This window comes from Hemibagrus wyckioides, linkage group LG23 (genome assembly GCF_019097595.1).
Source record: "Hemibagrus wyckioides isolate EC202008001 linkage group LG23, SWU_Hwy_1.0, whole genome shotgun sequence".
NCBI classification, from domain to species: domain Eukaryota; kingdom Metazoa; phylum Chordata; class Actinopteri; order Siluriformes; family Bagridae; genus Hemibagrus; species Hemibagrus wyckioides.
In genome coordinates this window covers 3456982-3529070 of record NC_080732.1, presented here as the reverse complement: position 1 = coordinate 3529070, position 72089 = coordinate 3456982, and the positions used below count along the sequence as shown (strand labels likewise).

The following is a 72089-nucleotide window of genomic DNA, read 5'->3' as shown; positions in this document are numbered from 1 at the left end:
ATAACATAGCTGAACTGTTGTTTCAGAGATCAGAGACCATGCTGACAAACATGGGACTAGCTAGCTAATTACACACACACACACACACACACAGTGGCACAGTGCAGTTACATCATTTTAAAGTCTTAATTGATCCGAATTCATTTGAAATCTTTAAGCCGACGTCATTCATACGAAAACTATTCCGGTTAGCATTGCCGTAAATCTTTAACACCACGCGTGCCATGCTAACATGCCATCATTACATGCGTCATTATTCCATATTTCTATGTAGTTACGTTTTGTAGTGTTTACGACATCGCGCTTACGACACAAGGCCAAACTCGAAATAATAATTCAAGGGCTCCGTTTTTACTGACAGACCGATGAAATATTTCTTCGTTTAAAGCTGACCGCGGTCTCACTTTGAGGTCCAGGTCCTACACTGACTGAAGACTGAGACAAATGCACACATATCCTCCCGCTAATTTCTGAACTACTGTGTGTGTTGGAATAATAAAAACATATTTTTGATATTTTTACATTTGTAATATGTATGGTGTAGAAGGTTTAGCTGTACTAATAGAAAATACACGATTACGTAATTCTATCAGTTTGATTAGTCCCGAGTGTCTAGAAATTTCTGCGGGTTTACCCTGAAGTCACTTATTTATTATTGTCTATATATTCATGTACGTTTTCAATGAAGGTTTGTTTTCGAAAAGAGACGAAATTGTACTATTTATACCTGTGGATATATCCTGTCTACCTGTGTGTAACAACCGTCCGAACAAAACAGATGTTTAGAGCAGAGTCTATGTGATTCATACAGATGACTTAAATCCAGATTCACTCTCTCTAGCTAGGTTGTGTATTAGAGACACAAAGGTCAAAGCTACATAAAGACGAGGAAATGTTCTTTTAAAGAGAGATCATTCCACTATTGTTCATATTATTCAGAGAAACTACAGATCTAATCGATCTATGAACATCTAGACGAACTAGGTCTGTCTCTGTCAGTTCAGATCCCAGCACTGACCGCCAAGAAAACCACAGCCGGACTAATGGGCCTGCTTTGGCTTTCTTGGCGGTCAGTGCTGGTAACGAAGGCTCCTGAAGATGAATGAAAGAGAAAAGGGTCTTTTTTCTTTGTACGGTTAAGGTTTCTTAAGCTTAAACACTCAGGGACTATCAGAGGCTTTCTGGTTCCAGGGTTTTTTTTTTCCATTTAAGAGTGTTCTATATCGCAGTAAACAGAAGTTTTATTTCTATACAAATGAATTTTTTCTTAACCTGCTTTCACGTGTGTTTTTTTGTGTATTAAATAAATAACGAAGGGTAGAATCCCAATTCAATAGCGTTTGCACACGTTCTGCCGTGGCTCTTAGGGAGTCCTGTAGTTTTTCCACAACTGATCGTGAGCACGAGACGGAAACTGCGAGTCCAGTGAAATGGCTAATTTGATAACAAAAAACACACTGTTCTGTTCTGTTACATCAGATCTGCCACAAAGACACTGTACAGTACATCAGGTTTGTTCAGCAGTATTTGGAATCATGTAGACATTGATCTGATCTGAGTATTTAACCAAGTGTGGAAGCTGAAGCATGTGATCTGCAATATGTTACTCAGTTTAATGGCAAAAAAAAAAAACCCAACAGCTGTGACTGGTTGGAAAAGTGTACATTTTTTTAACACAATAATACAAAAGTAATAAAACTAAGACTAAATGAATATAAAATTGCGAGTACATGGTAAGGTTCGGTAATAAGTTCTTCTATAAAATCAGCAGGATCGCTCCACTCTCACTCCCGTTATACAGCTTCTATCTGTGGCTCTGAGTATGGCCTGAGTGTGGCCTTCTACATCTCTGTTTTTTGTTTTTTTTTTTCCCCAATAGAAATGTGGTTCTTAAACATGTCCATCAACTACACTGACCAAATGAATGAGTTTGTTATAGCTGCCATAACTGTAATGTAATATTTGAACGCAGGAAGGGTTTGTTTACGTGTGATTTTTGATTTTTGTGGATTAAATTGGTAAAAAAAGAAAAAGAAAAAAGGTGTCACAGTGTCTCAGTTTCATGTCCATTTGGTGTCCAAATATATCAGATCACTCAAATAACGTCGGAAGTATTCTTGAAAACGTTAGATTTCTTATTTGTTTTGTTTGAAGGACACGTGAAGTGTGTATGCGGTTATATCTGGGCTTGTAGTTTTTACTGAAAAACACACAATACTTTTAACTTATTGGGAGATTTTTCTTTTGCCGCTGTTGATGAAGGATCTGGATTTATGTACAGATGATTTATGACAAGCTTTAAACAATAAAATCGAACTTTTTGCAAATATTTCCATGTGAACACCAGGGGGCGCTCTAAACACAGGTTCCATCTGCAACGCTACTTTATCCAGTGTTAGGAGCCAAGGCAATTTACTTCATTTTCTTCTTCATTTCCTTTTTCTTCTTGATTTCTTTTAATACATTTACCGTGTCCATGCTCAGGAACTTTATCAGGAACGCATGCTCATTTATGAAATTATCCACTCAGCCAGTCAGGTGGCAGATACAGGTCAAGAGCTTCGGGTTCACGTTCGCATCAAAGATCAGAACTGAGGATGACTGTGAGTTTTACCGTGGCATGGTCGTTGGTGCCGGTTTAAATATTTCAGAAACTGATGATCTTCAGGGATTTTCACACACAATGGTGTCTAGAGTTTAGACAGAATGAGGAGCATCCAGAGAGCGAGAGTTCTGCAGGTGGAAACGCCTCGTTGATGAGAGAGATTGAGGGCGATTAGCAAGAATAAATTCACAGGAACACTTTTTACAACCATGGTGAACAGAGAAGCATCTCCGAATAAATGCATTGAAGAGATACAACTTGCAACTAACACTAATGTAAATCTGATAAATCTCAGGTTTCTAGCTGATTCGATGCATCCACATTGGTATTTTGATGTGTTCCTCTCCATCACTTAATCATCCTGCCTCCTGGAAACACTGCTGCTGTGTGATTAAGACTTCTAGCCTCTCACTCTTGGCCCTCACTCTCGGCCTAATCCGAATTGATGATTTGGACAGGCGTGCTTTTATCTCTGGGTTGAGATGGGATTAGCGGCTGGTTTCGGCGCTATAACTGCATGCACTCTTCACCTTCTCACCATGCTGAACCCTCTGAGCTGCTTATTGAAGAGATCTTGGAGTAGAGGAGATGCTGACACCATCTTACCGTGGAGTATATTATTCTGGGGATGAGGAAGAGTGGAAGTCCTCGTGCAGGTCACTTTAATTCAATTTTATTTGTATTGTGTTTTTAACAGTAGACATGGTCTCAAAGCAGCGTTACAGAAATATAAAAAGTAAATAATTTAATTAAACTTATTTTTTCATTTCATTGTCTGTACCGCTTATCCAATCTATTCTCGGGTCACGGGGAGCCTGTGCCTATCTCAGGCGTCATCGGGCATCAAGGCAGGATACAGCCTGGACAGAGTGCCGACCTGTCGCAGGGCACACACACACTCATTCACTACAGGCAATTTAGAGACTCCAGTCAGCCTAGAAGCATGTCTTTGGACTGTGGGAGGAAACCCACCAAGCACGGGGAGAACATGCAAACTCCACATACACAGTGAGCAGGAGCTTGAACCCAGGACCTGTGAGGTGAACGTGCTAACCACTAAGCCACCATGCCGCATAATTAATCTTATATTTATCCCAAATGCTCAAGCTTGAAGCAAGAGTGGCAAGGAAAATCTTCCTGAAGAAAGCCTTGAGAGGAACCTGGAAATCATCCTGGTTATTAAAAGCCATGGTACACCTTGCTCTGAGGAGGAGAAGAACGCTGGTGGTCAGAGAGATAGGATAGTTGTGAAGTGATTTAAAAAAGAAACCCTGAATTGTCTCTACAGCTGCGAAAACATGAACACGATTACATCCTAAATGTTTAAAATTCACATTAGCCATAAATCTCTCTACAAATACACTCAGCATCGCTAAGTTAGCAACAGAAAAGCGTTTTCTTATTGGAAAATCTGGCAATTGAAAATGTTATTGCATCACAAATTACAACAGCCAATCGTGTTCTGGTATGCAAATGTATTTTGTTGCAATACCTGATTCCCAGGGAATGGGCTCGTGTAGCGCTTTTCCAATTCCCAGATCCATAGATGTTGGCTTTGAGACATTGAGAAATCTGTTGTCGTTTATACATACGTATTTGTCCATGTACTTTGAATGAAAAAAACAATACAAATCTTCACTATAGTAACAATTACGTCCCCTTTTGTTAGTTAATTTGTTAATAGCAAGTGATCTAAATGTGCGCTTCTATTCCTCTATTCCTTTTGTTACTCAGCTCTAAAGATATTCCTAGGTCTGTCTATATCTTTGGGGTATTTCACTCTGTTTCTGCCTCTCTGTTTTCTTTGGTTGCTGAATGATGGCTTTCGTTGCTGCTAACACTCTCCCTAAACACTTTTATATGCTTTTATTGTCTTCTCCAGCTTTCTGAAAGGTCAATATTTTCTGTTTCAGGTCTTATGAGGGCTGTTTTCCCGATCCCACTGACTCCTGTGAAATACTGGTGATTTTGAGCCGGTTTGCTGACTGCATGTCATTAGACAATTTGGTGGATGATGGAAGTAAATGAAATAAATTATGTTAAAACATGAGCTTGCATATGAAGAGAACTGCTGTAATAGTCTTAGACGTGAAAGGTACATTTAACCCAGAAACCAAAAGGGATACAAACGTTCGCACTCACATTCACATTGAACCTCAGTGGAATATTTGATATTACCATCAGTATGAAGAAGTTCACAACACCGAGGCAAGACGCAGCCTCATAAACTCTCGTTAAACACTGGTCGTGGGTTGGAACGGTCTTATAACTTCTCACTTCGATGATTAGAGTCTCCAAGCAGAAATAAGCCAAGACATAAACCTTTCCCTTAAATCTGGAGTGGGCAACTGGCTAACGTCTGACAATGTGTCCCGAGGCTAGTCTAAACACACCGTGACGACGAACAGCTAATTTTAGAGCAGCGTTTAGAAGAGTGTGGGATTAAACTTAAGACAAAGTGACTGTGAGTAATGAATAATCCATCTAGTTCAGGGCTTTTACACACTGGATTCATGTCCACACAGCAGTTTGGAGTTATGAGGGCAGCTCTTTAATGTACTAATCATTACTCATTAAGGGTCAGAAGATGAAAAGTGTATTACTAATTAGACCATAACACTACTGAATACTCACCAGAAGGTATAATCGGTTGTACGGGGTGAAGTTTTCTGTCAGGAGTTTTCTGTTTGGGTAACATTTATGGATGGAGTCTTCAGTGTCAGCATGCTGTCAGTTAACAGGAAGAAAGTTTCTCAGTAATATGACATGGTGTGTTTTATTGTCTGAGTAACTTCAATACAGAGAGAGAGAGAGAGAGAGAGCGCCTGGTGAGAGAACTACTGTTTATAACTGCTATAACATACAAGATGTTACAAGATGACTTGCAGATGTTCCATAACATAACATTAAGCAGTTAAAAAAGTGGCCTGTTGTTCATATCGACAAATTGCTATAAGAATAAGAGGAATAACACACGTCAGAATGTTCTGTTACTGAAATAATAATGTTCTTCAGGGGTTTTTCTTCATTGTGATCGTGAATGGATAATTTTTCCTCCTGTAACAGCACTTCCCAAAGTGTGTTATTCATTACATATCACAAAAAATATATATTGACTGTTTTTTATTATAAAAATAAAAGTGAAATATAACTTTTTGAGTTAAATATATAATAATCATCATCATCATAATAATAATAATGATATATGTGTATATATATATATATATATATATATATATATAAAATACCAATATAAAAAAATTATAAAAAATAATTTAAAAGATTTTTCAAAATGTTTTTTTTAATTATTAAAAAATCACTTGTTATATGTTATTTATTTTTGCTCATATTCCTGAAGATTCTAGATTGTACTTAATGAATTTAAAAATATGAAAAAATGACAATGAAAAAATGAAAATAAAAATGTTTTTTAAGTATATATTATAAAAATCATTTTTATAATTTTTAAAAAAAAAATATATCATTTTAAATATATTTTAGTTTTTTATACATTATCATCTGTGTATCATGTTTAATGCTTTTGTATGTATATATTAAAAATAATGTGGATTACACTCAAGCCATATGCAAACCACAATCCCATGCCGATGGTGATGTTTTATGAGCTCTGTGGGCATTCTAGTCAGCAATCTGTCTTGTTTACTGCTCCTAGCAAAGATTATTCCTTCTCATATTAAATCATCCTCTCATGCACTTCACGTCACCCCCCCCCACCTCAGTGCTCTGTATACACCAGGTCTATTTCTGAAATAGGGATCTTGCGACTATGAATATCTTGTCTCTAAATAATTTAAAATCAAGTCTTCTTTTATAGGTCTTCTGTCGCCGTGGACTCTCCAGGGATGCTTTTGGTGAGCACTTTGTTTTCTTGAAAGAGATGTTATCTGAACTGCTCGTTAAATAGGAAACTCTTCACTACACTTGATTGATAAGTGACCTGTCTGGAAAGCACTATTTCCTCATACTGACCTGTTCACACTAGTCATGTGCTGCGATTAAATTCACATTAAGTTAATTACTGGTGAGAGATATATACACCCATCAGGCATAACATTATGAGCAGTGAGAGGTGAAGTGAATAAGACTGATGATCTCCTCATCATGGCACCTGTTAGTGGGTGGGATATATTAGGCAGCAAGTGAACATTTTGTCCTCAAAGTTGATGTGTTAGAAGCAGGAAAAATGGACAAGAGTAAGGATTTGAGCGAGTTTGACGAAGGGCCAAATTGTGATGGCTAGACCACTGAATCAGAGCATCTCCAAAACTGCAGCTCTTGTGGGGTGTTCCCGGTCTGCAGTGGTCAGTATCTATCAAAAGTGCTCTAAGGAAGGAACAGTGGTGAACCGGTGACAGGGTCATGGGCGGCCAAGACTCACGGATGCACGTGGGGAGTGAAGACTGGCCCGTGTGATCTGATCAAACAGACGAGCTACTGTTGCTCAAATTGCTGAAGAAGTTAATGCTGGTTCTGATAGAAAGGTGTCAGAATACACAGTGCATGACGGGTCAGGGCTGTTTTGGCAGCAAAAGGTGGACCGACACAATATTAGGCAGGTGGTCATATGACTATTATGCCTGGTCGATGTAGTATTTACAATAGTCTTTACATATAAACATCTCAATGCCTTAAAATGTTCTAGGAATGTTTATAATTATTACTTGTATCATAGCACTGTTTGTTAGAAGGAGGTAGGTTTTCTATAATCGCTATTTGACAATAGGTTTTATAAATGCACCCATTCTAATTGGCTAATAAGGAAAGGGCACTTGTGTAATTGTTGATATGGTGAGGTTTTCTGTATTCATATAATAATCATTAAATGAGACATGAGTGTCAGTACTTTGTAAATGCCACAGAAACACAAAGGCAGCGACCGACATTGGGATAATTATTGTTAGATAAGTATAGTTAGGTAAGTAGTGTTCGAAAGATGTTCTGCCTACTTATTTTCTTTAGCTTGGACTAGGCATTTGACTGGAAATTGATTTGTCCAAATTGAACAACCTCACCGCTGCCTTTCAAATGTGACAGACTTTATCTAAGGGGCACTGCAATAGTATCTTATAGCCGTTTATCGGCACACGCCTTCCTGAGATAGAAATGGCCTCTCTCTCTATAGAAAGACTGAGTGTGGAATGAGAGTAATTGAAGTAGATTGGCGGTAACATTACAGAGCCATCTTCAGTCATCACTATGCTGGAAATGCCCCCACTGAAGAGTAGTGTTGCTTGGGGTTTAATACGGTGAAGTGAGTCACCCAATTTAATCAAAGTGACTCACTCTGGACCTGTCACGCACTGGTTATGCATTTAATCTATTGCTTTGGTTCACAACCCATGCCGACGTGCTGAGCTGAATTCCAAACACGTCATTTATCCCCAGCGCTCGGCTAAAGGCAGACTCGATGCGAGTGGGAAAAACAGGCAGGTTTAAAGTTTTACACAGCAGCTCTGTCATCAGAGAGAGTCTTTCAGTGGATGCTATCAGGATTAGCAGGTAGCCAGATATCCTGCTGAGCAAAAGCGTTTTCACATTACGACTCAGTCATATGTAGTGGCTGCAGGGAGGAGAGATGAACAATGTTCTTTCCTTTCCCCTGATGAGCGTGAAGGTAAAGTCTGTCATCGATAAGTTCTGCACGTGTTTGATCTTCAGCTTTCCACCTTGGAAAAAAAATCCAACACATAAATCCGTTAAAAATGTTTCTGTGTCTCCTTTGGGTGTGATTTTTCTCGTAGTCTGGAGGAAGCAGCTGATCTGGTGCAGCGAGGATTCAGAACAATAAAGATGCTGCAGTCATAACAACTCCAAGTCTAGCATTTAGACTGGTAGAACAAAAGAACACTGAACACAGCCAAGTGTAGTAAGTCAAGCTTTTTCAGCTTCAGCCTCAGATTTTGCAATTGTAATATTACTATCAGAGTCGTGAGGATGTATTACATGCAGCAGTGGAGTTGACTGTATATGCCGGAAAATGAATCTTGGTGCAGACGTGATTCTGTAGCTGCTAACTGAGCTGAGATAATTGAACGGATGCTAAAGTGATTTTAGAATGGTTCACCCGGGCATTACGACAACATGGAAAGGAAAGGTCGGTGGTACAGGCAGACACAGCAGGCAAGGGGAAATCCATGACTATAAAGCAAAGGACAGAAAGTCAGGACACAGAACCCAACAGCTCAGCTACAAAAGACAAAAATCTAAGAGAAGCTAATGACAGCGCAGATTAAAGACAAAGGCTGAAAGAACTAATGGGCTAAACCAGGAGCCTCTGTGAATAATGTAATCTAGCTGCTTGCTAGAGTGACATTTAAAATCCACTTTAATTGATTTCTTAACGAATTCAGTGGTTCACTTCATGAAGTTCATTTATTTATTTATTTATTTATTCATCAGATCCTAAACAAACTGAAGGTGACTGAAACTCCTCGCTCTAAAGCGAACGTTATTGTAATAATGAATGATTGCATGTTTTTATTGATTAAATAGCACGTTTTTTTAAACAAGTTCATTACCAGGTGCAGATTATGTGGAGGGTCTGCTGTGTCCAAGTCCCTGTGAATGAGCCGTTACCATGGAAACAACATTAGCACAATAACATAAATCCTTGATCACTTCTGCTGTTAAGAGAAAACGAAATTCACCAATCAGAACAGAGCAGCGGTATGATGTACTCTGTGTATCTTACTGGACCTGCATTCTGTATCATTCACATTTCGAGAGACCGATACAGTTGTTTTTTTGGTGGTAGAAAAGGTTAATCGACATAGGCGTTCATACATTTTTTATAACGGCCATCGAGGACGTGGGGACGGGGTGTTTAAAATTAGCATATTTCTGCATGTTTAAAGATCACATTCGTGCATATTTAACGAGGGTAAAGCTGTAGTGTAAAGGTGGCCCGAGATCACTGAAGAATAGAAACACAGTGGTAAAGAATTTCTGATTATTTTAATGGTTCAAATGACCTTTACACCAAACTGCAGTGATGTAAACAGCAAACGTGCTGAGTCAATAGCAAAAGTTCTATTGTGAATAAACATGCAAACAAAGACACCGAAAGATCATTCACTGATAAAACAACACTCTGGGGACAGGATTAAGGACTGAGTACAGGCTTTGTAATGAAGAAAACAAGGTTTCACACAAATAAAAGAAAGAACACACAAACTGCCAGTAGATTAGTATAATCTAGATTGACTTGTCTGAGACGGAGCTGTAGAACTCAGAGTGGAAAAAGTCCCTGATGCCTAGTCTGCTTCCTACAGCAGAATCTTCCCTTAATTGATAACGCTAATTAGAGTCGAATCAGTGATGGCAATGCTTTACACAACTCTCCATCTTGTTACCTTTCAGAGGATTTTATTACCTTGTTAAGAAGCAGGAAGATGGGAACACACTCACTCACTGTGACACTCACTGAACACACTGCTGTGATTTTCTTCCCTCACGTGTTAACAGCATTCCTGACAGCAAAAACACAGCAACATATAAAGATGTGCTTTCGAAAATATTGGGTGTGAACAGCAAATCATATCAGAATTGTATTCGTTTTAAAATGTAGTCCAAGATGACTGTAGAGACATAATACTGTGAGTGGAATAATTGTATCTCAGCAGAAAAGTGAACATTGCTAGATGACCTGCAATGGACTGGTGTCCTATCCAGGGTTTATTCGCACTACACATCCTAGGATCAGGATCCACTGAGACTCAAATGTCCAAGATACAGCAGTTACTATAGATAAATGCAGAACATCCAAGGAAAGGTGAAGACAGGACTGTCAGAAGTCATGCATTTTGTTATCTCCTGATCAGTATTTGTACCTCCATCTAGTTTTTTCAGTCTCAGTCCATCTTGTTTGTCTCTGTACACTGAGGAATAAAAACGTACCGGATATACAGAGTGCTTGAAATGTAAAGCTGCTCCCCCATGATAATTTATCAGTATGCACGACTCCCTTATTTTTCTATTTCAATAGGGTGAATAAGTTCGAATCAAAGTTTCACCAAAGGAAGTGTAATTTTTCTAAATTTGTTACAGTGAAGCTCTAAATCAGGAAGCAGTAGTTCTGCTTTTGGTCTGCGCCGATTGAATTTAAATGGAAACATTTTCTCACCTCATGAAAGCAAAGGTAATAGGTTTTGAGCGTTGCCTTGGCCAAAACCTAATCAATCGTGCTATTCATAGGAACCTGATTGAAGTAGCCAGTAGTAGAAAGGAGTTACAGTTAGTGAGAAACTGTTTTGTAAACCCTTTGAAATGATCTGGATTACCAGATAAATTGCTTACAAAATATGATCTGATTTTCACAGTGACAGGAAATGAAGTCTTATCTAACATTTAGCAATATTACATAATCATGTGATGGCAAAAAATGTGTGAACACTATTTTGTTCCACTTCCACTATATCGCCAAAAGTTTTCGGACATCTGCCTTTACATGCACATGAATGTAATATGGAGTTGGCCCGTAGCTATAACAGGTTTTCTGGGAAGGCTTTCCACAAGGTTCAGGAGTGTGTTTATGGGAATTTTTTATCATTCCTTTAGAAGCGCATTTGTGAGCTCAGGCACTGATGTTGGACGAGAAGGTCTGGCTCGCAGTCTCCGCTCTAATTCATCCCCTCAGGTTGAGGTCAGGACTCTGTACAGGCCAGTCAAGTTCCTCCACACCAAACTCTCTCATCCATGTCTTTATGGACCTTGCTTTGGTCACTGGTGTGCAATCATGTTGGAACAGGAAGGGGTCATCCCCAAACTGTTCCCCACAAAGTTGGGAGCATGAAATTGTCCAAAATGTCTTGGTATGAAGCTGAAGCATTAAGAGTTCCTTTCACTGGACCTAAGGGGCCGAGTCCAACCCCTGAAAAACAACACCTGAATTGAATGATTTGGAGGGGCGTCCCAAAACTTTTGCTAATATTGTGCATAAGTTTGAGACAGTTTAAGCTCATATATTTTCACCCACATAGTAGATGGGTCTGGGCCAGATCTGGCATTAACCTGGCACTGTTCTGGCAAGTGGTATGTCAACCAGATGCGGACCAGGTCTGGCAGTGATGGCACTGTTTATATGATGGCATGCCAGATGTGGCCCGGTTATGGTTTGGTTTATGTGGTGTTGCCCAATTCTGGCCCTGTGCTGGCCCACGTCTAGCCCACCTCTGGCAAACCAGACATGGGCCACCAAAGGGCCGTCATTCTTTGTGGTATGTAGGCCGAGTGTAAGTGCATTGCGTGGACCAGATCTGGGCCAGACCTATTTTGCAATCTGGGCAAGATGCTAGCTACAGCATGTCAATGAGATTAAACAAATGTTGAGATATAGTTCTGAAACATAGTTAATAGAAAGTGTTGTTTTCTGCATTAAGTAAAAGTAAATGAAACAAAGCAATTACACTTTCTTCCTCGGACACCGGTTGTTCTTGACCAGCAAGACCTGACAACTCATGGCAAATATATTCACTGTATAACTTTTGGGAAAGAATCATTGAAAAGAAAAGTGCATTTAAGCAACAGTAAGACCTAAGCCTTTTCCATGGGAGGTGTAAACTATCACTAACTACTCTAGAACAGTGCACAGACCTGTATCTATCCACCTGTAGTCTCACTGATTCACCCACAACCTTATCCAGAACTGGCAAAACCCTGAGGGCGACTCAAGCAAAAAGCCTGACGTCATACACTGCATGAATCATTTGTACTGAACTGAGAGCAAAAAAAGTAGGAATAATGAATTCAGCTGAGAAGAAGGTGGGGTGGGTAATGAGCTCACTTATAAATTGTATTAAAATAACTCTCTTAATCATAATTCCAAATACCTTAAAAGACCTGCATGATCAGGTAAACAGCTATGGTGTTGTCACGATCACATATTCCCAGGTTCTTTTCATCCTTTCAGTATACCAGGATGTTGAAAAGATAAAACAGCAGATATTAAGTGATACAGATTTATTGATTTGGTCCGGTGCAGATCCTTTCAGACTTGTTGAACAGAGGAAGTTTTTTTTTCATCCAGCTCTTTGCTGCATAAATGTTTCAACCCGCATCAATACTGCATCATGCTTTAAGGCAGGACACCTGTTTCAGCTTCGGAGTGCCTTTTAAGAGCAACACATGATGTGCTTTCATGAAGGCTGCATGTTTTTTGAATTTCTGACCCGTTTCCCTTCGTGTGAAATGGTTAAAAATAAAACTGCAGGCTTCTTTTCTCTTATTCATTTCAGTGCGTCATTATTTCTGCTATGCTGGAAAACTGAAAGGTCACCTGAATGTAGCATTGACTCCAAGGACGGCGGGTAACAATGCGGCTTCATTAAAGGGTAGAATGAAACGGGACACAAGCTGCGTCATGCATCCAAGGACCTTGCTGCTTTGAAATGTGTTTGATGCACTGAAATCTTGTCTAATCTAAGGGCAATTCCTAAAGGTTAAAACGTAGTAATGTTATCCTAATGATCCTTACAATATGTAAACATTTCACCTGTGGCATTGCACTAGAGTAAATATTAAATATGTTATCTTCTCAACTGGCCAACATTTTATTATTGCTTTGGGTCAAGTGGTTAAGGTTCTGGGTTGTTGATCGGGGTTCAAGCCCCAGCACCACCAAGCTCCACTGTTGGGCAATTGAGCAAGGTCCTTAACCCTCTCTGGTCCAGGGGTGCTGTATCATAGCTGCCCCTGCGCTCTGACCCCAACTTCCTCAGCTGGGATATGTGAAGAAAAGAATTCCACTGTGCTGTAATGTATGTGTAAAGGCTTCATGCCCTCAGTTCTTATAAGTGAAAATTTTATTTAAGTTGACCAGTGGTGTCATGATGTTACCCAGACACCAAACTCAAACTTAATGCTAAAAAGTCACTGTGTTATGGAATCATGAAAGACCAAAAGAGGCTCAAAGGAGCAGGCTGAAGTCCTGTCCTAATGCTAAACTGGGCAGGAACAAGATGAAGATCCCAGTGGTCTTGTCAACTGACCCAGTGGTCATACAGGACTGCTTCCTGTACTAGTTTTGTTATATAATTATAACTAAACAAGTGGGATGCACTACTATACCAAGTGTCAAATGTATGGATTATTTTGAATGAAAGGTATCATCCAACCACTAATCACTTCTCAGGGTTCAGCTTGATTGCCTACATTACAGTTCTCCTGAGAAAGATCTCCTGAGAGCATGACTCAGACCTTATAACTCCAGCTACAACTCACAGGAACTAATTTAGATTGGAAGTAATAAAAGAACTATGATTAAAGCATGTTCAGCTTAGCTAATACCTCTTCTCCAGGGGTGTTTGTGCAGAGCACTTATATGTAGCAAGATTAAAGGTGCTGGTGTGTCAGGAGAAGATTCTACAACGATGGTGGTGAAATCAACTCATGTAAACTTTAATAATAAATGTGTTTCACAATAACCAAAAGCAAGGTACCGTTAGGAGAGGAATCTGTATATCCAAAAAGTGTAAAGGTGTAGTGTTGGGTAGTATGTGTAGAGCAGATACAGGGCTGTTGTGTAGGCAGTTATGTAGCCTTGGCCTTGCTCAACATCTTGTGAGATGAAATCTCTTTGTGGGCCACAAAAATGTGGAACTTGTTTCTAGACCTGAATTATCACCACACATATATTACAGCACAGTGGAAATCTTTCCTTGACATATCCCAGCTGAGGAGGTTGGGGTCAGAGTACTGGGGCAGCTATGATACAGCACCCCTGGAGCAGGGGGGGGTTAAGCGCCTTGCTCAATTTCCCAACAGTGGAGCTTGGATCCTCCAATCAACAACCCAGAGCCTGAACCACTTGAACCACCACTGCCCTACCACTGCCCATAGATTCGGAGAGCCCAAAGAATTATGGTACGTTCAAGTTGAGGAGTAAAATTAATTCTTTGTGATGAACTTCAGAAGACTAGCCTCCAAGATGCAGTATGTCTTAAAAGGATCAGCAAGCCAGAATCTATAAATCTCACCCTAAAATTGAGGCATGGTTCCATTGCACTGTTGTGGATTGTGATTGCGAACTGGTGAGTTTAATTAGGAATAACATGACAGGTATTATGCATGACTTTTATCAAGCTAGGTGAGTGCTACATTGCGTATGTTGATGGCCTGATCAGTGGAGTCCTTCCTGTAGCCAACTCCAGTCCCGAGACAAAGCTGGTTCAAGATGTTCACAAGGTAATCAGGTGGTGTTTGAGAGGGAGAGAGAGAGAGAGAGAGAGAGAGATGATAGTGACCTTTAAATGTAGAGGTTGTTGCTGTGGCAGGAGATGTATGACTGTTCAACTTCCTTCAGCAGCATCTAACCATTAAAGGTGTCTTCTGTAATAGCGAGGCAAGAACTCCAAGGTGTAAAAACAGAAAGAAAAACACATGAAAAGGTAACCAAAAAAATGTTAGCTACACAACTTTTAGCCTTTTTAGTGTATTGCTCATACAAAGCGTCCTTTTCTTTTTCCGTTTCTACACTATATTCTTATATCCATCCAGCATATTGTTTGTACCTGAATATCATCTTCACACAGTGTAATCAGCGAGTCTAACCACTGAGGCACACTATCAGCCGTTTTCTCTTCGGGGGAAAATGCATAATGCAGTCCTGTGAAGAGAGCGCTCTTTGAATCATATCATAATAGACTCGTAGAAAGCTGGTGGCATCTTGAAAGCGAAGAGAGAAACAAATATGAGACTCGGATGCTTTGCAAGGAAATACAGGCTCTGAAATGTCGAGGTGTTCAAATCAATCAATAAATAAATACAATCAGTCTTGTACATTTCAAGGACCGTCACTGTAATTTTAGTTCCAATTAATACACACATCGCACATGTTGTATTAGTACAGAGTACAATTCAAGTAGTTTATTGGCAATGGTATAGTGGTAAAACAGAACCGGAATATTTTGCTTTTAATCTTACAAAAATACCATACAGCGACAATACACGTGAGCACATTTGAGCTGGAGTACAAAAATAAACAGACTATTCACATATCGTTGGATAAATCTGTACTAGTCAGGTGTAGTGGCTGTGATGTGTTGTGTACGCATGTGCAGCATGCATAATGCACTGAACTGTTTGCTTCACTTTGACAAGACACAAACACAGACTAAAACACACACAGCATCCAGTTCTTCAACTGTTCACGCGTATAAACGGTACACCGCTAAATAAGCCCATTTAATACCTTTTTACTAATCTTAATTAAAAACCTGTACACAACCACAGATGGAAACGTTTGGCAAATGGTGGCCATTTTGTGACGGAATTTACACGGCCACAAAGTACACGAAGTACATGTGAAGTAAATCAAACTGATGCTTGAGCACACAGTATACATTGTGAGGGCATACATTCTTCTTGGCAATGAATGAGAGGTCATTTGTGTTGTTTCGAATATTGATATACACTTTAGGACAGCGATATTGAGGAAAATTTGAGAATTTATGGTGAAATGAAATTACGTATCGTACGGAAAATCAACCTGTAAGTTATTTTACACTGTACCTTCACACAGTGGCTTTAGAACGCAAACTAAAAATAAAATAGATATCGTAACTAAGCTGGTTTTGGTGACCCGGACATGCATTTACTGAACCGAAATGATTTTTACATCAAATACTTTCCATTGAGTAACAAACGAAGCAGAAAGAAATACCACAGTACATGAGAACTTCGTTATCGTGTTCGGGATGAGCGCAGAGATGACACAGGTTCTTTAAGACAGTGATACTCAAAACACATTATTTGAAGGCTATTAATATACACCAACCAGGCATAACATTATGACCTCATATTGTGTTGGTCCGCCTTTCGCTGCCAAAACAGCCCTGACCCGTCCTGCACGGTGTATACTGACCCCTTTCTATCAGAACCAGCATTAACTTCTTCAGCAATTTGATCAACAGTAGCTCGTCTGTTGGATCGGATCACATGGGACAGCCTTCGCTCCCCACGTGCATCAATGAGTCTTGGCCGCCCATGACCACTGTTCCTTCCTTGGACCACTTTTATAGATACTGACCACTGCAGACCTGGAACACCCCACAAGAGCTGCGGTTTTGGAGATGCTCTGATCCAGTCGTCTAGCCATCACAATTTGGCCCTTCGTCAAAATCCTTACGCTTGTCCATTTTTCCTTCTAACACATCAATTTTGAGGACAAAATGCTGCCTAATATATCCCACCCACTAACAGGTGCCATGATGAAGAGATCATCAGTCTTATTCACTGGTCATAATGTTATGCCTGATCGGTGTATATGATGTTTAATAATACATAGGTACGTATGTATGCAAGGCTTGTGTTAGTATTTGGGGAAAAAATGGTATGCTACAGTATTATATCAGGATTATGTCAGATAATTGACATTATATCAACAACTTGTAATTTATAAAGTAATGCAAAAATGCACAATTGTATTAAACGTACAAAAACTGGTTATAGGATCGGTTCAGTAAACCTAACTGACAACTGCTCCAAGCCTTTCATATGTACTCACGCATTATTCTTCAAAATCGTTATTCAGTGTTAATGCATGTAGTTAAGCCTTCAAATACAGTGTTACACAATGTTCTGTTAGTATGTGCTTGATGTACAGCATGTGGTTTGGATTTTCTGTTCCTCTTGCTAGAAACAGATAAGAACCGACAGGCTAGGCCGTGAGATAAGCATCATCTTAAAAATACAGCAATGTCATCTCCATTGTTTATTGTACCATACACACACAGTTATTCTAATCCTGTGTAGATTTATAACCCACACTTTAAAAAAAAATCATCGTTCCAAATTGGATCTGTTTTTGTCAGATCCCGTCCTACGATCCCGTTCTTGGATGTTAACGTCCCGGTTGCGTTTATCGCTGAATGGGATCCGACGTTGAGCCGTAAAAATGTCCCATCACGCTACAGCTTTAAGTGATAAACCAACGCTAACATAATCCCAAAGAACACAAGACTCTGATTGTATGACAAGGAATGATGTCTATTGGGAATGATAATGATAGTGCAGAGAAGGGCATTCAGCTTACAAATACATCATTTCTTGCTTTCTCTCTTTATCTCTCTCTCTCACACACACACACACACACACACACAGATCATATACAAATACCGTGTAGTCTGGAAAATCATCATCCACAAAATATGCAAGGTGTCTGGGAGAAATGTCACATTTTCTCTCTACAGTGTATCTCCATTTAGATTTTGGATAGTCAACAATCCACATTGGATTGTTTCCGTTATTTGTTCACATAAAAAAAAAACAAAAAAAAACAAAGACGAGTCCCAGCAGAGAAATAAAAGCCTTCCGCAATCTCCATGATCTAGACGGTGCTGTGTCCTCTGATGAGTAAATTAGTCATGTTTAATCCAAATCCGGCTTATACAGCAGTGTTTCCGTGTCTTGCTGTTTGACTCTGTTTCCTTCTTTGACTGATTGGTTATGTCCTAAACACTAGAAATAAAGACTAGTGTCTATTCATTCATAGTCGACACCTTAATGAATCATGACCATGGTCTTCCTCTTTTAGAAGGCGATTACACTTGAATGTCATTTTTCAAACGCTTGTGTTTTATTGTTGCTCAATCATGGACGCTTCTGTTAAATGAGTATGAGTGCAAACAAGTACCTTTGTTTAATAATGAACGAATGGACTAAGCGAAAAAGCCGATGTTGACTTAGTCTAATAAGAGGCAAACAACGACCAGGCATAACATTATGACCACCTGCCTAATCTTGTGTCAGTCCCCCTTTTACTGCCAAAACAGCCCTGACCCGTCCTGCACTGTGTATTCTGACACCTTTCTATCAGAACCAGCATTAACTTCTTCAGCAATTTGAGCAACAGTAGCTCGTCTGTTGGATCGAATCACACGGGCCAGCCTTCGCTCCCCACGTGCACCAATGAGACTTGGCCGTCCATGACTCTGTCGCCGGTTCACCACTGTTGGACCACTTTTGATAGGTGACCACTGACCACTGCAGACCGGGAACACCTCCACAAGAGCTGCAGCTTTGGAGATACTCTGATCCAGTGGTCTAGCCATCACAATTTGGCCCTTCATCAAACTCGCTCAAATCCTTACACTCGTCCATTTTTCCTGCTTCTAACATCAACTTTGAGGATAAAATGTTCACTTGCTGCCAAATATATCCCACCCACTAACAGGTCTTATTCACTTCACCTGGCAGTGGTCAGAATGTTATGCCTGATCAGTGTATGTGCTGTGTGATGTTACCTGAGGTAGTGATAAAAACATGAAACCTATTTTGAAGAGTTTATTCGATGCAACACCTTTTAGATGTTTAGAATTTAATATAACTAAATATCTAATATTTTACTCTAACTTTTCACTTGCAATGGCCATATGTGCATCCATCAAAACAAATAAAGCAAAATGTAGCTCTCAAAAGCAAGTCGTCCATCAGTTTTTCTTTACTATGTACCCTAATGGTTATTTACTAATCTTATATAGTCTTGGTGGTCAGAGGGATTCCCATAATGCACTAGGGTGAGTCAGTTTTGCCACTGAGACTATTACTATGTTATTTAGTTATTTAATGCTAATTTGTTGTCATGCCCGAACCCATAGTGGAGTAATTGTGAAATCGTACAATTCTCAATTCTGCAGCAAGGTTTGTGCCCAAACTGTGTGTATACCCACAATGCACTTTGCTATTGTTGAGAATATGGATTTGGTCATTTCAAGGTGGGAAAAGTTTGTTTCCTAACATGTTGTGTAATTAGCTTAGCTACTCTGTCTGTCTGATGTGTAATTCCAGCAGGAAACACACTAAAATTGTGCAGGTGACGGAGCGGATTTGGGAAACACTGCTGTACAACATAGAGGGTACCATAAACACAACCCATTCACAATTACTGACACCAATATGAAGTCGAGAAATAACTCCACATACTTAAGTTTCAGGCTTATATTAAGAGCAACACGGACACCATGAAGCAGCAGTGATGTTATACGTCCTGAAATAATGGAAAGGTTTTTCTTCATTCATTAAATTGATTAGGAAAACAAATTGTGCAAAAGCAGCATATAATGCAGGAATATACAGTTTGTCAATTATAATGTAAAAAGTTGTATTGTAGTGTATTACTTCAACCATTTTCAATCATTTCTCTGTACAGAAAAAAAATAAAAAGATAAATTTATCCCATCGATAAAATGATTAAACACACAACACAAAGTTCTGCTCAAAAAACTGGAGCGATGCTGTAAAATATAACACTTTCCCAAAGGCTTTGTGGCTTCTACCTGACAAACAAGTCCACAAAACCTCTCTGAAAAAGCATCCCTTAGAGGACTAATTATGCAGATTTACACGCCTGTGACTAAAGATGATCGTGAACATGCCCTGCAAAAGTACATGATTTACATGGACACTGATTGTTGTAATTAAACAACTGCTTTTGCATTGGATGTACGTTTAGAGTAAACCAGCGTTCTGTAAAAATGTTGCCTGTCTTTGGTAATGTTAAATGAATTTTTTCTATTTACACAACATACGTAGTCTAATTTCACTATCAGTACCATCGATGCTTTTTGAGCCCGTATCCACCTACGTGAAGCCGCCCCTGTATCCGTCTACATAAGGCGTCGCTATGTGCAAAGGAGCTGTGTCTGGAGTGTGCTCTGTTCCATCATATATCAGGCTTTCCGAAACGTGTTTGTAAATCTGGCAGCACTTACATTTGAAATTACCTTTTTCAGCGTTCACCTCTGAGCCGTACGTAGCTCAAAGAGAACGTGATGTGGAGTGCTTGTGGTACCCTCATGCCATCTGAACTGAGAGGAACGTCACAGAACCTTGCGCTCGTATCCTGATGCATACAACACACAGCGTGAGTGGATCTACGGACGATTATTGTCCTGTGTCAGGTGACTCTGATGCTGAGCTAGATGGTGATGGAGGTGTCGTCGTGGTAGGTGGACGCTCGCTGAGTCAGCATGGAGATCTGCGTGGCAAAGTTGTTGCCGTTGCTGCCCATAGACGGGTGCTGGTACTTAGTGTCGGAGCCCAGGAACCTCTCCAGATGCCACCTTCTCCACTTCCTCTTGATTTCAGCTTGAACCTGAAAAACAGGAAATAGAGACAATGGTCAGGATTAGAAATCTGAGTAAATCTTCACCCATTAAAAATGAGTCTGGAAATTCAAAATGTTACACTTGCTCTATTTAATGCATTAAAATGTGCCTCATTAAGGTTAGAAGGCAGGTTAAAGCTATACGAATAAGACAATACCAATCAACATTTGCAGTTATTTACAATATACATATGATAGCAGGATATTTCTATTATGGATTTCTCGCAATGACCTCCATAAGGAGACTACATTTTTAAAACAAAAGCTACATACCTCTCCATTCAAAAAGCAGTAGAGGACAGCAACAACAAAGCCCTGTAAGTAGAGTAGAGATATCTTATATGGACAAACACATCAGGGAGGATTTTTTTAGATGCTCATTCATTGAACACAGCCTCCTGGGAACTCAACACATGAATTACATAGAGGTGTATGACTAGGGATGCCTGTCAGTTCATTAATTTGTGGAACGTGACTCTGACAGCATAATTAGCACGTGGGAGGCTATTCCTCTCTGACTCATGCGGTAGACAATATGGAAAGCTGACACATCATGGTCTCTCAGACTGCAACACCCTGAAGGAGCTGCCTAAATCACGCAATTATGCCTTCTGCTGAGGAGCTTAGCTAGACCAGAAACAGAGGGTGAAATCAGGAAACAAGCTTGGCTGAAAGGCAGCCAACGTGTGTGGCATTGAGATACTGAATCTGAGTCTTAAGATGGTTCGGAAGTAACCATTTTGTTTTTTTTTCCATTTTAACTCACTGGACTCTGAGGCCATACCTGGAAGGAACCCAAGATGAGGTCGAACACCAGCCTCAGCTCCGTTTTGATGTGTTCCGGTATGAATGCAAATATGATGAAGTTTATCCCGAAGAGTGGAATCAACAACAGTGTCGATTTAGCAAGCCTCCTGCAGAGAGACAGAGAGAGAGAGAGAGAGAGAGAGAGCAAAACAAACCAACAGCTTTGGGTGAATTTTATTTTATTTTTTTGTAGTCTGGAAAACGGTGTTATCACAAAACCGAAAAAAAAAAACCCCCAGCAATGATTGGATGAAACCGTAAGAGCTTTGAGACAGACCCCTGCATCATATAAAGCTAGGCAAGGACAAAGGACATTAAGTCACTTGGATAGAGCTGGCATGATCCACTGACATTTACGGAGATGAGGCTTGTAGTAATGCAGAGAGCCGCTGGCCACCGCCTCGAATGTCTTTCTTCTTGTGACTCGCATTAAAGTTACATGAGATAAAATGCTTTCTACGGTACTTCTTCATAATACTCTGCACATGGTGGCCCTTTAGAGAAGGAAATTGCTTCAGAATAAACACACACTCTGTGAACCTGAAAGAACACCAAAAACACATTAACCAAAAAAAAAAAAAAAAAAATAGTGATAACACTCACGAATATTGATTTGATTCATTTCTCCCGATGTCGGGGCAGTTGATCTTCTGCCGCAGTATGCGTATGATACAAATGAACAGGATGAAGTTCATCTGTCATCGGAGGAAAAAACAACAGCATGATTTGTGTGCTCTTTTACTCAGTGCCAGCTTCCATAATTGATGATGCACCATAAAACTAATTTATTACCCAAAGTGTTGGTTTGTTTAAAAAACAAAAAAGCTGCATCCTATTAGCAGAAGCGCAACACAGCAGGCTATACAGAGAGAAAACAGGACTAATGGACTCTTGTTCAATAATGTTTGTGGAAACCTCCAATGTGTGATGTGAACGAAACAGCTGTTTCTCTGCTGCACTTTGACGAGGGGATGAGTGAGTGGGTGGAAGTGAGAAGTGTCTACTTTATACTTGTACGCTACAGCCGCAAATCACATGCTTGCTGGAAAGCGCAAATCCCAGACATCATAAAATTTGCATAAACATTTAACTAGGGAAACAGATTTTCCAGCGGTGGCCATGCACATCCCTCCACATTCCCCTTCTCTCTTCCCCTGCAGGGGATGATGAATGTAGTTAAAGGCTTTTACTGTGCATGGATATGTTATTAGTGGCAAAATAAACGATATTTTATATGCTGCTCCTCATTTTTTTTTTACTAAGACTAAAAATCTACAATGCTTTTTTTTCCCTCTAATATAATCAAAATTCAGTGGTGATGTGACAAATTTTCTCACAAAGTGAATCCTAATGCTATCATAGTTCTCCTGCTGTCAGGTAGTCTAGAGCCATCTTTAATTCCCTGTTCGTTTGAGGACATGTCCTGTTTTCTTATTCGGTTCAATCTATAGTTAACATGGCCGAGCCACGGAAACTAAGCAAATGGTCAATATTTTCAGTCAATAGCCAGTTATTTTGTCAGCTTGCTATGTCAGCTGACGAGTGTTGTTTCGAGGCTCAGTTGGATTGACTGGTCGGTGCAGTATATGATCCGTGCCCAGCTGTATTCTGAGATGCTTTTCTGTGGTCGTAAAGAGGGTTTCTGAGTTATTGTAGCTTTCCTGTCCTATATATGCTCGATATATTTGGACAGAATTATGTGGACACCTGACCATCAAACCCATGGTCCACAAACTGTTGAAGCACACAGCTGTATAGAATGTCTTCGTATGTGGTAGCTTTACAATTTCCCTTCACTGCAACTAAGAGGCCTATACCTGCCCCAGCATGACAATAATACCCCTATGCACATGGCCATGCTTTAATATCTAGTTGAAAGCCTTCCCAGAAGAGTGGAGGTTAGCATACCAGCAAAGAGCGACTAAATCTGTAATGGGAAGTTTAACAAGCATGTACTGTGGTCCACAAACCTTTGGCCACATGGTGTATCTAAGCCACCTAATACGAATATTAATACATAATTAGTGACCATTTACTTTAAGGAAATATTGTTAGAACTTTTACTACACTTTACCTGTTTTCATGTTGGGTATTAGTTCTAGTTTTAGGGTTAGTTCGAAGTTCTACAGTATTATCTACGAAATTCTGAGTAATGATGTACAAAAACAAATTCTTTTAGAATTATTGTAAATCTCCACAAACTTAATTCTGTGTTTTCCAGACACAGTGCACTGTATAGAAATTCAATTGGGTCTTGGCTACCGTTACTGCTGCACTGAAATCAATAAACAGTTTCATTTTTTTTTTGTCCGCAGGGAAATATGGGAGTAAATTAGACAGCTCTTACTCTAACACACAAGGATAAGGTGACAGTGCACTGAGATGATCGGCTATATAACTCACACACAGATTGTTCAATATAAAATACACCTTCAGGTTATTCAATTATTACCATCAAGGTCACTGTATAACCTTCGATTGAGCCATAAATGTATTATTATTTTTTTTTTTACTCCAGCCTTGAAAACGTATGATCTCACCAGTATAGAAGCTAATATAGGTGTTTTGATGATCCACCAGAACGGGTCTGAGTTCTCGATAATATCCCAGCACCTGACAGAGGAGAAAAAAAAATGAAATGGTGTTTTTATGGATGATTTAACATAACCTCAGAGCTTTTCCACTATCAGCTACGATTTCTAGAGGCATTCAGTTCAATTACCAGTGTTGAATTACTCTTAGTAACTTGCTGTGAGTTTGTCAGTGTGAATTAGCCTCAGGTTTAACCCTGTAGGCGAATTTAACCTTATTTTCATTACTGTCCATGGTGTTTTATGAATATGACATACCCAACATCATTGAAATAGGCTTTGGCAAAGCTCCAGGCTGTGATGAAAATCAGCGGCCCTCCTGAAACCAGGAAAAAAGAAAAGAGATTGTTTTCCTAAAAACCTTTTAATCAGGAATCAGGAACATAAAATATTAAATATGTACTCATTTGCATGAAATTTAAGTAGAAACAGTATACACATCCACATGGACAAAGCTTAACCATATAAAGCAAAGATTGAAAAACAGCAGTGTTCACGTAAAACAAGCTAAAAGGTTATGCTAATTTGGAAATCAATTAAAGTTTAATTGCATTGAGATTTATTTTATTTCAGTGGCGGACAGGGCAATGTCCATAAACAAACTGCTGAAGACTGATAAGCTGGTCATCCGTGGTGCATTTTATTACGGAACACTCGTGAAGCAGTGCGCTTTATCTTTGATGGTTTTGCAGAGAAGAAGGCATGTAGAGAACAGCTGAAATTAGTAGGTATGACATTTCCTTGTTTGTTATTATAAAATTATATAATAATGCTTGGGGGCAGCATGGTGGCTTAGTGGTTAGCCCTGTTGCCTCACAGCAAGAAGGTCCTGGGTTTGAACTCCGGGTTCAGCAAGAAGGTCCTAGGTTTGAATCCCGGGCTCAAACCTACATGCAGGGGCCTTTCTGTGTGGAGTTTGCATGTTCTCCCCGTGCCCGTGTGGGTTTACTCCGGGTTTCCTCCCACAGTCCAAAAACATGTAATGTTGATTGGTAATTCTAAATTGCCCATAGGAGTGAGTGTGTGTGGTTGTCTGTGTATGTGTGGCTGGTGACCTGTCTAGGGTGTACCCCTGCCATTCACCCAATGTGTGCTGGAAAAGGCTCCAGCAGATCCCCGTAACCCTAATTAGGAATAAGCGGGTATAGACAACGGATGGATAATAATGCTAATTAAAGGTTTAATTAGGTTTCTCTGGGATATTTATCCTGTGCAAATCAGTAACTTTCACAGTCTTACAGATATACACACCCTGTATTTTACCTTGTTTTACACACCCTGTATTTTACCTTGTACAAAAATGACCAGTAAAAAATATCCCCACTGATATAAATTCTGGCCGAATTGATGTGTTGGTAAAGATTCCATTAAATCATGTGGGGAACAAGGGTTCGAGCTTTTTCATCTAATATAAAGCCCTCTAGCAGCACTCACCCTTTTTTATCACCTCCTGCTGAGACCAAAGCAAAACCGAGTATTGGCTTTGTTTAAAAAGCAGAACAGTAAAATATAGATGCTGTTTAGAAAAAAGGAATGCGTTTCAGGTAGAATCCTAGCGCAGGTCCAGTCTCCCTACATGTTATGGTCATGTAATTATAAGCCATGAGCCCAACAAAAGCTTATGATAAATGTCAAAATAATAAATTTATAATAAGAAGAGTTGTATGTAGTAAGCATGTCACTTTACATGGTAAAGATACTCGCCTGTCTGATATTTAAACAAAGATCTCACCTGTAAGAATCGAGGCTAAATACTACAGACAGTCCACAAAAACATTACACAATGGTGTTCTGTATGAGTAGTACTTTAGATTTGAAAGCAAAAGAGCCACTTATGAGGATATAAACATGCACACAGCCCTATATAAATATCATTTTACACAGTTAAATTCTATTTATATAAATAACAGAATATATATATATATACATAAACAGATTCACACGAGTTGGCAACCCACCCCAGCCAATCAGGATGTACCACCAGAAGTATTTCCTTTCTGAGAAGAAAGAGACAGCCAATAGGGCATGCAGGTACAAGCCCTCAACCAGGAGCCAGAAGAAACTCGCCATAATGCAATATTGGAAGAAGATGATGACAGCTTTGCAGCCGACCTAAAACAAAAAAAATAAATGCAAGAAAACATTAGGGAATGGATTCTTTAGGAAATCCTTATGTAACCCTCGTACGTTATTAACACCACATAAAACAATCTGAAAACCATTTTATCTCTTAATCTGCACAGCAAGCTAATAAAAAAAGGAGAAAGCATTATTTTGTTTGTTTGATCCAAAGCAACTCATACATGTAGACAAATTATGTCTCTTAGCTTGTCGATAAAACGTGTGGGCATTCGTTGAAACTGTTCTTGGTGCATGTGTGCAGAAAAACGCAAAAAAATAAATAAATAAATAAAATTATTAAAAAATTGCCTCCCCTGTACATAAAATAAAATAAAAATAAATTAAAAATAATCTTCACTACCTATCACACAATCAAGAGTATTCAGATGCATAGTTTAAAAAGGGTAAAAAAAAATGTTTCAGTGATCATTTTATAAAAATTAAATCGCTCATTTACAAATCAATCAAGCTTCCAACTGTGCTCTGACTAATTACTACACAAACACTGTGGTGGGGAAAAAAGTGATTAATGCCCGTGGAGGACGTGGTTATAATTTGCTTCCCTGTGTAAAACAGGCACTGGGTTTTCATTTGTTTTTAGCCTAGCTGTAAGTCCCTTCTGCTTCTCTGCCTAGATGTAAGTCCCTTCTGCTTCTTAAGATTTAGTTTGAGCTGTAAAAAAATACAGGAACAATATTTGCATGTTAGCTATATTTTGTTCCGGATCATGCAGACGAAAATTTTTTATCCTGGTTACCGTGTGTGTGTGTGTGTGCCCTGCGATGGGTTGGCACTATGTCCGATAACGCCTGAGATAGGCACAGGCTCCCCGTGACCTGATGATAGATCGGATAAGCGGTACAGACAATGAAAAATGAAATGAAGAAAGTCCTGGCTACTGATTTAGAAGACAACAACAAACCAAAGGTGCGGCAGGTTAAAGGAAACAGACGTCAGAGAGTAGAAACATGAACAGGTTGAGGACACGGAGCCACGGCGCAGACAGCATCTATACTGTATGTCGTGAATTCCTGATGAATTACAAATGAGACCGAATCCCACGACAGAAGCCTCCAAAACACTATCGGACATGCCCTGTGATTTGTGCTCTGAATTATTTTTTAGTCAGAACAAATATCTCTAATTCTCTCTCCCTGAGGTGCTGCAAATCGAGCCAAATCAGACAAGCACTCAAACACCCCCACAGCCCTGAGCTTCATTCCTGTCTCAATAATGAATCTCTCACATGGCAGTGTAAAAAACTTTCTTTTTTTTTACCAGAAAAACAGAACACTCTGGGGTTTGGAGTGTGGAAACTGATTGATGCTTTCTGCATAGAAAACGTGATACAAATGGGCTCTGTCTGTAGTTCTAATGCACCCACATCATCTAAAATTGCTCCAAAAGCCCAGCTGAAACATGGCCTCCTGCTTCAGGTCCTCTTCCTGAAATGGATTTAAAAAGCTTTGGCTGGAGGCGAGGCCACGAACAGGGTGAAAACACGGTGAATCAGCCTCGTTGGAGCTTTTTATCATGTGCTTAATATGACCCTGTGTAGCAAATCACTGCATAGTGGATTATTTTATAATACTTTTTTGGTGATGATCTGTCGTCCTCCTGATCTTCCGGGCTTAACGTTTGAGGTACTCAACACGTAACCTGTAACCCCTAACCTGGTGATTCTCTGATATTTAATTCTCTTAATAATATTCCCTGTTCGCTAACTGAAATTATATCACTTTGTGCTCGAGTCGGATTGGTCGGGAGGTGATTAATTTTCTATTACAGCTCTGACAGTAGCTCTGGCTGCAAGGTTGATAGTAATGCATATAACGTTCTAGTGTTCTAATAGTAACTACATGGAGAAGGAATGACTGAGTCATATAACCGCTATAATGTGATAAACAATCACAGGCATTCTGCAAATGTTACTCTAAATGGATACCAATTCATAGAACTGGCAAATTAAACAGATGTATTCGGCCTCGCTCTCACGTTATCTCTATCCTGACTTTGGTAAATAGAAGAAAACTGCTTGGACATGCATTTCTTGGACGAGTTTGTTTATGTGAGAGATCCGCTTAAAGCAGCCGAATCCTCTCACGGAGCTTCGGTGTCACGCTCTGTGCTGGCAGCCATCTTTACAGGGCTGTTTACAGATGCAGCTTCAATGTTAAATATTGTGACAAATGTCTAAATACAGCTTGTTTGCATGTGATGTCGGTGTCCCAGCCCTGACCCCGATGTTGACTCACATAAGTGGAATTGAGTGGAATTTAATACGGCAATCAAGCCAGGGGGGATAGTGATTGCGAGACAGAAGAGATGATGATTAATAAAGTAGGGTTAGGGTTAGTTTTAATGCTTTAAAATACTCTAAAAGAGTTTGTGTGGACTGTGTACAGAACACAAAAACAGCAGAGAGGCTGAAAGGATCTCTGTGATTATCGGTGTATTTTCATGGTTACAGTTAATAAAGGGTAGGCCAATATAAAATACTAAGACGTAAGGTAAGTTTTGAACATGTGCACCAGACGTAATGTTAATAATACGACTGCAACCATACACAAGAGGAGAACTGATATAGGATATAAAATATTTATTCAATCGTATACAGGCTTAACCTTGCAATGCAAGTTAAAAACAGTACAGGCATAAATCCTGTAGAAATTACAATATTTCAAAATAATGTCTTTCGACTGACGATGTCATTAATCTATGAAATCTAAATGCTAGTGAGAGTTGGTGACTGCAGTTGGCTGGATGTAGGAGACGGCGTTGAAGTACTTACGGAGCCAGTAGAGCAGTTGTCGGATTCCTGAATCACATCATAGAGGACGACGTCTTTAATGAACACCGCAATGGCTTTCAAGATGAAGGCCACGAACAGGTGCATGTGAATATAATTCCTAGTGCAATGTAGTTTCCTGAAAAACAAACCAAGGATGTACACACATGATTCAGACAGAAATCTGACTGATTTAGAAACTGCTCATCCTACTACCATGCAGTTGGAGTAACGATACTTCTCTATGCATTATTAAAGTGTAATAAAATGCCAATGAAGCATTGATGCCAAGTTAAAATATTCATAAGTACATAAAATCACTCAATCATAAAGATTGATGAAACCACATCATAGGGTTTTATGATGTTTGTTTTTTTTTAATCTGTGTAGTTTGTTTCCCCTAAACAACTCGTTATAATCGACTCTGAAATACAAAACATACAGTGAACTCCGACTCCAGTACTTTCTGGCAGTCACGAGGCAGCTTCTATGAAATGCTAACAGATGAAGTCATTATGAAATCGAAGGCCATTATAAAATCTTACATAATACCAAAGACATAAAGAGTTCCAGGAGATTCTTAGATTTGTAAATAAGTATTTAGGCCTTGTTTTCCATCATAGTTCATATTCCACTCTCTGATAATCCTAATAGATCCGAGTTAATTAAACTAGCTGCTCGCGTTAGAAAAGCCAAGACAAAGCGATGAAACATTTCCTAATATAACACACTTAAAGTGTAGAAACCCTACAGTGCAAATTAAACACTGGTACCTTGATTAGATTTTATAATTTGCAGTCTAAGAAGATTAGCTTGGCTCAGAGATAGAGAGGATATTAAAGCTGGATTCATCTTCTTGCTCCTATTTGGCCTTTACAATGACAAGAGTGTTCACCCTCCAGATTTAAATGGAAGGCTATAAAACGGCAGAGTATTATCTGTTCTGCTACAGAATCTCAAGAGTACTTCAAGCTTAACTTTGTTGCGGTCATGGCAGCCATACAGGAAGTATACAATATATTGCAATTTCTTTGTTTTTAGGATGTGACTTGTAAAGCCTAACCCTAACCCTAAGCACACTTACTTTCTAGAGATTCTCTTTAACTATGAATTCAGATGTTTAGCATACATATGATGATACACCGATCAGGCATAACATTCTGAGCAGTGGGAGGTGAAGTGAATAACACTGATGATCTCCTCATCATGGCACCTGTTAGTGGGTGGGATATATTAGGCAGCAAGTGAACATTTTGTCCTCAAAGTTGATGTGTTAGAAGCAGGAAAATTGGGCAAGCGTAAGGATTTGAGCGAGTTTGACAAGGACCAAATTGTGATGGCTAGACCACTGGATCAGAGCATCTCCAAAACTTTCTTTCTTTTTCTTTCTTTCTTTCTTTCTTTCTTTCTTTCTTTCTTTCTTTCTTTCTTTCTTTCTTTCTTTCTTTCTTTCTTTCTTTCTTTCTTTCTTTCTTTCTTTCTTTCTTTCTTTCTTTTTCATAAGCTCTCAGTGAAGGCAGCGATATGACCTAAATGAAACAAAAAATTTGAAGACTCTAAAGCAGCTGTTATTTTGGTTGCTGTAAGTATTTATAAATTATTTTTCCGTGTGTGTGGTCAAGCCATTTTCTAAAGCAAAAAAGCAACATCTGCTGAGATGTCTATCTGGACTCTTTAATTATCAGCCCACATTTGAGTCTGTCTGAGGTATTCTGTGGCAGGAATTTGTTCAAAGGAGGATGAAGGAAAACAACATGCAATCCAAATGGGAATAAGAAAGCCTGAAGGACCCTGCCCCTTCCCTGTTTAAAACAAATACTGCTCAAATAAGCCTTATGAGAGTTAGACAAACTCTGTTTGAACTCCAGACCTGCGCACTGTGTCGCTAATGTAAACCCAAATCCATGCGACTGACTGCAACCAATTACAAGTAAGGAGAGGTAGGCTGTTCGGAGCCTGTGTATATTGTACAATGAGCATGCCTTATATTTATAGCTCACAAATATCACTGGGGTTCTTCATTACAGAACATTCGGTGTCCTTCCAACTCACCAGTATGAAAAAGGGCAGGGATGAATCATCTTGTAAACACATTCTCTACACAAAAATTGGGTGTAGAGAGGCATGACTAAAAGGTATACTATATTCTGGTATGAAAGAAGCTCTACTTTGTCTAAATTGGTAGCACAAGTGTCATGGACCTGTGTTTGATAGTAATGCTACATTAACAACAGAATTATGTCTACTATTCTTAAAATAATTAATATAATTATTGTAAGAGCGCTTGGTTAAGTCCCCACACAAGCTGATTTGGTGTCCTTGCCTTTTTAATAACATATATTTATGGCTGAATGTAAACTGTCCTCTCTTCAACAGGGTTCTCTAATGCAGTGATATGTCCTGGCTGACTGTGTTCACCTGTTCTGTTTCTCCTTTAAAGGTTTGGTTAGTTATTCCGTCTTGTTTCTTAGCATTGTGTCCAACATACACCGTTATGACCACCTGCATAATATTGTGTTGGTCCCCCTTTTGCTGCCAAAATAACCCTGACCCATCCTGCATTATGTATTCTGACACCTTTCTATCAGAACCAGCATTAACTTCTTCATCAATTTGAGAAACAGTAGCTCGTCTGTTGGATCGGGCCACGTGCATTAATGAGCCCTGTCGCTGGTTCACCACTGTTCCTTTTGGACCACTTTTGATAGATACTGACCACTGCAGACTGGGAACACCCCCTAAAAAGCTGCAGTTTTGGAGATGCTCTGATCCAGTCGTCTAGCCATCACAATTTGGCACTTCATCAAACTCGCTCAAATTTTTACGCTTGTCCATTTTTCCTGCTTCTAACATCAACTTTGAGGACAAAATGTTCACTTGCTGCCTAATATATCCCACCCACTAACAGGTGCCATGATGAGGAGATAATCACTGTTATTCACTTCACCTCTCACTGCTTATAATGTTATGCCTGATCGATGTAGATTGTTTCCAGTTTGTTGCTTGTGTCATAGATTTAATTATGGATTGTCCTTTTGTGATGTTGTCTACATGTGTATTTATCCTTTATGTTTTCTACATTTGCCCTAATGCACCAAGGCAAGGTGATGTAAATAAAACCATCCATGACTCTAAACTTAGGACTTAACACCCAGCATTCTGCATGTTAAACCAAGTCTACAAATGATCGCATTTACTGCTTTGTTGGGGCGTGTAATCTCCTCCAACGCAGCTCTGATTCAGCACAGTTGTGTTAAATTACACAGCTCAAACCTAATCATCAAAATGAGAGCCTGGAATGAAAACCGTCATCCTGTAGTGTCTAGGTGATGAGCCGGCAGACACGATAAACAGCGTTTTGCAAATCTATCCTTAAAATCTCTCTGTAGGCCACGCAAACTCACCATTGAGCTGATCAGTGACATGTTAAGGCCGCATTAGCCTCCCGGCTCTGCGCTGGCAGTGCTAATAGACAACATTACGATTGACTGAGCTGGGAAATCTGGTTTAAAGCCACAGTAACGCCTAATTGGCGTTTGCGCTCAGGATGTGAGTCTCCTAAGCTCAGAAAAGTGTTGACGGTTTTATAATCATGCAGCAAACTTGTGAAAACACAGAACAGGGCAGAAGAAAACCAACGCGCTCTGCGAGTGTCCGCCAATGCGGTCTGCCAATGAAACGTCGATATAAACACCCGAGTTATTTTTAACCTCTACAGAAACACTTTGTCTTATCAATCCTAAACAAAAGCTGTCCTGCTGATAACTCACTGCTGCTTACAAGGTAAATATTTAAATAAGTATCTCTTGTATACGGCATAGCTGCTGATCCTTCGTGTCATTTTAAACACCGGGTAATGTTTAAGGTACATGACAACTTGAAAAACATTGAAATCTCAACCTGTCAGAAATCTATCTGTTCATCTAGTGAGATAAGAAATTATTCTTACTGATAATGTTTATTTTGTGCAGAGATTATTTTCGCCTTTAAATCATCAGCTTGTGTTGTTTTTGGTATGCAATACACATAGATGGCGATCCGTTTTATTCTTTCTTTTCCATCCTAGCACAGTCTCAGCCGGTCTGAGAAGAGTTATTATTGAACTATTAATTAGAAATCATTGAGAAAACCATCATATAAGATTCGGCTCAGCATTTGAAAGTAATTCCTTACCTGAAGATGCACAGTATGATTATGGCCGTGGTCAGAGAGATGAGTGAAACGCTGTGTCCGATGGTGTAGCCGATCTTAACCGACCGGAAGAAATTATCCTAAAAAGAGATTTGAAAACAACACAGTCTGTTATTTACAGGAACATTTTTAGCTATTGCTTTTTAAACCAAGTGTACATTATAAATGGATTTTTAAAGCCATGAAAATTTTAGATTTTATATCAAACAACCTTAATTTTCAGTGTAAAATGGGGCTCTGGGATTAAAAGGTTAGCTGATTTTAATTTAGACTATTAAAACTGGTATCTTAGGTGGCGTTAGGTCCTGCAACTCCGATATATACCTCTACTTTGTACATTGGCTTTTATTTTTCAACGTCATATATACTACATGGGGCAGCACTGTGGCCTCACAGCAAGAAGGTCCTGGGTTCGAATCCCGGGTCCGAACAGGCAGGGGCCTTTCTGTGTGGAGTTTGCATGTTCTCCCCGTGCCTGTGTGGGTTTACTCCGGGTACTCCGGTTTCCTCCCACAGTCCAAAAACATGTACATTGGGTTGATTGGTAATTCTAAATTGCCCATAGGAGTGAGTGTGAGTGTGTGTGGTTGTCTGTCTATATGTGTGGCCCTGTGATGGACTGGTGACCTGTCCAGGGTGTACCCCTGCCTTTCACCCAATGTGTGCTGGGATAGGCTCCAGCAAATACCCGTGACCCTAATTAGGAATAAAGCGGGTATAGAGAATGGCTAGATGGATGGATATACTACATGATTTCATATCACTGTCATTGTGAAAAAATATTTCATTTAAAATTAGACATATTACAAGTATTGAAAAATTAACAAGAGCTTATAAACATATGGTGCATATCTTATGCTGCTGTCAGGTTTTGGCTTATTTCTTGTATTTGGTTTCACTTAATTAGCCACTGAAGTAAACTGAAGACATTTATAACTGCATCATTACTCACAATTAGATAAAAAGCTGGGTGTCAATCGATGAGGTTGGTTCAACTAATTAAACGCTTTTCTTTAAGTTTGTTCACATAATCGAGTACTAGCTTCCTTTTTCAACTTCTGCTCAGCCAATCCACGACTGACGTCAAAACGTTGAAAAGACTAAAAAAAAAACAAAAAAAAAACTGGTAATGTTTTACAGCAGGGATTTTTTTTATTAGACCATGAAGTCAACTCCAGTGACAATAGCAGGGTCAGAACATGTTCATCTGTCATAAAAAAAACCTTTTCCCTGCTGTAGCCTGAGATACCACTATGATCTTCATCCATCATTCAATACGCCTTCCTAGCATATTTTCTTCCTCAAGGCCCTTCTTTCCTATTTCATAATAAATGTGTAATTATTTCTCCTGTGTGCAGGAGAGCTATATGATTCATCACAGCATCTTGTGTGAAATGTAGGATTTAATGTGTTTGTTGTAATCTGTTATGAGGGTTTACTTGAGAGGTCAGACTCTTATAAAGCACAGCATTCACTTGGAAATTCCACATGGAATTATTTTTTTTAAGAATAAGTTATGTTTTAAAAGTTTACATCTCCCTTTAATATTGATTCTTTAATAATTAAATAATAGTGATTCTTTAATAATTTGCCAGTCTCTTTTCGTAACCCTCTACACACTCGTGCGATGTAGAGGAATGGGGTGGAGTCATCCTGAAAGAGACTACTCCCATTACAATATAAATGGTTCGTCATGGGATAAAGGTGGGCATTATCATTGCCGTCCGTCTGGATCTATCTGTTGCAGATCATGTGTGAAGGCTCATGGTTTTGCTTATGTTTTTTAATGTATTTTTACCATATACTGTATGTTTACCACGGGTTCACAATTTTTTTTCCCCTAATGCAAACCTCCACGCTCATCGCTATTTCTGCTGAACTCTTGTAAGGAAATCTTCTTCTTTTTCTTCTTCTTCTTTGGGCTTTTCCCTTCAGGGGTCTCCACAGCGAATCTCTCTCCACCTATCCCTATCTTCTGCATCCTCAACACTTGCACCCACAAGCTTCATATCCTCATTTATTCCATCCATATACCTCCTCTTTGGCCTTCCTCTTTGCCTCCTGCCTGGCAGCTCCATGTCCAACATTCTCCTACCAGTATACTCACTCTCCCTCCTCTGGACATGTCCAAACCATCTTAATCTGGCCTCCCTAACTCTGTCCCCCAAACGTCCAACATGAGCTGTCCCTCTGATGTACTCGTTCCTAATCCTGTCCAACCGTCTCACTCCCAAAGAGAACCTCAACATCTTCAGCTCTGACTCCTGTCTCTTCCTTAGTCTCTAAACCATACAGCATGGCTGGTCTCACCACTTGTCTTGTACACCTTCTCGCTGATATTTTTCTATCACAATGAAAGAACAATATAGGACTATATATATATATATATATATATATATATATATATATATATATATATATATACACTATATTGCCAAAAGTATTCGCTCACCTGCCTTGACTTGCATATGAACTTAAATGACATCCCATTCCTAATCCATAGGGTTCAATATGACGTCGGTCCACCCTTTACAGCTATAAGAGCTTCAACTCTTCTGGGAAGGCTGTCCACAAGGTTTAGGAGTGTGTTTATGGGAATTTTTGACCATTCTTCCAGAAGCACATTTGTGAGGTCACACACTGATGTTGGACGAGAAGGCCTGACTCTCAGTCTCCGCTCTAATTCATCCCAAAGGTGTTCTATCGGGTTGAGGTCAGGACTCTGTGCAGGCCAGTCAAGTTCATCCACACCAGACTCTGTCATCCATGTCTTTATGGACCTTGCTTTGGTCACTGGTGCACAGTCATGTTGGAAGAGGAAGGGGCCAGCTCCAAACTGTTCCCACAAAGTTGGGAGCATGGAATTGTCCAAAATGTCTTGGTATGCTGAAGCATTCAGAGTTCCTTTCACTGGAACTAAGGGGCCAAGCCCAGCTCCTGAAAAACAACCCCACACCATAATCTCCCCTCCACCAAACTTTACACTTGGCACAATGCAGTCAGACAAGTACCGTTCTCCTGGCAACCGCCAAACCCAGACTCGTCCATCAGATTGCCAGATGGAGAAGCGCGATTCGTCCCTCCAGAGAACGCGTCTCCACTGCTCTAGAGTCCAGTGGCGGCGTGCTTTACACCACTGCATCCGATGCTTTGCATTGCACTTGGTGATGTATGGCTTGGATGCAGCTGCTCGGCCATGGAAACCCATTCCATGAAGCTCTCTGCGCACTGTTCTTGAGCTAATCTGAAGGCCACATGAAGTTTGGAGGTCTGTAGCGATTGACTCTGCAGAAAGTTGGCGACCTCTTCGCACTATGCGCCTCAGCATCCGCTGACCCCGCTCCGTCAGTTTACGTGGCCTACCACTTCGTGGCTGAGTTGCTGTCGTTCCCAAACACTTCCACGTTCTTATAATACAGCTGACAGTTGACTGTGGAATATTTAGGAGCGAGGAAATTTCACGACTGGATTTGTTGCACAGGTGGCATCCTATCACAGTTCCACACTGGAATTCACTGAGCTCCTGAGAGCGACCCATTCTTTCACAAATGTTTGTAAAAACAGTCTGCATGCCTAGGTGCTTGATTTTATACACCTGTGGCCATGGAAGTGATTGGAACACCTGATTCTGATTATTTGGATGGGTGAGCGAATACTTTTGGCAATATAGTGTATATATATATATATATATATATATATATATATATATATATATATATATATATATATATATAGGACAAGAGCTTCAATAGAGCAATATGTACAAAAATGGTCTAAAATGGTCATTGGTTTCTCTCGTCACAGTGCTGTTAGAATCTATGAAACGGTTCACCACTGAGAACCTGGCAGTCTTGGTAGGTTTCTTGAAAATGCTTTGATGTCAAGTGCTCAGTGTAATGGAGCCTAATGTGTCACTTTGGTCTGTGCCAGGAGAGTGACAGACAGCTAAAGAGCAGGAGATGTACTGCTGAGTCAGAATGAAAGCACATTAAAACTCAGCTTGAGGTGAGGGGCATGATAAGGCAATGAATATATATATATATATATATATATATATATATATATATATATATATATATATATATATATATATATATATAAAAAGAAAAATAAATGATTTCCAAGCTCTGTGTGTGTGTGTGTAATATCTCAAGCTTCAAAAGGCAAAGGTGAGATTCATGTCTAGAAGTTTTTAAATATATATCTAATATATCTTTTCTAAATGCATTTTCTAAAGCAATAAATAATAAAAATAAATAAGGTGTTACACATAACTCAGACTTACATCATCAATGGTGCCATTCAGATTATACCCACAATTCACTGCAATCATTATGGGGTGCACCTCGGTCCATCCTTCTGCTGTGCATGTCTTGGAGAGATTACCTGAGTGACAGAGACAGAGTGGAGGATGTAAACAACACTGGACAGCTATACACACACACACACACACACTTGTTTGTACAAGCAGAAATGTGTTCTTGTTTACACAAATAGTGCATTCAGGAAATGAAGACAGAGGATGCTTTCGAAACTAAACATACGCTGTGTCGATCTTCTAGTGAACTGAATCAGTCCTGTTCTGGTCAATGTCTTCTACTGAACTGTTTTATTCTTGTTCTGGACAATGTCTTCTGCTGAACTGAATCAGTCCTGTTCTGGTCAATGTCTTCTACTGAACTGTTTTATTCCTGTTCTGGTCAATGTCTTCTACTGAACTGTTTTATTCTTGTTCTGGACAATGTCTTCTGCTGAACTGAATCAGTCCTGTTCTGGACAATGTCTTCTACTGAACTGTTTTATTCTTGTTCTGGACAATGTCTTCTACTGAACTGTTTTATTCCTGTTCTGGTCAATGTCTTCTACTGAACTGTTTTATTCTTGTTCTGGACAATGTCTTCTGCTGAACTGAATCAGTCCTGTTCTGGTCAATGTCTTCTACTGAACTGTTTTATTCTTGTTCTGGTCAATGTCTTCTACTGAACTGTTTTATTCCTGTTCTGGTCAATGTCTTCTACTGAACTGTTTTATTCTTGTTCTGGACAATGTCTTCTGCTGAACTGAATCAGTCCTGTTCTGGACAATGTCTTCTGCTGAACTGTTTTATTCTTGTTCTGGACAATGTCTTCTACTGAACTGAATCGTTCTTGTTCTGGACAATGTCTTCTACTGAACGGAATTGGTCCTGTTCTGGACAATGTCTTCTACTGAACTGAATCGTTCTTGTTCTGGACAATGTCTTCTATTGAACGGAATTGGTCCTGTTCTGGACAATGTCTTCTTCTGAAATGTTTTATTCTTGTTCTGGACAATGTCTTCTACTGATCTGAAAATCCTGTACTGGACAATGCCTTCTACTGAACTGTTTTATTCTTGTTCTGGACAATGTCTTCTACTGAACTGTTTTATTCCTGTTCTGGTCAATGTCTTCTACTGAACTGTTTTATTCCTGTTCTGGTCAATGTCTTCTACTGAACTGTTTTATTCTTGTTCTGGTCAATGTCTTCTACTGAACTGTTTTATTCTTGTTCTGGACAATGTCTTCTGCTGAACTGAATCAGTCCTGTTCTGGTCAATGCCTTCTACTGAACTGTTTTATTCTTGTTCTGGACAATGTCTTCTACTGAACTGTTTTATTCCTGTTCTGGTCAATGTCTTCTACTGAACTGTTTTATTCTTGTTCTGGACAATGTCTTCTACTGAACTGAATCGTTCTTGTTCTGGCCAATGTCTTCTACTGAACGGAATTGGTCCTGTTCTGGACAATGTCTTCTACTGAACTGAATCGTTCTTGTTCTGGACAATGTCTTCTATTGAACGGAATTGGTCCTGTTCTGGACAATGTCTTCTTCTGAAATGTTTTATTCTTGTTCTGGACAATGTCTTCTACTGATCTGAAAATCCTGTACTGGACAATGCCTTCTACTGAACTGTTTTATTCTTGTTCTGGACAATGTCTTCTACTGAACTGTTTTATTCCTGTTCTGGTCAATGTCTTCTACTGAACTGTTTTATTCCTGTTCTGGTCAATGTCTTCTACTGAACTGTTTTATTCTTGTTCTGGTCAATGTCTTCTACTGAACTGTTTTATTCTTGTTCTGGACAATGTCTTCTGCTGAACTGAATCAGTCCTGTTCTGGTCAATGCCTTCTACTGAACTGTTTTATTCTTGTTCTGGACAATGTCTTCTACTGAACTGTTTTATTCCTGTTCTGGTCAATGTCTTCTACTGAACTGTTTTATTCTTGTTCTGGACAATGTCTTCTACTGAACTGAATCGTTCTTGTTCTGGCCAATGTCTTCTGCTGAACTGTTTTATTCCTGTTCTGGTCAATGTCTTCTACTGAACTGTTTTATTCTTGTTCTGGACAATGTCTTCTGCTGAACTGAATCAGTCCTGTTCTGGTCAATGTCTTCTACTGAACTGTTTTATTCCTGTTCTGGTCAATGTCTTCTACTGAACTGTTTTATTCTTGTTCTGGACAATGTCTTCTACTGAACTGTTTTATTCCTGTTCTGGTCAATGTCTTCTACTGAACTGTTTTATTCTTGTTCTGGACAATGTCTTCTGCTGAACTGAATCAGTCCTGTTCTGGTCAATGTCTTCTACTGAACTGTTTTATTCCTGTTCTGGTCAATGTCTTCTACTGAACTGTTTTATTCTTGTTCTGGACAATGTCTTCTGCTGAACTGAATCAGTCCTGTTCTGGTCAATGTCTTCTACTGAACTGTTTTATTCTTGTTCTGGTCAATGTCTTCTACTGAACTGTTTTATTCTTGTTCTGGTCAATGTCTTCTACTGAACTGTTTTATTCTTGTTCTGGACAATGTCTTCTGCTGAACTGAATCAGTCCTGTTCTGGTCAATGTCTTCTACTGAACTGTTTTATTCTTGTTCTGGTCAATGTCTTCTACTGAACTGTTTTATTCCTGTTCTGGTCAATGTCTTCTACTGAACTGTTTTATTCCTGTTCTGGTCAATGTCTTCTACTGAACTGTTTTATTCCTGTTCTGGACAATGTCTTCTACTGAACTGAATCGTTCTTGTTCTGGACAATGTCTTCTACTGAACGGAATTGGTCCTGTTCTGGACAATGTCTTCTACTGAACTGAATCGTTCTTGTTCTGGACAATGTCTTCTATTGAACGGAATTGGTCCTGTTCTGGACAATGTCTTCTTCTGAAATGTTTTATTCTTGTTCTGGACAATGTCTTCTACTGATCTGAAAATCCTGTACTGGACAATGCCTTCTACTGAACTGTTTTATTCTTGTTCTGGACAATGTCTTCTACTGAACTGTTTTATTCCTGTTCTGGTCAATGTCTTCTACTGAACTGTTTTATTCCTGTTCTGGTCAATGTCTTCTACTGAACTGTTTTATTCTTGTTCTGGTCAATGTCTTCTACTGAACTGTTTTATTCTTGTTCTGGACAATGTCTTCTGCTGAACTGAATCAGTCCTGTTCTGGTCAATGCCTTCTACTGAACTGTTTTATTCTTGTTCTGGACAATGTCTTCTACTGAACTGTTTTATTCCTGTTCTGGTCAATGTCTTCTACTGAACTGTTTTATTCCTGTTCTGGTCAATGTCTTCTACTGAACTGTTTTATTCTTGTTCTGGACAATGTCTTCTACTGAACTGAATCGTTCTTGTTCTGGCCAATGTCTTCTGCTGAACTGTTTTATTCCTGTTCTGGTCAATGTCTTCTACTGAACTGTTTTATTCTTGTTCTGGACAATGTCTTCTACTGAACTGAATCGTTCTTGTTCTGGACAATGTCTTCTACTGAACTGTTTTATTCTTGTTCTGGTCAATGTCTTCTACTGAACTGTTTTATTCTTGTTCTGGACAATGTCTTCTACTGAACTGAATCGTTCTTGTTCTGGACAATGTCTTCTATTGAACGGAATTGGTCCTGTTCTGGACAATGTCTTCTTCTGAAATGTTTTATTCTTGTTCTGGACAATGTCTTCTACTGATCTGAAAATCCTGTACTGGACAATGCCTTCTACTGAACTGTTTTATTCTTGTTCTGGACAATGTCTTCTACTGAACTGTTTTATTCTTGTTCTGGACAATGTCTTCTACTGAACTGTTTTATTCTTGTTCTGGACAATGTCTTCTACTGAACTGTTTTATTCTTGCTCTGGACAATGTCTTCTACTGAACTGTTTTATTCTTGTTCTGGACAATGTCTTCTACTGAACTGTTTTATTCCTGTTCTGGTCAATGTCTTCTACTGAACTGTTTTATTCTTGTTCTGGACAATGTCTTCTGCTGAACTGAATCAGTCCTGTTCTGGTCAATGTCTTCTACTGAACTGTTTTATTCCTGTTCTGGTCAATGTCTTCTACTGAACTGTTTTATTCTTGTTCTGGACAATGTCTTCTACTGAACTGTTTTATTCTTGCTCTGGACAATGTCTTCTACTGAACTGTTTTATTCTTGTTCTGGACAATGTCTTCTACTGAACTGTTTTATTCCTGTTCTGGTCAATGTCTTCTACTGAACTGTTTTATTCTTGTTCTGGACAATGTCTTCTGCTGAACTGAATCAGTCCTGTTCTGGTCAATGTCTTCTACTGAACTGTTTTATTCCTGTTCTGGTCAATGTCTTCTACTGAACTGTTTTATTCTTGTTCTGGACAATGTCTTCTACTGAACTGTTTTATTCCTGTTCTGGTCAATGTCTTCTACTGAACTGTTTTATTCTTGTTCTGGACAATGTCTTCTGCTGAACTGAATCAGTCCTGTTCTGGTCAATGTCTTCTACTGAACTGTTTTATTCCTGTTCTGGTCAATGTCTTCTACTGAACTGTTTTATTCTTGTTCTGGACAATGTCTTCTGCTGAACTGAATCAGTCCTGTTCTGGTCAATGTCTTCTACTGAACTGTTTTATTCTTGTTCTGGTCAATGTCTTCTACTGAACTGTTTTATTCCTGTTCTGGTCAATGTCTTCTACTGAACTGTTTTATTCCTGTTCTGGTCAATGTCTTCTACTGAACTGTTTTATTCTTGTTCTGGACAATGTCTTCTGCTGAACTGAATCAGTCCTGTTCTGGACAATGTCTTCTGCTGAACTGTTTTATTCTTGTTCTGGACAATGTCTTCTACTGAACTGAATCGTTCTTGTTCTGGACAATGTCTTCTACTGAACGGAATTGGTCCTGTTCTGGACAATGTCTTCTACTGAACTGAATCGTTCTTGTTCTGGACAATGTCTTCTATTGAACGGAATTGGTCCTGTTCTGGACAATGTCTTCTTCTGAAATGTTTTATTCTTGTTCTGGACAATGTCTTCTACTGATCTGAAAATCCTGTACTGGACAATGCCTTCTACTGAACTGTTTTATTCTTGTTCTGGACAATGTCTTCTACTGAACTGTTTTATTCCTGTTCTGGTCAATGTCTTCTACTGAACTGTTTTATTCCTGTTCTGGTCAATGTCTTCTACTGAACTGTTTTATTCTTGTTCTGGTCAATGTCTTCTACTGAACTGTTTTATTCTTGTTCTGGACAATGTCTTCTGCTGAACTGAATCAGTCCTGTTCTGGTCAATGCCTTCTACTGAACTGTTTTATTCTTGTTCTGGACAATGTCTTCTACTGAACTGTTTTATTCCTGTTCTGGTCAATGTCTTCTACTGAACTGTTTTATTCCTGTTCTGGTCAATGTCTTCTACTGAACTGTTTTATTCTTGTTCTGGACAATGTCTTCTACTGAACTGAATCGTTCTTGTTCTGGCCAATGTCTTCTGCTGAACTGTTTTATTCCTGTTCTGGTCAATGTCTTCTACTGAACTGTTTTATTCTTGTTCTGGTCAATGTCTTCTACTGAACTGTTTTATTCTTGTTCTGGACAATGTCTTCTACTGAACTGAATCGTTCTTGTTCTGGACAATGTCTTCTATTGAACGGAATTGGTCCTGTTCTGGACAATGTCTTCTTCTGAAATGTTTTATTCTTGTTCTGGACAATGTCTTCTACTGATCTGAAAATCCTGTACTGGACAATGCCTTCTACTGAACTGTTTTATTCTTGTTCTGGACAATGTCTTCTACTGAACTGTTTTATTCTTGTTCTGGACAATGTCTTCTACTGAACTGTTTTATTCTTGTTCTGGACAATGTCTTCTACTGAACTGTTTTATTCTTGCTCTGGACAATGTCTTCTACTGAACTGTTTTATTCTTGCTCTGGACAATGTCTTCTACTGAACTGTTTTATTCTTGCTCTGGACAATGTCTTCTACTGAACTGTTTTATTCGTGCTCTGGACAATGTCTTCTGCTGAACTGAATCAGTCCTGTTCTGGTCAATGTCTTCTACTGAACTGTTTTATTCGTGCTCTGGACAATGTCTTCTACTGAACTCTTTTATTCTTGCTCTGGACAATGTCTCCTATCCAACGCAGTTAGTCCTGTGGACAATGTCTCATACTGAATTGCTAATGTTTTTCTTCTGGAATGAATCTTGTCAGTGTCGGACTGAACCCGTCCTTTTCGGGCTAACGTTTTCCTTCGAACTAAACTGACCGTAATTTAACGATGACCGCAAGGCCGAGGAGATGGATTCGGATTGGAACTTAACTTGGAATAAACTGCGAGGCGAAAACCTTATAAGTTGAACTGGGTTCAAACTTCTTTCATTCTCCAAGCTGTTTCTGGCTTTTACAACTCTTAAGTGCTTCCTCCATGCTACAGCCTCTGATAATACTCAAAGAGCAGGACAGGATTCCGATTACATCTAAAACCTGGCTGCATGAGTCAGAGTAAAACAGCTTTATTGTTTCACCTCCAGGCTGAACTCACATCTCCTAGCTTCCTGCTCTTTGAGCTAAACCTCCTCATTAAGGTTTTTTTTAGTGAGTAAAATAAAGTTTAACATTCCAAAAAAAACAAGTGTGTTTGTATAACGGCTATTTATCTAGAACAAACTGCAAGGCAGGAAAACGTTACTGGGAATGGACAATGAGAAACATCGTGTTTTTAATGACCATACATTTGATATCCTGCAGAAACTGTTCAGTTAGGTTTTCTTTTAAAAGAATATACATTGACATAATTAATCAGGGTTTTGTGTGAACCGTCACGACGATGTCAACCACGTACCGGTTGGAAACGTTAAAACTGGGCGTGTCCTGTTTTTTCATTGTTCCTGACCAGGCACTTAACACTAGCTGGGCCAAAAAAAATTGAAGGAAAGCAGAGACAGAGTCTTAATGCAGCTGTGATGACAAATGTGTGCTGGAGTTAATCATTCTCTGTATTGTCTTGGCATGTGACAGGGGGGACGAGATCAACTTTAGTGAGAAAAAATGGAAGGTTGACTTTGAAAGAAATATATCGGATGAGATTAAGCACAAGCCATATTGAGATTTGGCAACTAAAGCCACCCAAGCGACTCCATAAAATTCATATTCAGGAAAAAGATTAGCTTAAATGGCTGCTCTTGAACGTTTCAGGTGTTGAATCAAGCGTGTGCCTTTAAGCCGTGAAAACCCGGGCGATAAAAAACACTGACTCACAAAGCAGACATTTCGTGCATTTTATACACGATGCGCCGCTACCTCCCTAAAGTGCATTATTTTTGTTTAACAGCAGGGTCTGGAGCGTCTTCTACTCATATCACAGCCATTTGCAACTAATTGTAATGTCTCATTTATTAAAGCACAGAAAGCTGGGCATGTTAAAGGTTTGTAGTTAGAATTGATGTGAAACGTTCGAGATAAACTTCTCAATTACATTACAGCTGCAAATAAAAGACATTCTCTCTCTCTTTCTCTCTCTCTTTCTTTCTATCTCTCTCTCTCTTATTCTGTCTCTCTCTCTCTTATTCTGTCTATTCTGTGGTTAAGGCCCTGGGTCGTTGACCGGAAGATGGGGGGTTCAAGCCCCAACCCCGCCAAGTTGCCACTGTTGGGCCCTTGAGCAAGGCCCTTAACCCTCTCTGCTCCAGGGACGCTGTATCATGGCTGACCCTGCGCTCTGACCCCAACCTCCAAGGATGAGATATGTGAAGAAAGAATTTCGCTTTGCTATTTCTATTTCTTTCTTCTGATTAAAAAGTGTCCCAGGCAGGAAAGCCACTTCACTGTTGTTGTTTTTCTGTCTTCAGTCTGGTTATTGCTAAAGTTATTTACCACTTGGAATTAGCTCTATAAAAAGCATTCGGAAGTCAATAGAGACAAATACAGCTTAATTAGAATGCTAATTTTTTAGCTAATTTTAAAACCAACAACAAGCATGGTCAGTGACCATAAACAGGAGGCACACACACACACACACTCCACTAACTAGAATATCCACTAACACCTGATGACTGATTCAATTTGTGATGAGAGTGTGAACATCTGACCACATGTTCCAGACAGGAACAGTTCATTTTGGGCGACATCCACATATCCATGAATGTGTACCTCAAATAAATAACTGGATAAAATAACTCAGGATTCATATTTCAGGCGAACCAGTCTAGAACATCCGCAAAAGGCGTCATTAGTTATTAATGCAATATAATTAATATTAGTCATTAGTTATTCATGTAATAGAATAATTAATTATATTAACAGAATTAAATATTTAATTCATTTTTCTCGATATCCAGAAACATCTCTATATCCAGTAGCATGTCTCCCAGTAGCATTACAGTGAAAAATCAGCAAATTACACTGATCCATCAAGTATTATCCTGAGAACGATTATTCTGAGTGACTTGCTGGTAATTACACTTTCAAAGAATCTGAGCACCAAATTTCAGAAATTTTCTAAAAATACAACACTAAACAAAGACTCATTTTGCGTGAATGCATAAGCATGCTAACAAGCGTGTTTCGGAACTATCTGCTAAACCGTTTATGCTAGATTAGAATACTCGAATCGATTCCATTGCTCAAGCGATAATTATTTAGCTCTAACTTTTTGACACCTGCACACGCGTGCACTTCTGTACACTGCTGAATTAATGAGCTAATGGCACGCTGCAGATCATTAATCAGAGTTAACGAAGGAGGTGGCAGGACAAGAACAAGGACACAGAAGCGATGAATAATTGAGACATAAGATGCTATGGTAAAAATATCAGAAAAAGTTCTGCATTCTTATGCAAGAAATGATAATGGATGCCAGTGATTTGCCAACGATCATTTATTAATGGACGAGGCATCGCAATTTTTAAAGAATAAATAATGATTAAATAATTTCCTCACCCCTTTGCCATCCAAGATACTCATGTCTTTCTTTCTTCAGTCGTAAAGAAATGTCGTTTTTTTTTGAGGAAAACATTTCAGGAATTTTCTCCATATAGTGGACTTCGATGGTGCCTGCGAGTCTGACCTTCCAAAATGCAGTTTAAATGCAGCTCCAAAGAGCTCTAAACCATCCCAGCCCATGAAGAAGGCTCAGCATCTGCATTCAAGTGCGCTGTGGTATAATTGCTGTATTTAACTACAGCACTCTGCAGTCTAAAATCCCATTTGCTGAAATACTCACAGTACTGTCATTACACAAAACATAGGAAGCACACTGGATTTGATCATCTTCCTCTAACGCCACACCTTGTCTCTAACCTCTAAATCCTTAATCATGTGGCATAGCACTTCATCACATGACAGCTAGAAATTTATTGGGATACTATCTTTTAAAAAACAAGACACACACTGCCCACGTATTCCCAGAATCACAATGGAATTTTAGGAATTTAAGAGCTGGTCGTGTTGTAACTCATTAATGTGGAGATTGGGTATCAGTGGCATTATAAAATGAACGAAACAAACTTTATAAAGCACTTATAATTCTCATTCTTGGCTTTGCTTTGCTTTTAAGCTGATAAGGACAAAGCTGACCCTGAAGGAGGTTCACAGCACTGATTACCGCTTGAGTCATCCTTTTGCTCTCTTCATCTCTACCACACTTCGAATCCCTCGAGTCACCGATGCCCTTTCAACCTAAATCGAAAGACCTCACACACACACTTGCACTGAATTTCTCACACATCTGTCGCTTCCATCAATCCGTCATCTATGATTCAGTACACTGACTCAGTTTACTCTGAAACTACCACTCCATGTCACTGATCCTTCGCAACACAGAGTGACATTTCAACAATCATTTTGCCCCGGCTGCTCTGTCGGACCGCATATATTACAAATCAATCTCAATCGAAAGTCACAGGATCCGGCGACACGGTGGAAAGTGGGTCATCGAATCAATATTAGGATGGCATCAGTCACATACTGATCAAGGAAATAAATCAATAATGGCATCAGGTGTAAATTAAAGGATTATTATTGCCACATTAGACTCATCGTTATCTCTCCCTTTCTGCATGCATGAGCTCACAGACATTCACGGTTGGCTAGTGTCGCTGTCATTGACCAGGGAGCGAGAGTAAGCTATCCCTCCCTTCCAAAGAGGGGATGGCTGGTTATGTTCGCTTGTCTCCCAGCCACAGATGACTGTGGCACTGTAGTGAGGGTGAAACAGGGTGAAACTCTTATCTGTTTTTCCACTCAGGAGCCTCAAACACATCACGCTGGAGTCCCACACATGCTTATACTGTACCCTGTATTTCCCATGACGGTGGTATAATTACAGTTCAGACAAATATGTGTTAATCCTGTTAAGGATAAGCATATTAGGTAAATCCTAATGGTCTATAATTCAGTGATTACAATAATAACTTTTAAAAAATGACATTTAAATTTCATAATCATGTCAATTATTCGAGGATGGAAGCCATTTTCATGGTGTTTATTCACACAGATTATTTAACAGGCGGAGATGATTGGATTATTTGATTTTTAAGAGCAAGTATTTTTGTTGGAAACCTATTACATTAATGGATCATCAGTGATTGTTGGCATGTGTTATGCATTGAAAAAATAAAAGTTCAATCAATTCTGTCACATGGCCTCTTCATGATAATGCTCACTAACCAAGATAAAGCATCCATATTCTCAAGCCATATCAAATTGTCATTAATATTGTGGCAAGACAATACAAAAAGGGTTCAAACAAAGGTTCCCAAACAAAAATGATCCCAACAAATTGTTGTCAACAAAAATGACCCCAAGTCTTGAGCACTCTACATTTTTGTAAAATTCCAGATTGACAATGTACAACAATTGAACATACAGCAAATAAAAACCAAAGGAATATTCCTAGTCTCTTGCTAGTCTATTTGTAAGAGTAACTTGCATGTCTTGACTTAGCTTAGTCAGTAGATGATTTTAAAAGAGTGCCCAGTGACATCCAGCATCCAAATATACATTACTAAGAACACACGATGTGTATGCTGATATGGGAAACTAATCCACGCCTGGGTGGTGTGATACGGCCTGACACGGTTTAGAAGAGTCTGGCTTATACTCGAGGCTTAACATGAGCACCCGCAATGTGAGCAGCATTTTTCACACACTCGCCCGCTATCTTATAAACACCTGGAGGTATCCACTACAGCTGGAACGTCACAGGCCAACTGTAAAATGTTAACAATTTCATGCACAGTGACATCAGAAAGTCCCATTGTTTTGCTGTAAACCTTTGGCTGTCGGCTTGATTGCGTTTTCTCGTCACTGTGTCAAAACTCTAGAAACTCCAGCAGACTGGTAGCAAAACAGACCTTCGGTGAGTTTGAAGCCTTAAATAAGAGCTTTTTAAAATTCTAACTGTAGTAGTACTTAATGTATGTATAGCACATAATAATAATAATGCAAATTGAGGCACTGGGTGTTCATTTTATCACTAAATTCCTATCATGCTGCGTGTCTTGTTGTTAAAAAAGACTAGAACAGCCTGTACACTCTTCATTTAAATGCAGCATCATTCCAAAACACCAAATCTGTTTTCATAGTTCTTTCTAATATTAATATGTGAATGAATAATAACCAAACAGGAGAATGTGAATTCCTCTTGTGACCTCATTTTTTAAATTACATTTGGACGTGACCCTAAGTTTGAAAAAATAGTACGATAGCAACATTTACTGCAGTTTTAGTAGAATGAACCTACAGGACAGTCACGGCTGTAAGGTCTATGGTGTTGCAATTCCATAGCAGACAGAGCCACAGCTGTTCGGATGCTCTTTAGGATCCGCCTGTAAACTGTAGTGAGACTTCCACAAACAACACAGCTGGGGCTCCAGCTGTCAGTCCTGCAGACTAAACAGAGCCAATGAGAAGTGTGTCTTCTTTAGTCATCTCACAAACAGCTCGGTTTTAGCCACAAGGCCGTGGCAACTGTATGAATTATGTACCTGCGATAAATCGTCCAAAATGAATAGATTCCACATGATGGATTAAAATCGTGTGTCCAACTTAAATCATTTGACCTTGTGTTCATACATGTTATTGTTTTCTAATTCAACTCAAACAGGTATAAAATCTTTTCTAGCAGAATGCTAAATCCATCCATCCATCCATCCATCCATGTTCTATACCCGCTTTATTCCTAATTAGTGTCACAGGGATCTGCTGGAGCCTATCCCAGCTCACATTCAGCAAAAGGCAGGAGTACACTAGTCCCACTCACTCCTATGGGCAATTTAGAATTACCTAAGGCACATGTTTTTGGACTGTGGGAGGAAACCAGAGTACCCAGAGTAAACCCACACAGGCACAGGGAGAACATGCAAACTCCACAGAGGGCCTGTTCCAACCCAGGATTCAAACCCAGGACCTTCTTGCTGTGAGGCAACAGGGCTAACCACTAAGCCACTGTGCTGCCCAGAATGCTAAATCATTTACTGTAAATGTAAAACTGGACACTACTTTAAATAATAGTCTCTCCATTTCTACACTCCAGTATTTTATAGCGTTGGTTCGATTTAGGAAAACATGACATGCCGAAATGCTGCTCAGCAGTGAAATAAACAGCGGCTCTGCAATTCCATCACATTTCAGCCCTTTTAGAAATGACTCCATTCACACAACCTAAGCAAACATCTGATGAATCACCGATCTGTCCATCAGTGGCTGGGCAAACTATAATCAGACGCCAACAGCACGTCTTGTGAGTCACACTCGACTATAGACACGCCACAGAGGCAGTCCTGAATGTGGATGGATTTCTGTCTAAGGAAGAGCAATGAGATGCTAGTGATGGGGTAGGAAATGTCAGCTCAGAAAGAACAAACACAGAGAAACACAACAAACACTGAGGTCAACGCACACACCCACCCACACACACATATAGCCTACCACCCCCCCGCCCCCTCAGACACACAACATCAAGGTATGTAAGAACCCTCATAAGAAGCTTCATTCACAAGATCCGATGCTGTTGTTGATGTACTGTATAATTCATTTAGGCAATTTCTTTAAAAAGGTTATGAATATTGTAGCATAATGCAGGTAAGTTGCATTTACATTGTCTCGAAGATTTTTGTATTATTTTTAGGTAAGGCAGAAAATTTAATACATACATACACTATATTGCCAAAAGTTTTGGGACACCCCCCAAATCATTGAATTCAGGTGTTGTTATTCAGGGGTTGGACTCAGCCCCTTAGTTCCAGTGAAAGGAACTCTTAATGCTTCAGCTTCATACCAAGACATTTTGGACAATTTCATGCTCCTAACTTTGTGGGAACAATTTGGGGATGACCCCTTCCTGTTCCAACATGACTGCACACCAGTGCATAAAGCAAGGTCCATAAAGACATGGATGAGTGAGTTTGGTGTGGAGGAACTTGACTGGCCTGCACAGAGTCCTGAACTCAACCCGATAGAACACCTTTGGGATGAATTAGAGTGGAGACTGTGAGACAGACCTCACAAATGTGCTTCTAGAGGAATGGTCAAAAAATTCTCATAAACACACTCCTAAACCTTGTGGAAAGCCTTCCCAGAAGAGTTGAAGCTGTTATAGCTGTAAAAGGTAGACCAGTCCTGGTCCCCCACACCAAACTCTCTCATCCATGTCTTTATGGATTTTGCTTTGGGAGCATGAAATTGTCCAAAATGTCTTGGTATGAAGCTGAAGCATTAAGAGCTCCTTTCACTAGAACTAATGGGCCGAGTCCAACCCCTGAAAAACAACACCTGAATTCAATGATTTGGAGGGGTGTCCCAAAACTTTTGGCAAAATAGTGCATCATAAGAAGTAGCAGATCCACCAGCTGACAACTATTGCCATGTTACCTAAACATGCATTAACATAAAGAAAAATGATTTTCTCCCGACGCCTCCGCACGCTTTCCCGTGTCAGACAATAACGCTAATTTCACTCTTGTGTAATTTCATGGCCCTGAACGTGACGGTACAGCCATAACACTCTTTCAGATCCACTATGTAATTTAGCCATCCTCTTAACTCTCAGTGATTCACTACTCAGCCTAGATTTCCAGTATGCTACAGATATTCATCACGCACTGTGGCAGATGCTCAGCTCAGCGTACTGCCCTATACAAGCATTCTTCTAGGAATACTGACCCTTTCATGAAAGAGAAATGACCAGAGAAACGCTGTAAGGCTCTTGTGCGTGTGTGCCAGTCGCAAAGAACTCTCTGAATTCACTTACTGAGCTCTTTCTTGTGCACTGAAAAAAGCTTTTCACTACAGCTTTTCATATTGTAATAAGTCATGGGGAATGAAAGAACCACATCACACAACAACAACAAAAACCTCCTATGTTTACAAATTTTTTCTAATGCATAAAAACTCCATCTGGGCGAGGCTATTACAGTAAATAACCCTCTTGTTGACTTTCTGTCTAGATTACCCCTTTTACTCGGCCACAATCCGCATTTTAACACAATCTTAAGGAATAAGCTTAAAAAATGTTCCACTCTCATGCCTGAAATATAATGCTAATGCTGACAGATCATCAAATACATAGTTAAGCCCGAACTATTATACACATATACCTGATGGGAATGTTTTCCAGTTTAATGGAGTGAGTATATTGATACGCATTGGTTATTAAACTAAGCTAATATTAGATTTGCGGTCCATTTTCCCCCAAAACACTATTACAGTAAACAGCTTGAGGTTTGAGGTATAAAAACATTGCAACAGCTAATAGCTAACAGAAACAATTCGAATTGAAATCCCCACATCCCATTAGAGAGATTTCTCACCATGCCATTTCTGCCAGCAGCCATTAGAGCTCAGACGACAAAACAGCCTCTTCAGATGTTTGTTATATAATGAACCACGTTCGCTGCGTGGAATCTTAAGCTGGATTTAGAAAAAACACATTCCTGCGAGTCTTAACTTTCTCTGAGACGCATCTCTGTCACCTGAAAGGACTTCTCTAAAACCCTGTACAACAAACTGTTCGTGTTTGCATTTTATTTTGAAGTCTACGCCAATGATATTCAGTTCCTCGCGATATCCTTTTGTGCCTCACCTCCACTGTGGTGCTCGCTGAAGTGCCTGAAGTAATTTGGACATGGAATTACCACCAGCTCTCCGACTCTGGCTGACGGCCAGCAGGCGATGATGTCCCACATTCCTTTGCAGCCTGGCAACAGAAGGAGGATTTACCACTCGATTACGGTGCATCTTAATGTCCCAAATGTGCATGTAACTGCTATTTAGCCATCATAACGCACACAATGAGGTTACACACAAACTTATTTACTCATACAAGGCATAACTGATCAAAGATATTGATATTGTCTTCAGATACATATCGGTTAAAAACATGTTCCCAGACAGCAGATATCATTAACATTTTGTTTTGGTAAAAAAAAAAAAAAGGATTTTGTTGATACATGCTATTCCAAGGCCCCTTCGGTGGTCTGGGATCTAAATATGACTTCACAAACCCTGTACATCTGGAATCACCCTAAATCATACAGAACACTGGGCAAATACACTGATCAGGCATAACATTATGACTAGTGACAGGTGATGTGAACAACGCTGATGATCTCCTCATCATGGCACCTGTTAGTGGGTGGGATATATTAGGAACATTTTGTCCTCAAAGTTGATGTGTTAGAAGCAGGAAAAATGGACAAGCGTAAGGACTTGAGTGAGTTTGATGAAGGGCCAAATTGTGATGGCTAGACGACTGGATCAGAGCATCTCCAAAGCTGCAGCTCCTGTGGAGGTGTTCCCGGTCTGCAGTGGTCAGTATCTATCAAAAGTGGTCCAAGGAAGGAACAGTGGTGAACCGGCGACAGGGTCATGGGCGGCCAGGGCTCATTGACGACGTGGGGACCGAAGGCTGGCCCGCGTGATCCGATCCAACAGGCGAGCTACTGTTGCTGAAGAAGTTAATGCTGGTTTTGATAGAAAGGTGTCAGAACACACAGTGCATGATGGGTCAGGGCTGGACCAACACAACATTATGCAGGCGGTCATGATGTTATGCCTGGTCGGTGTATATTATTATGGTATTTTCCCTGCAACTTTCACCACCAGCTTGTGTGCTTCATATGGTTGATTAATATTTTTAGATATACTCTATTTGTATTGATATGGTGATATTATATTGATATGATATTGATATGGTGTTTCCTATCAGTGCCCAGAATACATTCACTCGGAAGTGTGCTTTTTTGCGGTAAGGTATATTCTTTTGTGATTAATTCTGTGAATCTCAAGGCTATTTGTAACAGAACTGAAATATACAGTTATCCGTTCAATCCACTCAGTGAGATGAGCATGGACTTTGAGTCCCCCTACTCCTGTTGTTATCCTCCTACAATGCGAACATGACTTTCACTTCAGAGAAATGGATTTCACACTAGATTGTCATTGCAAGGAATGAGTCACAGGAGGACAAATAATTTCAGAGCTCAAAGAAACTTCTAGATAACCACTGGTATGAACTTTCAGAAGCCCTTGAAGCAGGCTTTGTGGAGGCTGGTGCAGGGGGGGGGGGGAAAGCAAGCTTTTCATCCATCGACTGGCACTGCATCAGAGGCTTGAAAGGAAAAAAGCCCACAGACTATTACAATGAAAAACATAAAGCCATCGAGTAGGATGACCTTCAGTTTTGTAAACTTTACCTGATGTTATATTCCCAGCAGTTCTGTTTTCACATCGCTCCCTCTCCAACTCAATTTCGTTGACCACGTCACACATCTGGACTGCGCCGCTCTGTGGTAGAGACAACAGGAGAAATTAGGCTGCGACATTCTGATGATGATGGAAAACACCTTCAAGTTTAATCTGTAGAAGCTTCATACGGTGCAGTAAAATGCAGTTGTTCCCAGGTTAGAAAGACGACACGATCAGATAATATGCATAGAAATTGAACAAAACCATAAGGGTGATATTTATACAGTGCACTCTAATATACAGTTTTCTTCACCACCCACTTCATCTTCATCTCTCTTCCCTCAGTCATTTAAAGTTCTCTCTCTTTTAAGTTTTTACAAACGGTAATGTAAAATCAGCACACCTCTATGATTTTATTTTATTATACACAGTTCACTCTTCCCATAAAACAAAAAAAAAACAGCATGAGTGAAGAAATGCAGCAAGATAATATAATGCTGTAAACGTGTGAAGCCCAGTGGAAGGAATGATCAGTGATGACAAATGCATAGTGACAGTCACTGGCCCAAAGACTGAATGTCAAAGAGGATGAGAAAGACCAAGGAAAAAAAACAAGTCATGAATGTCATTGAAGACGATGTGTTTATAAGAGAGAGATAAAGAGAGATAATTCACTGGGGAGAGAGAGAGAGAGAGAGAGAGAGAGAGAGAGGCTACCAAAGGCCGACAGACAAACCATTGCTCATGCGACATCACAGGACAGCTAAAAATGCTTGGAGGAAACACTAACTGCATTCTGCAGAATACATGAGCTCACAAGCTCCTAAGAATCGTTAGCATCTCTCAGATCTACAGCCCATACTGAGAGCAGGGAAAAAATATACACCAGGCATAGCACTTCTTCAGCAATTTGATTAACAGTAGCTTGTCTGTTAGATCGGATCACACGGTCCAGCCTTTGCTCCCCACGTACATCAATGAGCCTCGCCAATCAATGGCCCTGTCGCTGGTTCACCACTGTTCCTTCCTTGGACCACTTTTGATAGATACTGACCACTGCACCCCACAAGAGCTGCAGTTTTGGAGATGCTCTGATCCAGTCGTCTAGCCATCACAATTTGGCCCTCAAACTCAAAAATGCAAACTCAAGCTCAAATCCTTACACTTGTCCATTTTTCCTGCTTCTAACACATCAACTTTGAGGACAAAATGTTGACATTCTGCCAAATATATCCCACCCACTAACAGGTGCCATGATGAGGAGATCATCAGTGTTATTCACTTCACCTCTCACCATTCATAATGTTATGGCTGATCGGTGTATTTCTGGTTCATGGTCCCGGTCAGTTACGGGGCTGGAAAAGTGTGTGCACTGTGAACGAAAACATTATTCTGAAGCTCTCTTCGGCCTTGCTTTTCATCAAGTTACGCTGCAGAAGAAATACACAAATGCTGTAGGATGACTCAGTGCACTGGACGCTGCTTTTCTGTCTCCACACACACACATTCACACACAGAGCATTTTTTTCTTTTCGTTCTTGCTGTTTCTTTGCCATAGAGCCTTGCATTTACAGGCTCATCGCTCACCAGGGCACTTAATATTCTGCGGTCAGAAGAATCAGACGCCATCATTCATTCTGCAGCTCGATTCTCTGAGGAATGGCCTGCAGTCATGAAGGCACTAATTAATTATCGCACAAGACGACTCGTAAACACTGTTTCTACATGGAACACTTTAGCCCTGCAAATTAAGCACTGAGTCATTTTTATAAATGGATAAATGTATGTAAAAAGAATGACTCAGGATGTCATTCAGAACACGGTCCATTTACTATGAGCACTTAACATTAATGGAACATTGTTTACTTACTTACCTAACCGAGACCATCAAATCTCATCTCAAAGTCATCGAAAGCACAAATCCATGTCTACAATCGGCACTGAGACAGTCTCTAATGCCTCTCATGATTTATCAGGATTTAAGTGAGCATTACCTACAGGCTCCAGAATTATTGGCACCTTTTATAAATATAGGTAAAAAGGTTATGCACAGATTTAAAAGTTGGACTATTGAAAATACATGAATCTGCATTAAAATAAACCGAATCCAAATTAATTATCCAAATGAATCACACTTAATTTGTTCATTAAGTGTGAACAAATACAAGGCTCATTTTCATCAACGATGGCCGTACTCCCTCAGAAAAAAAGGCACGTCTTGCATCCAACATCGAAATAGTTCCAAAACTTTTTTGTTTGTTTGATGTTTGTCAACTTATATCTGAGATCTATGTTCATCTTATCCCACTTCCATAACCCCTTTTTTCCCTATATCTATTTTTGTAGAATATCTTTTAAACACAATATCCTTAAAATCTGAACAAATACTGTGAAAAAACAAAACAACACAGAATCAAAATATCTTATGGGACAAGCGTGCTTCAAAAATAGCACTGCAACACAATGTTAAAGTAGCAATACTCAATATCTGAGCTGTCAGACTTTGACAATGTGCAATATCATTTTATAATTTTATATTTTATAATTTTTTATATTTTATAATTTTATATAATCTTTTAATATTTGTATTGCTATTAGTTTATTACTATTTGTATTGTGCAATATTTTTTATTTATTTATTTTCTTTTTTTGTTGTTGTTGTTGTTGTTGTGACAATTGAATTTCCCCACTGTGCGATCACACTGTTTTTTCCAAAGAAAAGTTGGCAGAATATTTATATTACGAATTGCCTGTAAATATATTAAAATTGCACGCAGTGTTTACTGAAAGCTGCGAGAACGCACCCGTCGCTCAAGACCTGCACTCGCGAATGCAAACGAGAGTGATAAGCCCCGATGAAGCTGACGTTCCTGAAGCAAAGATCAGTCCAAGCCAATTAGAGTGTGTGTGCTGGTGGAGGAAGAGAGAGAGGGGAGGAGGAGGAGGAGGAGGAGTGAGAAACGCTGTCTCTGTCCACTGTGTTATCTTTGAGGCTTCATTTAACTGCTGTAGAGATACTCGCCTCGTTTGGCTCTGGCAGTTTGACAGACTTGAGGGAGAATGTGTGTGTGGTGTGTGTGTGTGTGTGTGTGTGTGTGTGTGCCTACAAGAATCATGAAGTCCTGGAAGTCACTGAGAAGCCTCCGGTGCTTTCTTTTTTTTAATCACACAGTTATTTGACCGTAGGGAAGAACATATGTCATCCAGATGTCATAGTGCAGTACATATCCAACTGCACAAAATGCAAAAGCTGGTCATGGCATTAGGCATGTAGTATGCTTTAATCAGATGTTTAGAAAATCAGACAGGTTCGATCTCTTGCTTCAAAAAGGGTCTTTACACGCTACTCAGTTTTGTAACAAATTCTAATTCCAAGACTACATGAAATGAGAAATTAGGCTTTTATAGGATGTAAGCCCATGTATAGGATGGTTCTGTAACATAGATGATCACTGATGTACACCATGTGACTGTTTCACTGCCCTTCACGATAATGCCCCTACAGAAAAATGTCAACAGACTCAGTGAAGAGGGGTTGTAATGTAAATCAAGTGCGAGAGAGAGAGAGATGTTAACACTGAACTGTGTAACAGGAAGTTACGAAAGGTCACCTTGACGCAAACTATATTTTAAACAACAGTTCTGGGATTGCTTTATTGAAACGACTCACAATCAACCAAAAAGGAACCCGTAGGAAGGCGTTATCCACCTTCCTGCACACAAGCACACATAGTTAGTGTCGCTCTAACTGTCAGGTGAAAAGGCAGTGGCATCCATCCAACCTCCAACCTAGACAGCACATCCCAGATTATATTTAACAGCTGAGGTCATATATATTTTGCCAAGTTGAGTTAAATGTCCATCCCAAACCATGACTCCTCTGTCCTCTTACTCTATTAAATACATTGATTTTCTGTTTTATTATAGTTTCTGGAACTGGGAACGTTATGCAGAGGCATGTTATATCTGTAGGCCAGTGAAAGTGATCCAGAAATGTAGAACATAAAGAGGTTTACGGTAAGTGTCCAGCTCAACAGTGCAGTTTAATTGAAGACAAAAATGACTCACAATAATAACCTACTTCGCGATTGAAATTAATAAGCTAATTCCCAGAGCAGGAATATCTTGCATCAGATATTAAAGTCAGGCGTGTTTTTGTGATGAGGAAGGTTTTCACATGGGTGCAGCATCACAATTAATAGTGTGTGAGTAATCATTACAGGGAATAGCAACACTTCAGTGTTTTATTTGGGATGAAGCTGCTGAGGTAAGCAGAATTTTCAGGCAGCTCACTCTACAGATATAAAGCATAGAGGTGCTGTCAACGTTTGTGTAACGTTCCTGATATGGAGAAGAAGAAGAAAAGAAAAAAAACATTATCTTTTACAGTCATTACAAACACTAGCCTGTCAACTAATTTCTGATATAATAGTGGTTCATTTAAGAAGTAAGAATAAATGCTCGGGAATGTTACTAAAATGGCTGCCGAGTGGACAGACTTAACCAAAACAACTTCTCAGGAAAGACAGATTCATGATTCTGTACATAGAATTTTTAAGAAATGATGAAACTTGCAGTCGTGTAAAAATACTTCTTTTATTTTTTTCCTTGCAGTATAATACTGCTGAAACTGCTCTACAGACTGTGTGGAATGATTGGCAAATGGTTGGATAATGAGGAGTCTTGTGGGGATGAATGAACACAGCTGGCCTTTGAACACAGACATGTGAATCTCTTGGGATAAGCAGGTTAATTATGGAAATTGTGGGCTTCTGTGTTGGCTTCAGCTGTGTCGATTACCGTGACCCGTCATGGGTCTAGATTGTCTGGTCATACGCTAGCATGCAGAGAAGAAAATGAGCTATAGTCTTCAGAACGTGTCTAAAATTGCCAGTGAGTATACACGAGAGCTTACTTCCCAGGTAGTTACACACGATCAGCATGGAAATCTGTACTATATTGCCCAAACGTTTTGGGACACCCCTCCAAATCATTCAGTTCAGGTGTTGTTTTTCAGCGGTTTGGACTTGGCCCCTTAGTTCCCGTGAAAGGAACTCTTAATGCTTCAGCTTCATACCAAGACATTTTGGACAATTTCATGCTCCCAACTTTGTGGGAACAGTTTGGGGATGACCCCTTCCTGTTCCAACATGACTGCTGAGACATGATGAGTGAGTTTGGTGTGGAGGAACTTGACTGAGTCCTGACCTCAACCTGAGAGAACACCTTTGGGATGAATTAGAGTGGAGACTGCGAGCCAGACCAAAACACTGGACATCTGCCTTTACATGCACATGAATGTAATATGGAGTTATCCCACCCTTTGCAGCTATAACAGCTTCAACTCTTCTGGGAAGGCTTTCCACAAGGTTTAGGATTGTGTTTATGGGAATTTTTGACCATTCCACAGGACATTACAGTATTTTACACTTTTCAAGCACGCTTAAGACAAGACAATCAATAACTTTCTATTTTACACTGTCAGTCAAACGTTTCCAAGTTTATTGTCATTTGATAAAAGAAGAAAAGTATTCATTAAGCACTTGTTCATCATCCACTCACTCTGTGTTAATGATGTTTACTGTCAGCCTACAAGTTACCATAAGCCAAGATTTGATTTAATGCTTAGTGTTTTTATCAGCTGTAGCAAAAATATATGTCGTATTCTACCAAAGTCTTATTAGAGTGACCGAATTTGATCGAGGTTAGGGATTTAAGTTTGACCAAAATGTTTCGGAAAGCAGTCTGGTGATACACACATCGCGCCTCGTTGCTCCCGGTCATTACCATGTTTCCACAATTAGAAATCACTTTAAGTGATCAGGGATCACACATTAACTCGGAAACAAGCCAGGCTCAAGGTCACACGGTCATTCCCACATTTAAAATGTACCTCAGCTCCTCATATACCTACATCTGGAAAATCAAGGGCTGTAGGAAGATAATGATCTGCATCGAGAGCTGCTCTGAGAGGCAGCAGGTTATACTTCTAAAAGCTAGAATATTATAATTCTGATGTTATATAACTGCTTTCTCCCCTCACTATCCTCCCAATAATGGTCCAGTAGTGTAACACTGAGGGGAGGAGGAATCCGGAGGATGAAAAAATAAAGTATTTAGAGTATGTTATGGCATGATTTTCGATACACAGTACAATTATTGTGGTTCATATGATAGATAGATAGATAGATAGATAGATAGATAGATAGATAGATAGATAGATAGATAGATAGATAGATAGATAGATAGATAGATAGATAGATACTTTATTCATCCCAATGGGAAACTTACAATCATCTTTAAACCATCACCTGCCCTATTCTGCCTTTGGGGCTTATTATATTTCAGGATTGCAGAAATCCTTGGACACTATTTGTGTTTCAGTAACAATTTATACAGCAATCATACAGCCCACATATTTCCTAGGGTTTATTATTTTGAAGAAAAATCCACAATAAGACAGGAATATCACCCAATAAGCAGGAAAGAAATTCTGTTTACGACACCAGAGTGAAGTAAATATATTCTTATATGATTATATGATGGTTGTGATAAAGCTTTGGGGATATTCCTGTGGTAATAAAAGTTAATATCGTAACATACCTAGAAGAGACTGGGCAGATAATAATAAAGCAGAGAAGAGAAGGACCCTGAGTGAGACGCATTGAGAAATGTAGTTGATTTTCCGTTTGTATTCATTTATTAGTCTTAACTGATGCAGACATGCAAATATTTACCATATTTATTATAAACTGGAAAAAAATACCGAACACAAAGCCAACACGCTTCTTTTTATGAGCTTCATAATGAATTCCTGAGAGCCACATCTTTATTTCTGAACCTCATTTTCTCTGCGCAGAGCAAGAGATCTCCACCAGACGGTTTTTTTTTTTATTACGCCCGAGTGTGTGACTGAATTCCCAATGCAATTCCCCCTTGTGGAAAAAAATAAATAGTATTTATGTTTCCTTACTCTGCAATTTCAAGGACCTGAAGAACACCACCACTGTTTTATGAAGTGGAACGACAAGCACATGCTTCGTTTAACGCATGAGGAACTGCCACACACTAACAAGTTCGAAGCACGAGGCAAAAATCTAAATCCTGCCTAGATGAAGGTTTAGAGTTTTAGTCGAAGGCCCAGCAGTGGCTTTCAGGCAGTCCGGGGACACAAAGTGACACAACAACCCTGAGTGAACAGAAAGTTTCACTCGTACTGACACCTTATTTATCTAATTGTCCAAAACTATTTAATAACTTTAACATGTTCAGCACTCTCTCTCTCCCACGTTAATCATGTAATTGCGAATGCTTGGGCATCTACGAATGTTAAAAATATAAGACATTTCTTCTGCTACCGATCGAACTGAACTGCTACGAGCATATTTAATTCATGAATATTTTATAACGTGTTTAATTTAGTGTCCAAGCACTCGCCAGAACATTTGTAAACATTCATTTGTAAAATAAACTGCTGGTCATTATTGTCCATTACGTGTTATGAAGGCCTGGTGCTACAATCCTGAACATTTTATATCACCCAGTTCTGTCTCACAGCAGCTTACCCCCTCATCTACCAGCCCTAAAGCATGATGTATCGTACATGCGTTCAGTGTAGAAACATGTATTAGGGAGTAATACACCCAAATATCTTTCATTCAGAGTGTAATAGCATGGTGCTGACCTATGACATTTCTTTTTTTTTTCTTATGTAATACCATTCAGATTTCTGAAAAATACATCAGTAGCGGTAGTGACTTTGTTATTTCCAATATTCCTTCAGATATTGTGTAGAGAAGTATGTGTGAGGTCTTATAAACACACACAACAGTATTTGAAGCCTGTTCTCGAAGTGGCGCACGCCAGAGGATGGGATGCACTCAGAGCAGGAGGCCAATACATCTGCACAATCTCTCACATCTACAGGCAATATAAAGAAACTCATCCTCTCTACACAGAAACTCAGAGAAACCAGAGCTCACACACACACAATTATACTACTGTAATCCATCCATCCATTTATTATACCCACTTTATTCCTAATTAGTGTCTGCTGGAGTCTATCCCAGCACACATTGGGCAAAAGGCTGGGGTACACCCTGGACAGGTCGCCAGTCCATCACAAGGCCACACATATAGACAGACAACCACACACACTCACGGGCAATTTAGAATTACCAAACAACCTAATATACATGTTTTGGGGCTGTGGGAGGAAACCAGAGTAAACCCACACAAGCACAGGGAGAACATGCAAACTCCACACAGAAAGGCCCCTGCCTGTTCAAGCACAGGATTCAAACCCAGGACCTTCTTGCTGTGAGGCAACAGTGCTAACCACTAAGCCACCTTACTGCCCTACTACTGAAATATTTTATTTAAAAGCTGAATAAACAAAACGTTACGTCCGTCTAAGGGCTTCGGTTAATTGTCTTAATCAGCTGCTCTTTTATTTTCAAACAACATGCAACACTGAAAAATCACAATACGAGGACCATTATCTTTTTAAACTTTTAAAGTGGATGACATTAAGTGTCGTATAGGGAAAATTAAAGTATTAAATTATTTAGTTAGTTTAGTTATTTAGTCAGATCCCTTAAAGGAATAAAGGCATCATTACAAATGCACCTAACCTTATTGTGGTTGTGAGATTTGTTCTTGCACATTTGTTTTCATTTCATAATTATTATTATTATTATGAACATAAAAATTGGTGCAGTAAAGAAGTAGTCATGTAGGCTTATCCTTAATAATAACATACATGTCCTCGGGGTTGGCTTTGGTGTCTGTGAACATTTTACTAGGTCACTACACTACTGGTCAATAGATTTTGCCTTCGTTGTCAATAATTACATTAAAAGGCCAGTTCGGCCCGGATGAGCGCCTCTTCAGACACACGTCACACAACACAGCAGACAGATGCCCTGATATTGATTTGGTGTAAAAATGTTGTGTGGTAGTGTACTATGGGCAGATTCCTGTTTGAATGGACAGTGAAACAGGTGGGCCATGTTTCAATAAGAAAATTTAGCATTCTGTAGCTGTTACAGTAGATAATTAAGAGTCAGTGTGTCTATCTGCAACCAGCATATTTATCCACTACATCTGTGCACTGTAGGGAAAATATCCCAAAATAAAATGGCTGAGGTTTTAGTAAGGAAACTAACCTTGTAGCGTTTAAGACACGATGCCAGTTTAGACGTTCTCCAAATAAATAAGAAACGGCTTCATTTCAAAACCAGCGTGCTTGTTTTGAAACAATCAGAATTCACAGCGTTCTCTGAGCTGATATGCAAATCAATCTCTGGTAGGACATGTTCATGGGTTTCAAAGCAAAAACCTGTCAAGATGAGCTAACCTTAGGAGACAAGGTTCTGTCCAAGATTACAACCAACTTCTGGGAAAATAATTGCAGCCCTCTGGGATTTTGAAATATCAGTCAATCAATCAATCAATCAATCAATCAATCAATCAATCAATCAAACCTTAACTCCACCTATCAGTGTGATTCAAACAGTTTTAGACTACAGAATCACTGTTCAGTTTACTTGGATTCGGAGCTGCTCTGAATACTTAAAGGCATTCGGATTAAAACAAAAGGAAAAACCTCTACAATGCTACCACAACGATTTCAATTAATAATTCATCTACACAACTCAGATATGTGACTTTGAGTCAGTGTAAGGCTGGTAAATAGGGTGGAAAGATTTATTTCAAGCTGCGCAAACAACTATATTCTATAAGAACAAGAACTAAACACAAATGACAAACTTGTGAAATGCTTAAATATTATTTAAAATAATTTTTTTTATGATTATTAGCAAAGGTTATTCATACACAATTAATTTCCCAGCTATACAAGCTGACTCATAAATAGGCTGCAACTGGACTTTTTAAATGCATATCATTAAATATAGAAATATGAATTATATATACACTAGTATTTATTCATCTAGTATTTGATAATAATAATAAATGTAATAAACTGTTAAAGATGTTATTACAAGCAAAAGAATCTGAATATCAGAAGAACTTACTGTAGACAGAAAGAAGCTCAGACTTGAAACAAACATCACAAATCTTACAGCATCCATGTCCGGTGAGGAGGGTTGTTGTTGTTGTTGTTGTTTTGTGTGTGTTAATTGTTTATTAATGTCCAGAAAATAACAAACCTTAAAAAAAAGATAAAAGTTTCCGCTTCCAAAAGCGGTCAGTTATTCTCCTCGCGCACGTACAGCGAGCAAGGGGATTTGAGCGCGTGAGCGCAGCATCTTCCCACGGAGCCGTTTCAACTCTGCCTCTGCTCACACTTTCTGCGACATTTTCATAGGCTGGACAGAGCGCGAGCCTGACATCTCAGCGACCAATCAGAGGACGGCAGAAGGGGTGTCGCGTGCGTTCGAACGCGAGCGCTTAAATCGCGGCTCGAGCTCGCGTCACTCGGATTTAGCTTTGGCTGCGTTGTGTGTCCGCCGCCATGTTGATGTTACTGATATATATATATATATATATATATATATATATATATATATATGCCTCAATGTTGTTCTTTTTCTCACCCTTTCTCACTCCACAACTACAAGGTGAAATAGTGAAGGAGAAAAAGGTGTCCAAGTTTTGCTTGGTTTTACTGAGATAATAAGGGAACACAGCACCAGGGGTCTCCACAGCGAATCATCTCTCTCCACCTATCCCTATCTTCTGCATCCTCAACATTTGCACCCACTAGCTTCATATCCTCATTTATTCCATCCATATACCTCCTCTTTGGCCTTCCTCTTTGCCTCCTGCCTGGCAGCTCCATGTCCAACATTCTCCTACCAATATACTCACTCTCCCTCCTCTGAACATGTCCAAACCATCTTAATCTGGCCTCCCTAACTTTGTCCCCCGAAACGTCCAACATGAGCTGTCCCTCTGATGTACTTGTTCCTAATCCTGTCCAACCGTCTCACTCCCAAAGAGAACCTCAACATCTTCAGCTTTGCTACCTCCAGCTCTGACTCCTGTCTCTTCCTCAGTGACACTGTCTCTAGACAATACAGCATGGCCGGTCTCACCGCTGTCTTGTACATCTGGCTGAAGATTTATATTTTCAAGCATCCCTGTTGAGTTCATTAGAGTACAGTGACAAAGAAAAACTCCCTCAGACAACAAGAAGAAACTAGCAGAATGGCTTGGAATTACTTACTGGATTAAAACCCACACACACACACACACACACACTAGTGTCTAATTTGTGTAGCAAGTTTAAATATTATTAAACAATATAAACGACTGAAAGCTCGTTCAAAAGGTCAGTGACTTGATTTTTATGAATATTGTATTAGATTTTATTATATTATTACATTTCCATGAAATTAAAGTACTGAATCTAATTTTTTGCCATAAGCCCATTGTGTTGGAGCTCTGTAAGTGTGTATGTAAGTGGCATACTCAAAAATCTCCAGATTGACAAGTGACACAAATTCTCATGCATAAGGTTCTATGAAAAGTTTAAGGGTATAAATGGTGGTTTTTCTTAGCTTTTCATTATATATAATCTCGCAAGCTATAAATGACCAATACATTACCACATATCCCCAAGCTTTAATCATGATCTTCATCATTTTGAACAGTTATTCATGCATTTCTTGCCAGGCATGTCCATCACCCATGATGTTTTTCACTTCATGAGATTTTCATGTGCTCTTGCACAATACCACTTCTCTTGGATGCACCTCGGAGTTCTTGATTCTATATCGGTGAGTATGAGTTCCCTCCCTGTCCATATAGATCCAGCTTCAATGGGTGCACTGACCTTTATAGAGTGGTTCTGTAATACTCAACTACTGCACACAGCTGTCCTTGAAATTCACTTGGACTTAGTGTCTTTTCAAAACAAATCTTCTCTGTTCAGAAGGGCGAGCATTTCTCTTTTAAAATTAATCTCAGACAAATAACAATTCCAAACGAAACAGACGGTTTGTAAGTCAGACCGTCCAAAGCAAACGTTGTGGTAAATAGTCTCCGAACAGGAATTTTAAACACAGTGTTCAAATGAATATCACAATTCAAAATAAGCTTCTGCAAAATATTTATGCTGTCATGGTCTATCAATGCTGTTCAATCCCGCTGTTTGATTTATATGTTTTGATGTTCGGTGTGGCCGGGAATGTTTCCAGGACAGATTTATATATTTCTTAGAATAAAAAAATAAAAGAGTGAATCTATTAAGATTACAATCTGACATAACATTATGACCACCTGCCTAATATTGTGTTGGTCCCCCTTTTGCTGCCAAAATAGCTCTGACCCGTCCTGCACTGTGTATTCTGACACCTTTCTGTCAGAACCAGCATTAACTTCTTCAGCAATCTGAGCAACAGTAGCTCGTCTGTTGGATCGGATCACACGGGCCTCAGCTCCCCACATGCATCAATGAGCTTTGGTTGCCCATGACCCTGTCGCCAGTTCACCACTGTTCCTTCCTTGGACCACGTTTGATAGATACTGACCTCTGCAGACCGGGAACACCCCACAAGAGCTGCAGTTTTGGAGATGCTCTGATCCAGTCGTCTAGCCATCACAATTTGGCCCTTCATCAAACTCACTCAAATCCTTACGCTTGTCCATTTTTCCTGCTTCTAACACATCAACGTTGAGGACAAAATGTTCCCTTGCTGCCTAATATATCCCACCCACTAACAGGTGCCATGATGAGGAGATCATCAGTCTTATTCACGGCACCTGTCGGTGGTCATAATGTTATGCCTGGTCGGTGTATAGTTGTCATCAAATATACAGAATGTCTCACTGAGTGAGTGTTATAATGATGTGTCTGCCTCGTGTGAAATTAATCTGCTTTTTGTATAATGCATTGCTCACCCTATAATCTGCACATTAAAGATAGACACTGTGGCCTCAAAAGACTCCAAGGCAGAATGTCAACACAGAAATTTATGTCTGTATACATTTCGGTAGGCTGAAGAGACAATTCTGACAATCGGTGGCTCGGAGGAATTAATGTATTAATCATTATGCGATTCTCTATTCCATTGTGAATGCATGTTCTCGTCTGGAATAGACAGGACTGTCAGCATCGGTTCTCTGATTTTTTTTCCATTAGTCTCTCATGGTTGGTGGGGGGGGGGGGGGGACTCAGCCATGTCATAAGTAGCGACAATGAAGCACTCACTCATACAAGCATAAATTGATGAGCTATGCTTGACAGATGCCTCTGGCAAAAGATAAATGTCTTAGATGTCCATTTCTCCCTTCCTGAGCAAAGATTTTGAAACAGTCCAATAACCTCCTCTGCTTGCAAACTCACTTAAACGCACCAGCTCCAGAGCCCACGCTTTACAGAATATTCTAGAAGGCCACAGAATTATTTTATCATCAATAATTGGGTAATCGGTTCATCATTAGAACATTATATACCCATTACTAATTGCAAGTGTACTTATATTTTAATAATATAAATTCCAAAATGTCAGTATTATAGCTAATTATTTGAAATACTATTGCTATATGATTTTTTTAAAATGAGTCACACAGTTTTATGTTGTTCATGTCAATATTTTATTCAGCTTCCACAGCTTAGGTGAAGACATTAAACTGGCAAGTCTCCAGCACAAGTGTGCTGACAGAAGTGTGTTGCAGAAATCAGATCCGGTGGTGTGGTGGAAATTCATCTCTGAACAAAATAAATAGCCTCTTGTGTATTCACAACTTATTTGTGATAACAACAGTGGTGTAGGGGTTTGAAAATGTTTCCTACAGGTCACTTTGTTTGCCTTGAATCGGAACTGAAAACAACGTATGCTTATAAAGCTGATAATGGTTTAATACTAACTGCATCTAAACTACGCTAAGCAGCAGAAACAGACAGCACAACATATGTCTGCAACCATTAAACACTCACCAGTGCTAGCTCTAACGTTATTAACTTGTATACAAACACAATGTGGAATGTCTTTTTGATTACTAACATTACTATTTATCTGTAGGCTGAAGAGCAGTAGCTTACTAGCCAAATATGAATAGGTTAGCTGCTAAAAGTAGTGTGTCTTACCAGGAACAGTTGCTCACATCTCTACAAAGCTGCTAAGCTAAACCACTAAAGAACAGCTGTTATTAACACAGGGATCTGCTGGAGCCTATCCCAGCACACATTGGGCGAAAGGCAGGGGTACACCCTGGACAGGTCACCAGTCCATCACAGGGCCACACACATAGACGGACAACCACACACACTCACACTCACTCTTATGAGTAATTTAGAATTACCAATCGACCTAATGTACATGTTTCTGGACTGTGGGAGGAAACCGGAGGAAACCCATGCAGGCACGGGGAGAACATGCAAGTTGATCATTATATATTATTTTATATATCATATTATGTTAGTGTAATATGTGGTTTCTTCCCACATGGCTACTAACTGCTGTACAGTGTGAATGTGTGTGTGCATGGTGTCCTGTGATGAACCTGCATCCCACTCAAGGTATATTCCTCCCCCGGGGAACCACAACTAGGATAAAATGCTTAGTGAAGATGCCAGAATAAGTGAAAATTCAAATATGCACCAATTCAGCAGGAGTTTTGTGCAAACCTGCCATAGCAAACAGCCAATCTGTCTCTACAGCTTGAAGGATTTGGCTGGGTCTTTCTATTCGATGTCTTGCTAATCACTGAAAATGTGTGCCTGTCTCTTTGAAAGAAGAGGAGAGCGAAAAAATGGCTCCAGTGACTTATCCGTGCAGGTGCAGGTTTGATACTACTAGTTTTTGCATACATTACTGTCATGTTTTAGTCCCCAAGTTAATCCGCATGAAGCTGTGCACAAACATCACAGCAGTCCATTTAGGAAACTGCCACTTTCCCCAGATCCACTATTACAATTCAGATTCTTCTGAAGGAAGTCAGGGTGACGTGCTAAAAATAGCAGTGCCATAACGTCAACATCCTGGTTCAGCGCACAGTAATCATCTGACCATTATACAAATGGCAGAATCCCAAACGTTAAAATCCCAGACTTGTGGTTTGTGTCTTCGGTTTGGTGACAGTTTGAACGAATTCTAGACACTTTAAGTCTGCGTGGGAAGCTTTAGTGAAAATATTCCACGCTCTGGGATTCTTGCTTTGCTTCAATAAAGCCAGAGCCAGAATTGCCGCTCTCAAAGAAAAATAGCTCGCAGATACAGTGCCCTGGGCTATCCTTTAAATGATCCATCAGCTTTATACAGCTTTTTACACTTCTGAGACCACAGCCATGTAAACACAAATACTAAACTTACACTGGGAGGGTTTCTTTCTGAATTCTTACACATCTGTTGCTCATCTGCCCTTTAAGATAATGTGTCTTAAGACACAAGTATCCATCACATCACCAAAGTGTACAAACACAGTGGAGTAGAGTCTGCACGTACACACACACACACACACACACAGAGTGAGCAATTTCACCCTCCAGGAATCAACTGCAGCTCCCACACAGGTTGTCTGCAATGCCTATTTCTGGCAGCCATTTTATTGGCAGTAGCTACTCACGATTCAGAGCTTAGAGGCCAATCAGGTAACCATAATAAAGTGGGTTTATTTACGCAAATGTGGCAGAGGAATGACGGGCCACACAGGAGGCGTTATAAACCATGCAGGACAGGTCGCTGCACAAAAAATATCTTGTGTTTCTACTGCACTTCATAATGGACACTCAGACTGCTTACCAGGTCACAGCTATCTGTTCACTAACCATCATTCTGATTGGAGATCATGATACTCAAAGCTACATTTACACAAGCTGACCACACTTTAGAGAAAGAGCGATCCCCATGCTTGTGACTTCTTCAGTGGCTTTATTTGGCATCTGCTTCATGTAATTATCATGATAAGCATCGTAACCTCCCAGAAGCCCAAACACAGTCAAGCTTTCACAACTTGACGTCAGTCTCGTGATAAATATTTGTGCTAACTCTTATATGGATGCACATGGTATAGAATTCCTTCCCTTCCTGCTCTGGGATTGATGGCTAGCCTTCTAGGCAGCAGCAGCTCATGACCTTGGTTTGTGATAGATTTTGGTGAGGCAGGACAGCACTGATGATGACATAACCTCAACATACAGTCATCCAGCACACAGTCTAGCAGCTTCTTTTTGTTATAGAAGTACCTTTGTTCAGCTGTCTTCAATAAATCTTGCAGGTTTCAGCAACATTTCCAGCCTAACGGAAACTAACCCAGAATTCTAACCCAAAATAATAGGAGACATTTTTAAATTTTCTTCTTTTTTTCCAGCCGTTGTGCAGAAAATAAGGTCACCCCCATGTGGTGCACATGCATTTCTGATGTATATACGTTATCCGATCCATAATCCCCCTTTACCGCTCACAACCTTTATAATATAAAAACTAAAACAAAAGATTCTTCACAGATCCGCTGTCTGTAGATATTTATTAGATTTATTTCTAATAATTTGATAGATCTTAACATCACAAACTATTTTAAACGTGTTAAAAATGTTGAGAGCAGCACCAGCAACCAGTGGCAGCATAATTCCTCCCCCAATGGGCCTCATTTAGGTCTAACTGCATCTCCTATTTCTGACCCCTACCTGCAATAATAACTCTATGAAGCTATATGGGGCAGTGTGATTGATCATTGGTCACTCCTATAGATCCATTCATTTTCAGAACCACTTAACCTACACAAGGTTAACCAACCCATCGCAGAGCTCAATTTTACCAATTCACACACCCATTGATACACTACGAACAATTTACAGATGCCACTCAGCCTACAATACATGTCTTTGGACTGGAGAACGTAGTACAGTGGAACCTCAGCATACGACTGCCCTCCCTTAAGAATTTTCACCATAAGAAACGAAAGGAGTTTATGAATTTTCTGAAATTTTTTTCAGTCAGAGAAAGCTGTTTTGAAAGATTCAACCCACAATACCAACGTTGCCTTCGGTATTCGTTCAAAAGCTAGGTGATTTTTCAGTCGATTTTTTGTTGACAGATTGGTGGTGTGGGTGGTCTTGTTCTATTTTTAGCCCAAGTTTGGTGGCATGACTTCCTGTGAGGACCCTTGACAGGGAATGCTTGGCTTGGGTCAGTTCTTTGTAAGCAGTTCTACAGTTTATATACGCTTTGTATTGGGAATATTAGTCATATTTTTGGGTGGCTTATCTGCATTTACATTATTTCTTATGGAAAAATTAGTTTCACAATACACATTTTCGCCTTAAGAACTCGCCTCTAGAACAAATGAAATTAAATCGCCTCTAGAAACAAATGAAATTAAATTAAATACAAATTAAATGCTGAGCTGCATTATGCACTATATTGCCAAAAGTTTTGGGACACCCCTCCAAATCATTGAATTCAGGTGTTGTGTTTCAGGGGTTGGGCTCGGCTCCTTAGTTCCAGTGAAAGGAACTCTTAATGCTTCAGCTTCATACCAAGACATTTTGCACAATTTCATGCTCCCGACTTTGTGGGAACAGTTTGGGGATGACCCCTTCCTGTTCCAACATGACTGCACACCAGTGCACAAAGCAAGGTCCATAAAGACATGGATGAGCAAGGTTGGTGTGGAGTCCTGACGTCAACCCAACAGAACATCTTCCCGGATGAATTAGAGCGGAGACTGCGAGCCAGGCCTTCTCGTCCAACATCACAAATGCACTTCTGGTGGAATGGTCAAAAATTCCCATAATCACGTTCCTAAACCTTGTAGAAAGCCTTCCCAGAAGAGTTGAAGCTGCAAAGGGCGGAACAACTCCATATTGCATTCATGTGCATGTAAAGGCAGACGTCCCAAAACGTCTGGTAATATAGTTTATACTTTATTCACTGTTTAGACTCTGTGAAATTTTCGCCTTTTCATATTCAATTTTGTACACGTCACTGAATGTATCTCAGCTGAGC

The 72089-nt window shown here is 39.6% G+C and overlaps 2 protein-coding genes and 1 long non-coding RNA gene across 4 annotated transcripts in view; 2 read left to right on the top strand and 1 right to left on the bottom strand.

The window, feature by feature from the left end:
• Window positions 1-2789, top strand: part of sec22c (SEC22 homolog C, vesicle trafficking protein) — an 8079-nt gene extending 5290 nt beyond the window's left edge. Inside the window, exon 7 of the mRNA XM_058376872.1 lies at window positions 1-2789. This exon is cut by the window's left edge and continues 1529 nt beyond it. The gene's annotated coding sequence lies outside the window, so the exon portion shown is untranslated.
• Window positions 2790-15388: 12599 nt separating this feature from the next.
• Window positions 15389-64491, bottom strand: vipr1b (vasoactive intestinal peptide receptor 1b). Of its 2 annotated transcripts, XM_058376805.1 has the most exons (13): window positions 64212-64491; window positions 54183-54273; window positions 52571-52684; window positions 37510-37610; window positions 33207-33304; window positions 29037-29172; window positions 26083-26236; window positions 24383-24443; window positions 24074-24146; window positions 22137-22228; window positions 21511-21640; window positions 21000-21041; window positions 15390-20714 (listed from the first exon to the last, which is right to left on the bottom strand). In XM_058376805.1, exons 1-13 carry the CDS (start codon window positions 64266-64268, stop codon window positions 20538-20540), a joined length of 1326 nt encoding a protein of 441 aa, XP_058232788.1. In that variant the 5' UTR covers window positions 64269-64491; the 3' UTR covers window positions 15390-20537. The 2 variants fall into 2 exon arrangements, with proteins under 2 accessions (XP_058232789.1, XP_058232788.1); XM_058376806.1 differs by lacking the exons at window positions 52571-52684; window positions 54183-54273; window positions 64212-64491 and adding an exon at window positions 46429-46944 and having other exon boundaries at window positions 15389-20714.
• On the top strand, window positions 31059-45226 carry LOC131344475 (uncharacterized). Its single transcript, XR_009203324.1, has 3 exons — window positions 31059-31168; window positions 31410-31473; window positions 45079-45226. It is a non-coding gene; the product is annotated as an uncharacterized LOC131344475 (long non-coding RNA).
• Window positions 64492-72089: the final 7598 nt, after the last annotated feature.

What these genes read in the sequence shown, in the direction of transcription:
- vipr1b (XM_058376805.1), bottom strand. Translation starts at nt 64,268, where the DNA reads ATGGATGCTGTAAGATTTGTGATGTTTGTTTCAAGTCTGAGCTTCTTT. An exon ending in CAGCGAGCACCACAGTGGAG is followed by an intron (nt 37,611 to 52,570) that starts GTGAGGCACAAA and finishes TCTGTCACTCAG; the next exon opens with GTAATCTCTCCAAGACATGC. An exon ending in ATCATACTGTGCATCTTCAG is followed by an intron (nt 29,173 to 33,206) that starts GTAAGGAATTAC and finishes TTTGTTTTTCAG; the next exon opens with GAAACTACATTGCACTAGGA.